Source organism: Euleptes europaea, chromosome 1, assembly GCF_029931775.1.
Source record: "Euleptes europaea isolate rEulEur1 chromosome 1, rEulEur1.hap1, whole genome shotgun sequence".
NCBI lineage: Eukaryota > Metazoa > Chordata > Lepidosauria > Squamata > Sphaerodactylidae > Euleptes > Euleptes europaea.
Genome location: NC_079312.1, coordinates 158,771,986 through 158,843,900, shown reverse-complemented (window position 1 = coordinate 158,843,900; position 71,915 = coordinate 158,771,986). Strand labels below are relative to the sequence as shown.

At 44.8% G+C, this 71,915-nt stretch overlaps 2 protein-coding genes across 2 annotated transcripts; one reads left to right on the top strand and one right to left on the bottom strand.

The window, feature by feature from the left end:
- The first annotated feature begins 18,861 nt into the window (after positions 1-18,861).
- Positions 18,862-45,906, top strand: MMP19 (matrix metallopeptidase 19). The gene is made up of 9 exons (XM_056863597.1): positions 18,862-19,006; positions 24,955-25,043; positions 28,476-28,606; positions 29,884-30,099; positions 34,157-34,402; positions 42,504-42,629; positions 43,682-43,846; positions 44,163-44,290; positions 45,672-45,906. Exons 1-9 carry the CDS (start codon positions 18,908-18,910, stop codon positions 45,900-45,902), a joined length of 1,431 nt encoding a protein of 476 aa, XP_056719575.1. The 5' UTR covers positions 18,862-18,907; the 3' UTR covers positions 45,903-45,906.
- Positions 45,907-51,759: 5,853 nt separating this feature from the next.
- Positions 51,760-61,278, bottom strand: LOC130488661 (transmembrane protein 198-like). The gene is made up of 4 exons (XM_056862304.1): positions 61,092-61,278; positions 56,405-56,980; positions 53,229-53,377; positions 51,760-51,967 (listed from the first exon to the last, which is right to left on the bottom strand). The coding sequence occupies exons 1-4, from the start codon at positions 61,276-61,278 to the stop codon at positions 51,821-51,823; spliced, it is 1,059 nt and encodes a 352-aa protein (XP_056718282.1). The 3' UTR covers positions 51,760-51,820.
- Positions 61,279-71,915: the final 10,637 nt, after the last annotated feature.

Genomic DNA, 71,915 nt, shown 5'->3' with positions numbered 1-71,915 from the left:
GTTTTGCTAGTGAAAATGCCTGTTCTTGATATATATCGAGACAGGTTTGGGGGCTCTACAACCATTTGCTGAAGCAAATAAAAATGTTTAGTTGTTCATATTGTTGTGATTGAGTAATCACATTCAGACATTCACGCAAGCTACACGTAGAAACGGCTTACAAACAGAACTCACAGAGGCCACTGCCCAGTGGCTCCTCCGACTTAGTACCAAGCAGGCACACATGCATTCCATTGTGTGATAAGTGACCGCTCCAACAGTCTCCCTCCCACCTATTCCCCCCTTTCTGATACTTTCGCTTCAGCCTGCTAGGTAACAATAGGGTAACTTAATGTAAACAATGGATCTATGCTGTATTAACCACAGTTATACCAAAAAATCAGCACGAGGGCTGATTTTTTGGTATAACTGTAGGTAACAATAGGGGTCTATTGACTAGATGTAGCAATGGTCACACAGGCGGGGTAGAAACCATGACGTAGCAGTGACAAGCTATATCGGATGTTGATTGGAATGTGAAATGTCTATAAAACCTCTTGCATTGCCCCCCCTTGGGTGTGACCAGATAGCGGAGCTCATCAAGTCTGCGTCTGAGATCACCCGGTTCTGACTTCCTTGGCCAATCAAGAAAACCGTGAAGCTCAATCCAGCCTCCTGCCTCATTGATCCATTGGACTCTGTGTTAATGGGGGATCACGATCACATCAATATCAATCTGCCCGGAGTGGTAGGGAGGGATGAACAAGGAGAAATAAAACATTAGTTTGGTATTTCAACTGCTTACTGTGCTGCAGATTTCCTATTTGACCTCGGATGAGTCACTTACAGGATGTGTATCTGCTTCATGCTCTGTAACAACGAAGTTCTGATGAGTGGGCTGTATCTTTTAAAAAATGCATGTCTGTCCACTTTCACTCAGCAAGAGGCCTGCATGCATACTTCTCAGGCATATGCATGCAGTAGGCCATGAATATGCACGCAAAATAGGGTTGCCAGGTCCCTCTTGGCCACCAGCGGGAGATTTTTGGGGCGGAGCCTGAGGGTGGGGTTTGGGGAGGGGAGGGACTTCAATGCCATAGAGTCCAATTGCCAAAGCGGCCATTTGTCTCCTGTCCTGGTGATCTTATCTCTGTCGGCTGGAGATCAGTTGAATTACTACCAGGCAGTTGGCAACCATGAGCATTTCAGCTCCGTAGAAGCAAGTCGTGTGACACCGAGTGGTTTCTTAGTTGAAATGCTCATGAATTTTCTGCATGACTGTCTGACAGCAGCTCCTGTTTTGTGGGCAAGCTGATGAAGGTCACGGACCGAAACGCGCATACTTGCCATTGATTGCTGCTTGAAGAATTTTGCTTATTTCTTGGTGCTTAATGTGACTGCACAGTCTGTGCTGTTATTTTTATGAGTGCTGTAACTCATGGTATGAATCTAGCCCTGTGAGGCTATTACCAGCGAAACTACATATTGAGGAGGCTTTTTAGCCTACTGGAAGCCCTGTGTGGCTTAAGCCCTGTGTGGCAGATTTTCTTTTGCACATATTTGTTTCCCTGCGGGGTTGCCCTTTTTGGAAACGCTTTAGTTCAAGTACTAATTGTCAGCCGGTGAGGCTTTTTAAATTATTTTTTAGTTAACTGTCACAAGTTATATAATTTATTGCTTTAAGCCCTGCGCGGCAGTTCATAAATTATAAACCCGGTGAGGCTGTTATCAGTTAACTGTTATAAGTTATACTTTATTGCCTTAAACCCTGCGTGGCAGCCTTGTTCTCTGGCGGGTGTGTCCAGCAACATGCCAATATATATTTTTGTTTCCCTATGGAGTTGTGTTTGCAAATTGCTTGAAAAAATAGAATCATTACTCCAATAGTTAGTCTTGTTTTTTCATTTGTATATATGAGCCTCGTGCTGCTTTTTTCATTAGTGTATACTATTTCAGCATAGGTTTCTTGTTTCCTTAATTCACCCTCCAGGTGGTGGCTGGAGATCTCCTGCTATTACAATGGATCTCCAGGCAATAGAGATCTCCAGGCAATAGAGATCGACTCACCTGGAGAAATGATTAGGGGACTAGAGCAACTGTCCTATGGGGAGCGGTTATGACGTTTAGGGCTATTTAGCTTGGAAAGAAGGCGGCTAAGGGGTGATATGATAGAGGTCTATAAAATTATGCATGGTTTGGAGAGAGTGGACAGGGAAACGTTTTTCTCCCTCTCCGATAATACTAGAACGCGAGGTCATCTGTTGAAGCTGGAGGGTGAGAGATTCAAAACAGATAAAAGGAAGTATTTTTTCACACAACGCATAGTTAAATTGTGGAACTCCCTGCCCCAGGATGTGGTGATGGCTGCCAACTTGGAAGGCTTTAAGAGGGGAGTAGTCATATTCATGGAGGAAAGGGGTATTCATGGCTATTAGTTAAAATGGATACTAGTTATGCTGCATACCTATTCTCTCTAGTATCAGAGGAGCATGCCTATTATATTGGGTGCTGTGGAACACAGGCAGGATAATGCTGCTGCAGTCGTCTTGTTTGTGGGCTTCCTAGAGGCACCTAGTTGGCCACTGTGTGAACAGACTGCTGGACTTGATGGGCCTTGGTCTGATCCAGTAGGGCCTTTCTTATGTGAAAATGGCTGCTTTGAAAGATGGACTCTGAGGCATTATACACTACTGCAGTCTCTCCCCATCCTAAACCCCACCCCCTCAGGCTCCACCCCAAAAATCTCCAGATATTTCCCACCCAGAGTTGGCAACCCTATACCCTGCTGAGGCGCCTCCCCAAACCTTGCCTTCCCCAGGCTCCATCCCCAACATCTTCAGGAATTTTTCAACTCAGAGTTGGAAACCCTATTTTTATCAATCATGTAAAAACATACACATGGATTTTTAATCTAGTCCAGACATAATAAAGCAGAGAAGATTCTGTTAATCTCTCATACGCAAGTGCATTGTTCATCCTAAAAGCAAACACCTTTGAGGCAGGTCTTGTTTACAGTCTTGACAGACGTCTCCAGCCTGTCAAGATCATCCTGTACCCTGGCTCTGTCTTCTACTGTATTTGCTACCCCTCCCAATTTAGTATCATCTGCAAATTTAATAAGCACCCCCTCCATTCCTTCATCCAAATCATTTATAAAGATGTTGAACAACACAGGGCCCAGGACAGATCCCTGGGGAACTCCACTACTCACTTCTCTCCAAGTGGATGAGATGCTTTTAACACACATTTTTTGGGTGCGATCTGTCAACCAGTTACAGATCCACCCCACCGTAATAGGATCTAAACCACATTTTCCCAATTTGTCAACAAGAATACTATGTAGAACCTTATCAAAAGCCTTACTGAAATCACAATAACTATGTCTACAGCATTCCCGTGATCCAGCAAGGTTGTAACTTTCTAAAAAAAGGAGATAAGATTAGTCTATCATGACTTGTTCTTGAGAAACCTGTGCTGGCTCTTAGTTATCAGATCCATCCTTTCTAAACGCTCAAGTGCTGACTGTTTGATGATTTGTCCAAAAACTTTTCCTGGTATAGAAGTCAAGCTGATGGGTCAGTAGTTACCTAGATCCTCCTTTTTCCCCTTCTTGAAGATGGGGACAACATTTGCCCGCCTCCAATCTTCTGGCACCTCACCTGTTCTCCAAGACTTCTCAAAAATAATGGACGGGCTCAGAAATTACATGATAATAGAAAAAGAAAGAATGCAGACTCTATTAAGAGAGGATCCTCCTTTTATAGGGAAAAGGTTTAGACTAAATAAATATTTAGCATCCATGACAGCCAGATTGGCATTTTCTGGAATATTGCCAATTTATCATGTAAAGCAACATTTAAAATGTTTTAAATAAATAAAACTAGTTTCCTCGGGATATTAGTGTTCTGCAAATAACAGGTACTTATGGCATTAGTTCTGGAGGCAGAGTTCATATAGCCAGATATCTGTGCTATGACTTGAAGGGTTCCAGGTTTACCTCGTTTGTGAATTAGGAGATAGAAAGTTTCCTGTAGGGATTCAGTATTCATGTGGATTTGTTCCTGTATGTATGTGGGAAATTCCTTCATTAGTTTAACTCCTTCTGGTATTCCTCAGTGGAGTCTGAAAATAACAGCACATTACAAAACTTATGTTAGAGCACTTTCTCTTGTCCTCCTGTTATGTAGTCCAACTTATTCATAGACAACATTGTTTGTCATCCTCTTTTAATTTTTTTAAGTTGTTTATTGTATTGCAGCAGCCCAAAAGCCCAGACCAGCCTGATCTTATAAAAGCTTGGAAGTTAAGCAGGGTTGGCCATGGTTGGTACTTTAAGGGGAGATCACCAAACAAGACAGGTTGCTATGCACAAGATGGCAATGGCAAACCACATCTGCTCATCTCTTGCCCCCCACAAACCCCATGATCCTGGTGTTGCCATGAGTTGGTTGGGACTTGACAGCAAACATTTTTGACAGCATTGCACATTATGTTGTGATACGATGTTTGTTAATTACCTCAGATTGGGCACTGGTAATTAAGGCATTCTATGTAAAAAAACAAAATCTGCCCTGGATAGCCCAGGCTAGCCTGACCTTGTCAGATCTTGGAAGCTAAGCAGGGTTGGCCCTGGTCAATATTTGGATAGGAGACCACCAAGGAATACCAGGGTCAGTACACAGAGGCAGGCAATGGCAAAACTCCTCTGAACATCTCTTGCCTTGAAAACCCCATAAGGCCGGGGGGGCGGGGAGAAGGTCAAAATCTGGCATGGCATTGGGATCCTCAGAAGGGATCCGTGAGGAGTTCTTCTTTACATAGAACTGAGGGGAAGGGAGCTGTTTGTCAATGGCCTGTTCACTGGAACACTGAGTGGATAGTGGTCTTCAATCAGTTATATATTACTGTACACTGGTGTGAAGGAAGTCTTCCTTGAGCTTCCTCGTTACCATATCATTCATATGGCTCTAAGTGAAGTAAAAGAACAGTCCCCATGTTGTTATAGTTAGGTGTTTTTTTTAAAGTCCGTGTAGTTCTAGTGAAGGAAGAGGCACTAGAGATCATATTGCAAATATACGCTGGTTACTAGAGCATACCAGAGAATTTCAGAAGAAAATCAGCTTGTGTTTCATAGATTACAGCAAAGCTTTTGACTGTGTGGATCACGAAAAGCTATGGCTGGTTTTAAAGGAAATGGGTGTGCCTCTACATCTGATTGTTTTGATGCACAACCTTGTACTCTGAACAAGAGGCCACAGTTAGAACAGAATATGGAAAAACGGAATGGTTTCCAATTGGCAAAGGTGTCAGACAAGGATGTATTTTATCTCCCTATCTCTTCAATCTATATGCAGAACATATAATTAGGAAAGCTGGATTAGATTTAGATGAAGGTGGAGTGAAAATTGGAGGGAGGAACATTAATAATTTGAGATATGACGATGACACTACATTATTGGCAGAAAATAGTGAAGATTTGAAATGACTACTGCTGAAAGTTAAAAGAGAAAGTGCCAAAGCAGGACTACAGCTGAACATCAAGAAAACAAAAGTTATGACTACAGGAGAATTATACAACTTTAAGGTTGACAATGAGGAAATTGAAATTGTTCAAGACTTTTAATCCTTGGCTCCACCATCAACCAAAAGGAAGACTGCAGCCAAGAAATCAGAAGGAGATTGAGACTGGGAAGGGCAGCCATGAAGGAGCTAGAAAAGATTTTGAAGTGTAAGGATGTGTCACTGTCCACCAAGACTAGATTAATTCATGCCATTGTATTTCCTATTACTATGTATGGGTGTGAAAGCTGGACAATGAAGAAAGCTGATAGGAAGAAAATAGATTCCTTTGAAATGTGGTGTTGGAGGAGAGTGTTACGGATTCCGTGGACTGCCAAAAAAACAAATCAGTGGGTTATAGATACAATCAAGCCTGAACTGACCCTAGAAGCTAAAATGACTAAACTGAAACTATCGTATTTTGGTCACATCATGAGACGACAAGAGTCACTGGAAAAGACAGTCATGCTAGGAAAAGTTGAGGGCAGCAGGAAAAGAGGAAGACCCAACAAGAGATGGATTGACTCAATAAAGCAGGGATGGGGAACCTCCGGCCCGTGGGCCACATCTGGCCCGCAAGACCATTTTGTCCGGCCCCCGGCCTGCCTGCCAAGGCCTGGAGCTCCATGGCCCACCTGCCGAGACTGGGAGCTAGCTATTGCTAGCCAGGCCCTTCTCCCGGCGCTTTGGGCTTTGCAGGGAGGCAGGAGAGCATGCTAACAAAACTAAAAGCTGATTGGGTGACTGTGGGGGCATTTCCCCCAAGTCTCCCTTCTTCCTGTTCCTGTAGAGAAAGTTGTTGGGGCACCCGAATCTCCTGCCGCTCTCCCTGGCCTGCACCCTGGCGGCAGCGGCGCTTTTTAAAGTTGTTGGGGCACCCAAATCTCATGCCACTCTCCCCACTCTCATTGCCCTGCCGATGGCCGCGCTGCACCCTCCGCTGGCTCGGTGGGCTCCTATGCAGCCTTCCCCTCACTCTCCCCCGAGGCCAACAGGTAAAGTGTGTGTGTGTGTGTGTGCGCGCGCGCAAGGCAGGGGAAGCCGCGGAGGTTTCCCCCCATCGCTCCCGACCACCCATGCAGCTGGGGGCTGGCTGGCTTGCTTGTGTGTGTGTGCGCGCACGAAGCAGGGGGAAGCCACGGAGGCTTCTCTCTGATCGCTCCCGGCTGCTCACGCGGCTGGGGGCTGGCTTGCTTGCTTGTGTGTGTGTGTGTGTGTGCACGCGCAGAAAGGTGGGGGAAGCCGCGGAGGTTTCTCCCCCATCGCTCCCGGCCACTCATGCGGCTGGGGGCTAGCTTACTGGCTGGCGTGTGTGTGTGTGTCTTTGTGTGTGCACGGGTGACAAAGCAGGAGGAAGCCGCGGAGGCTTCTCTCTGATCGCTCCCGGACGCTCATGCGGTTGGGGGCTGGCTGGCTTGCATGTGTGTGTGTGTGCGCGCACACAAAGGCGGGAGAAGCCGCAGAGGCATCTCCCTGATGGCTTCCGGCCGCTTGCGCAGCCGGGGGTGTGCCTGTGTGTGTTTGAGGGGGGGAAGCTGGGAACCCCTCTCTTTCTCTCTCTCTTTCTTTCTCTCCCTCTCTTTTCTTCCTTCCTTTCCTTCCTTCTTTCCCTCCTTCCCCTTCCTTCTCTGCATAGTTTCTCCAGATGGTGGCTGGAGACCTGGCAACCCTAGCCTTCCCCCCCCGGATACCTACGACTGGTATGGCCCTCGAATGATGTTATAAATATGGAAATGGCCCTTGGCATGAAAAAGGTTCCCCACCCCTGCAATAAAGGAAGCCACAGCCCTCAGTTTGCAAGATCTGAGCAAGGCTGTCAAAGAGAGGACATTTTGGAGGACTTTCATTCATAGGGTCGCCATGAGTCAGAAGCGACTTGACGGCACTTAACACACACACACACAGTTCTAATGAGGTGAAAAGATAAAGCAAAACAAAGTTCCTTCTACTTGGCTCAGTTCATGGTTGGAAAATATTATCAGTGATGCTCAGTTCTTTAAGGATCTTCAATGGACACATTTGCCTTCAACTAATGTGCCCCATGGACGGAAGGTGACATGGTATAGCCCAATCTCATCAGATCTTGGAAGTTAAGCAGAGTCAGTATTTGGGAAAGGAGATCACCGAGGAAGGCTCTGCACAGGAAGGCAGTGGCAAACCACCTCTGCTTCTCACTAGCCTTGAAAGCCCCTTGCTGCGGTTGCCATAAGTCTGCTGCAGATTGGTGGCACTTTACACATACAATATGCTCCCCAAAAGATTGTGAGTTTTCCCAGTTGATTCCCATGTATGGGAAGGCACTGAAGTTGCCAACTCTACAGCTGGACCTTATAGTAGCAGTTTTTATCTGCAGCAATCAATCAGCTGATAAAATGTCTCTCCAAGCTGTGAAAAGCTTCACTAGCTAACTTGCATTGTAATGCTGAGGTTGGAGGTGTTTGAAAAGTTAGCAGTCCTAAAAAGCTCAAATGATTGGTTTCTCAGTTTGGCTTTGGGGCACATTCATCATGACTTTGTTTGGCGACATCAAGGGGAAGATCACTTCTTGAGATCCCTTCCAATCCCTCAATTCTATAATTAGAAGTTAGGAATGATGGTTGCCAGTTTCCGTGCTGGAACTATTGGACGTCATCGCTTTTCCAGTACAAGAACAATACAAGAAAGGCTGCCTTTTGGCAGAAATAGATCTCTGTTGGGAGCCTAAGAGACTTTCAACTGAAAGTGGCATTGTGGTGGGTGATTTGCCCAAATGACAAATCCAGCTGTTTCTTGGCTATAAATAGGATGGCCTTACTTTTCCCTTTTGACGAAGTTTGCACTGACATTGTACTTTTGTTGCAATGTCAGAGCTGTGATTCAGGTTTTTTTTTGCCAGCCGTCATGTTGGTTAGCATTTCTGGACTGTTGTGCCACGCAGGTTTCCTGGCAACATCAATTCATTTCCATGCCACCTGCCCCAGTTTCACCCTGCAAGATGCATGTGGGAGTCTTGCCACTATCTGCTGAATCATTCTGGAAAGCAGCTGAAAGCCACAAAGGAAGCAGCTCCGAGTCAGTGGACTGTCATTTGTGTGAGAAGATTAAGCTGCCCCGCAGTGGTAAAATCAGAGTCCTCTTCCCTCTCCAAGCAAAGTCAGCCATTGGCATGCCATTCTCTCTTCTTGCTGCAGAAGGGGACAATAATTCTGGCCTATATTATTTATAATCATTATTTGTAAGCTTTATTATATGTTAAATGCTCTGAACCCCTAAAAGTGTTAATATAAATGCTAAATATTAATCTCATGATGGAAAGTAAGGTACTGAGTAGGGCCCTGGCTTGTGATCCTTTGGTATCCCAAATCCCAATAAGCTCCTCTGTTCCCCATACAGGAATGAACAGGCTTCCTAGTGCAATCAGCTGGGCATCAGACTTCTGATGGGGGGAGAGGCCGTGCCTCAGTGGTAGAGCATCTGCTTGGCATACAGAAGGTCCCAGGTTCAATCCCTGGCATCTCCAGTTAAAGGGACTAGGCGAGTAGGTGATGTAAAAGACCTCTGCCTGAGACCCTGGAGAGCCGCTGCTGGTCTGCTAGACAATACTGTCTTTGATGGACCAAGGGTCTGATTCAGTAGAAGGCAGCTTCATCTGTTCTTTGACAGCAAGTGTTGTTAGGGTTGCCATCCTCCAGGTGGTGCCTGGAGATCTCCTGGAATTACAACTGATCTCCAGACAACAGAGATCATGTCCCCTGGAGAAAATGGCTGCTTTAGAGGGTGAATTCTATGGCATTATCCCCCCCCCCGAAGTCCCTTCCTTTCCCACACCCTGCCCTCTCCAGGCTCCAACTCTAAATCTCCAGGAATTTCCGAATTCAGAGTTGGCAACCCTTGCTCTGATGTACAAGCTAGTTTGCTGAGATCATTATCAGCCTGTGAAATAAGAGCCGTATCCAAACCTGGGACACTTCAGGGTTCATGAGAAAAGTTAGAAGAGGAAGCACACTGCTGTAGACTTATCTATCTATTTACTTCATTTATACCTTATTTTTTCCCCTATGGCAACCCAAGGTAGCTTGGGAACCAATTGTGAACCTATAAGATATTAAGATGTGAAATATATTAAAGAAAGAAATCACATCTAGACTACAGACAAAGGCCTTCTATGCAGGGGCATTTCCCCGCGGTCACCCCCGGCAACTACATTGGGGCTTCCTTTTGATTATGTATGCCTTTCCGCCCGTCAGAAGTCTACTTGATCTCCCCACACGTTTTACCTGTGTTTTACAGATGCTGTTTTAACCAGAATCTGGAAAATGCAGGCAAAATGCGTGGGAAGAGTGAGGCGACCGCTAACCATCAGGAAAGGCATGCATAAACAAAAGGAAGCCCTGAAGCAGTCGGCGGGGGTGACTGTGGGGAAACATCCCTGCATAAAAGGCCAAAGAGGCTAGGCATTTTCCTGGCACAGATAATGTTTTTGTGTTAGTTCACAGGGCCTTGCCTGTCTGGACCAAAGACATCTGCTTCCTCCTCTGTTTAATTCTACATCTCCTCAAATCTTGTGATTTCCATTCCCTCTTGCCCCATATACTATTCCATGGGGAATGCATGCGCCCCTCCCCCTGCTTCCAACTCACGGCAAGTGCAGTTGCATCCTTCCTTTGACCATGTCCAAATGGCAAATGTTCTTAGGCATAATTGAAAAGAATAAGTGAGCAACCCTCAGCAGGTCTACTGAGAAATAAGTCCCATTCTATTAATTGGTACTTACTGTCAGGAAAGTACTCTTAGGATTGCAGCCTGAATGTTGTAGAAGATAGGACTGGGTGGGCAAGAGAAAGTAAGTGAGATTTCAGCTACACCTTACAGATGTCTTCTGTGTGTTCATTTTAAACTTTTCTTTTGAAAGTTTAGTGGGAGGGGAGACAGGAATGAAGGAAACCTTCTTTAACTCCCAGTAGGAAAAAATACAAGCAGAACACTGGTACATTTCCTGCTATTAATGCTTAAAGCAGTCAGGGGAGAGGGAATTTTCTATATCTGCGCTATTTTCCCAATTTAAATGCACAAACACACACATGCACAATTGATATTTGACATTTGGAAAATCATACGGGAACATACATATGGGTGTCATCAGCCTGGATTCCAGTGCTGTGTTTTGCCAACGCGGATCTTAAGAATGAATAAAAGTCAACATGTGTATTAAAAAAACATTGGCCTGCTTTGGTTAAATTTGAGTGTTTTGACACTGAAGTAGATACATATCTAATTGTTCACAAGGGACATGTAGTGGTGTCTACAAGTTACTAAAAGGAATGTGCAGAACGGCCACTCTCCCTACAGCTACTTTACCTCTCCCACAGTGGCCCAGTTTCTGCATGGCAGAAAAATGTAACATACAAGTTGTCCTTTTCTGCCCCTGCTCTGAGAGCAATTTTATCAGAATCTGTTCCTATGGCAACTTTAGTGGTAATTACTATACTTCTTTTTTTTTTCTTAATGTGCTGAAGTTAGGCCTCCTGATGTAATTTTAATCACTTTTAAAACATCAGTTTACTCTTTCTTCTTCACAGAATGGCAGTGCCACTTTTCCTGAAGTAAAGTAAGCAAGCCTGAGACTCGTTGAAACAAATGTAGCACACCAGACATGATCTTAATAAATCTGTTTTTCTCACCCATCTACAGTTGCAGAAACAAAGGGAGAGTCAAGCAGTTGGCATGGTATAATATGTGGCTGGCCCATTGTATTTGGACTGATGAATGACAAATGGACTAAGGGAGTGTGAGGTGGTTATTAGGGCTGTGTATGTATTTATTCAATTTCTATCCTCCTGTTACTCCAAGGAGCTCAGGGCAGTATACATTATATTCCCCTTCTTCCATTTTATACTCATAGATCTTGTGAGGAAGGTTAGGCGGAGAGAGAGTGACATGCCCAAAATCACCCAACAAGCTTCATGGCAGAGCGCTGATTGGTCTCCCTTCCACGTTTATGAAAGTCTGTAATCTGGTGTGCATGAGGAGAGATCTGTGGGGAATGGATGGTTCTGCATTAGACTTGAGGTTATATTGATGGCATTTTGGTCTTTCACCTCTGTGGTTAAGAGGCCATTATTACTCAGTAGTATGGCAAATGCACTCTGCACATCCCTACCATTACACCATGCTGGCTGTTCAACCACCTTCTGCGAGGACAGTTGTAGTACTGACTTCATCAGAAAGAGGAAAGACATATCCCAGAATGCCTTGTACATGCCTGGCAAGTGAATTGAGGATTGCAGGAAAGCAACCATGAGCTGAAGCTAATGCCGAGCTAAAATGGATATAAGTTTGTGTCTTTCGTGAACTCTTTTATGCCTTGCAAAATGAAGGCATTGTTTGGCTGTTTTTTATGCCTCTTGGCCAAAGTGTGCAAAATGATTTCCAACCAGGTGACAAGTGTGGGCTTGCCGCTTGTTCCTTATGTTAGGGAATGGTTCCTTATTCAGTATGAAAATGTAGTGATCCCATTCAAATTTACTACATCATTTAATACATTACACGGACAGCAGGTTTTAATAAATATAGCAACCTGTTTAGCACAGACTAGTCCAAACTCATCGGAGCTCAGAAGCTAAGCCAGGTTGCCAATGGTTAGTACTTGGTGGGAGACCACCAAGGAAGGCTTTGCAGAGGAAAGAAATGGCAGAGGAAAGGAAACCCCTTCAGGGGTTGCCATAAGTTAGTTGCAACTTGACACCACTTAATTATTACTATTACTAAGGTGTACTGACACATGACGTTATGATATCTCAATGTGTTCCATATTGGAGCTCATCAGGCCACATCCCTAGGAAACAGGGAACTCATCGCTCCTGTTGAAGGAAGCCATTGGACAATCCTTTGCCTGGAGATATATATCCCAACCCTTGTCTCATTAAAGCAACGCTGTGCGGTGGAATGGCTTCTGCATTCAGATGTACATTCAGATATGTTTACCCTTAACCACTGAAGGCAGCTCCTCAGCATTGCATTACTTTAATGGGGCATACATCCAAATGCAAGAGACCATCAGCCTGGTTGCCTTGGCAACAGGGATGTCCTTTACCCTCTCCCAAGCAGCAGCAGGTCACATGGCTGTGGCTGAAAAGAATCCATAAAAGAGTGAAAGGTGGCAACGGTTTCTGCAGAAATAATTGGGGGGGGAGGCAAGGCAAGTTCTAGTGATGCCAGCCTCCAGGTGGGACCTGGAGAATCTCTGGAATTACAGCTCATCTCCAGACTACAGAGATCAGTTCCTCTGGAGCACTGGTTCCCAAACAGGGGTCCACAGACCCCCAGGGATCCGCGAGAACTAAATTAAGGTCCGCGAAACGAAGTTATAAACCCATAATAAATTCATATTTTCAATTAAAAGTTCTCTATTATAAAAATATATATTCAAATATTATTCTAAGTTTAATGTTTAACTAACAGTTATGATTAAAGTTTATTTTCAAATTCTCGGAATTTTTATTTTGAATCTTGGGGTTCCTGCACCGAACAAAAAAGTCCTAGTGGTCCCTGGTCAAAAAAAAAGGTTGGGAACCGGCGACTTCCGGTGGTGCTGCTGGGGAGAGCACTCCATTTCCCCAGGCTGTCCTGGGAGAAATCCAAGTTTGCGTTATTTCTGGGGTACATAGATACCCCAATCCGACCCTTGCAAGTGGGTTGGAAAGCAGGAACTCCCTGCAGCCCGCAAACGCGGTTTGACCTCCTAGGTACTCTGAGGGGGCTTTTTAAGCTCCTCGGAGTCCTGGACGCCGGTCCTGCGAGGGCACTAGGGAAGGACATCGCCAAAACGCAACTTAGGCATCAAGCTCCACCCTCCACCACCTTAATACCAACATAAGGACTACATAAAGAAAAGAACCTCACCTCTTGACACCCAAGTGAGTACAAAAGAACTCTTCGTCTACTTACTGGAAACTTGAACAGACGGGGGGCTGATAAGAATATTTCTGGGACCCCCATTCCTCCTTAATCCGAACTGAAAAAGTTTGATCTGAGTTAGCCATCGGGATTAGCGACAGGAGCCTTATCAATCCGATCAGCCTAAACCATAATAAAGAGTCGGAAGGATACCTTTTGATTGACAAGAACTATCACCAATGGGTCCAAGGGAAGGGGAGGGTGATTTTTCTTCCTGATTTTCCGGCGAAGAATATCCTGCCACGTTTGCAGTAAGGGAGCGCCTGGAACGGAAGACCCTCTATAACAACCTATCTATCATCGGAACTAAAATAACAGGAAGTAGTCGTAGGACCGATTACGCGTCGCACTCGAGTTACTTGGAAATCATTCCTGAAGGAACAACCATCGAGAAGAGGCGGTAGAAGGTCCACGGCACTAGCAATTTCCTGTATACTTCCTGATCAGCCCGACCTAGAGTGACCGAAAAAAACTCACTGGTATTTCAAAATTTTAAAACGCAATTCTAGAGCCAATTTCGACTCTTTTCAACCCGAAAAAATTATAAGGCTGATGTTTGAATTATTATCTTTTAATTAGAACTTTAAAGGCCCTGTCTGTGGACATGTATTTTACCAGCTTCTTTTGGCTTAATACATAGCCCTGCTCCTATGAAATCAAAGGGAATTTTACAGAATTCAAACATGGAAAAAAAAATACAGGACATGCTTGCTAAACATTCTGAGGCGACAATTAAACAATTAAAACAGATTTCAACACAGATGGCTCAACTGATTTCAATGATGACGACTCTTGACCAATCATCACAGGTAGGCAATCAGAAGTTGGATCTGGTTATAGAAGACATAAAAGTCTTGAAAATTCAAACGATGACCACAAATACAGACATACAAGCAATGGACTCTTCTGCCCAAAAAGTCATGGAAGAATACAAGGATACAAAGAAGAAGACAGAAGTTCAAGAAAGCAACCAGCCGGCGATAAAGAGATCAGACATACAAGAAATAGACTTTTCATTTAAAAAAGTCATGGAACGACGTGTGGATATAAGGAAGAAGAGAGCAGGTCAAGGAATACAGATTGAAGCCACGATGGAGATGAAGCCCAGAAAGAGTTATTTTTGGATACGTATTCTGTCTGAGGAAATGAGAGAGAACAAAGAAATCCTGTTCCCTTACCTGACTGGCCTATTTCAGTTACAGAAGGAACTATTAGACCATGGTTAAAGGATTGATTTAAATATGATTGCTGGATCCAAAGGCTTTGATAGTGTGGACGGGTGGCATGGCTATTAATGATGTAGTGGAATTAAGATTAAGACATCATTTTGGGAATAAAGGGCTAGAAATTCTTGAGAAAAAAGACTGGATTGTTAAAATGTTTGAAGTGGCAGAAATGGCAAAACTCACAGCTATTCTAAATGAAGAAAATGACGTTCGGTTTCTGGGGGAATGGGGGGCGTGGATGCATTATTGTGAATATGAGTTAAAATTGGGAAGAATGGAAGAATATTTTCTAATCTGATCCAGAGGATTATTTTTGGTTTTTTTTTATAATGAATAAGCATAATTATATTTACTAACAGATTATGGTTTTTTTTATACAGGATATTGATAGTTTATTAAGATTAGATTAACTACGACGAGATGAACTTTTTATTAAGAGGAAGATAGAGGTGAAGGGGAAGTCAAAATTTTCCATTTCTTTTTTTTTCTTTTTTTTCTTTATTATATGTTATGGAACTGTAACAACTTTAGGTTAGAAATGAAATTTTATATTGTCATAGATGTTGTTTAATGCAATGGAAAATTTTTAGTATAAAATCCAATAAAATCTATATATATATAAAAAAAAAAGTTGGGAACCACTGCTCTGGAGAAACTGGCTGCTTTGGAGGGTGGACTCTATGGCATTGTACTCCACTGAAGTGCCTGTCCTCCCCAGGTCCCCCCTCAAATTTCCAGGTGTTTCCCAACCTGGACCTGGCAACCTTACCCCGCTACATCCTGCCAGTGATCAGGGAGGACCTGGCAACCCTAGCAAAGTCTATTAATTGTAACTACAGATTACCTGATTCACATCAGTAAATTTTACAGTTGGGGGCACTTGCCCTCCCCCCAGAACCAATGAAAAATAGGGTGTTTCCTGTTTATTAGCATATTAATGCACAACCCTTCTTCCCGCTGGCAACTTTCCCAGCAAAATCAAGCCTCACGAACATATGACACAATCCCCGTTTAGCTTGTACAAAAGGGATATCCTTGTGAGTCATCGTGAGTCATACCAGTGTTATGACTAGTCGTGTCTGACTAGGCAATGAATGGTATCTGAAGAAGTGAGCTGTGGCTCACGAAAGCTCATACCCTGCCAGAAAATATTTTTGTTAGTCTTTAAGGTGCTACTGGACTCTTGCTCTTTTCTACTAGGCAATGAATTGTGTGTACTCTGGTCTCTGGCTTGTGTCAGTCGCTGCCTGAGTGGTTGATTCATAAGCCTGAAACCTGTACCAAGACAGATAAGTAAATGACGCTAAGAAAAAGCTAAAAAGCTACAGGCAGATACTTGGCATGAAGGATGGGAGGCCCCTACAGTTGCTCTTTCCTGACCTGTGCCTCTTTGTTGTTGCTGTTGCAAGGGAACCGTTGTGGAAAAAGGGATGGAGACTGGCAGAATGGCCTGCTTTTTAACTCTTGTGAGATTAAAGCTCAAACATGGCCCCGGGACGCAGGAGGAGCACGCTGTTTGGAAACGGGGCACTATGTTACATAGAAACGCTCACCAGTGAAACTGTTCACTGCTAGATAAAACAAATTCTATTTCCTGGGCCAGATCTTCACATTAGCTGCTTTGACACACTTGGGGAGCAATGCACTAATACACTGATATTTAATCAAAATTTCATCAGTTTCCAAAAATATTTTTTTTATTTTAATAAATTACATCAATGTAATGATGAACTATTGGTCCGCTTATTTGTGGGGGGTTGGTTGTATTGCTTTATGATGTCTCCATAACCAGTTCACACTAACAACACCCCCCCACACACACACAATGCTATGAGCCATCTTACAGAAGAAATTTGTGTTCTGAGCTCCTTCTGCTTGGGTAGACTATTAAACCTGACTTGGGAAGCGTCTATCCCTAGAAACCTGTGTTTCTTTTGTTCTCTCAAGCAGAGGTTAATTAAAAAACAAACTTCAGGGGCTTGGCCAGGGTTTCTTCCCTGTGACTTTTGACCTGGAATGCCTTTTCTCCCAATCCAGATTGCTCAACAATATTGTGGTCTTCACTGCCACCGGTGGTTTGGCTCCTCTGTGTGAGTCACCTTAAACTATTTGCCCAATAAGCATCTTTGTGCATTACTCCAGACCAACGGTTCCCAAACTTTCTGAGTCATGGAGCACTTTTTAGGAGAGAAACTCATAACAGAGCACTAATTTTCACCTAGCACCTATATACTAAACCGAATGACAGTAGTATTTTTCTTTCCAATCTCTTCACGGAGCACTAGGAGATGTTTCACGGAGCACCAAGTGCTCCGTGGAGCACAGTTTGGGAACCGCTGGCCTAGACCTTCCAGGTTTATGAAAGTCTGTAATCTGGTGTGCATGAGGAGAGATCTGTGGGGAATGGATGGTTCTGCATTAGACTTGAGGTTATATTGATGGCATTTTGGTCTTTCACCTGTATGGTTAAGAGGCCATTATTACTCAGTCGTATGGCAAATGCACTCTGCACATGCTCTGTGGTTCACCCGTTTCGATCATTACATTGCCTCTTCCAAAAAGAAATGTAATATTCAGAGCAGGCCTGACTTGTAGGATTGCCAACATCTGGGTGGGGTCTGGAGATCTCTCGGAATTACAACTGATCTATACACTACAGAGATCACTTCCCCTGAAGAAAATGGCTGCTCTGGAGGATGATCTCTATGGCATTATATTCCACTGAGATCCCTCACCTCCCCAAACCCTGACCCCAGGAGCCATCCCCAAATCTCCACCAACTTCCCAGTCTGGAGTTGGGAACCTGAGGCCTTGTCTGAAAGTACTGTCCAAACTGCCTACTGAGGAGGGGCGGGGAGTGGCAAACAAGAATCAGAGTACCTTAACTGCTTGACAATGGCTAGGCCGGGGCATAGGGTTTTGAGGTCCCTCCTTGCCACCGGCGTAGGGTTGCCAGGTCTCTCTTCTCCACCAGCAGGAGGTTTTTGGGGCGGAGGGGAGGGACTTCAATGCCATAGAGTCCAATGGCCAAAGCGGCCATTTTTCTCCAGGTGATCTGATCTCTATCGGCTGGAGATCATTTATAATAGCAGGATATTTCCAGCTACTCCCTGGAGGTTGGCAACCTTACACCGGTGGGAGGTTTTGGGGGAGAAGCCTGAGGAGGGCGGGGTTTGGGGTCGGAAGGGACTTAAATGCCATAGAGTCCAGTTGCCAAAGCAGACATTTTTTCCAGGGGAACTGATCTCTACTGAACTGGAGTAGGGTTGCCAGGTCCCTCTTTGCAACCGGCAGGAGGTTTTGGGGGTGGAGCCTGAGGAAGGCAGGATTTGGGGAGGGATTTCAATGCCATAGAGTCCAATTGGCAAAGCGGCCATTTTCTCCAGGGGAACTGATCTCTATCGGCTGGAGATCAGTTGTAAGAGCAGGAGATCTCCAGCTAGTACCTGGGGGTTGGCAACCCTAGGCTAGAGATCAGTTGTAAGAGCAGGAGATCTCCTGCTAGTACCTGGGGGTTGGCAACCCAGGAGATCTCCAGCTAGTACCTGGGGATTGGCAACCCTAGGCTAGAGATCAGTTGTAAGAGCAGGAGATCTCCAGCTAGTACCTGGAGGTTGGCAACCCTACTGAGGCAGGATTTGACTACAGATTTTGTTCATACAAACTGGAGCTCAGAGCACTGAAAGGAAAGCCTTGAAAGAAATTGAGCTGCTATGGGAGAAGAACCTTGCAGCTGCAGAGGCTTCCTTTCTGTGCCTAATACAATTAGAGTTGCCAATTTTTATACTTTTTTGCCTGGCCCGGCTCCAGTACCACAGCAGCCTTTCTCTTAACAAGGGGCCCACATAAAGGCCTGTGCGACGAAGCTCTTGCGGCTGGCCTGTCCCTTGAGAGAATCTGTGCTCTGCAAAGGGTTAACTCTCCCGGGGGGCTCCGGGGTTAGGGTTGCAACATGTTTGGGTTGGAAATGACTCACTTCTGCTGTTGGGAGATTTATAAACTTGGGAAACGGGGAGGGAAGGCCTGGATGGATTGAGGGAACAGAGAGGGCAGGGCAAAGCCTGAGCCAGAGAAAGAAGAGAAACAGATCCGCAACTGCTTGGTCAACTTGCAACGAAAGAGGGGAGGAAAAGGTTTCTGAAGAGATCAGTAGAGATCCAGGGTTTCCTAAGAAACTGTTGCTGTCGAAGACTGCAGAGAAATTAGGCATGAAAACGCCATGGCCAAAGCTGCTCTTTTTAGTCTACGCTTCTTTCCTGTCTGCCAAAGGTGCTGCTGTCAATCGGGTGGAGGAGAAAGAAGCCCTGGTATGTAGACCTCTGACGACCTCCTTTCCTTGCAGGATCCAGGCTGCGGTGGGGTTGATTTGTGTGCAGTGATGGGGCCAAACGAAAGACTGTGGGCAAGCCTGGTCGGATTTTCTGGCTTGCAACCCTAACCCCAAACTTTCCTGACCTTTTCTCCCAGGCTTCAGTTCTGACGCTTTCCTCAAGTTTTCTCCAAGCTATCTCCTCTAACCTGGAACTTTCCTTTTCCTACTTGTCAATCGCTCTCCGTTTGAAGGGAGGTGTTCCTTGGTCCCTAATGGGGGCAGGAAGCCCCGGGCAAATATCCTTGGCCAAGGGAAACCCTGGTTGTCCGGGCCTTTCCGTAACCTCAGGAAGCAAGCTGATCATTCATTGTGCATGAGCAGTAATCAAATAGTGCTGAAAAACAGGGACCCTGGCCGGGAAGAGCTTACCACAAAATGTAGAAGTGGGTTTCCATCCTTTGGGTAATTTTGTGGTCTGGGTGGGAACAGAAGCGTGGTGGAAGTGCTGAAACACCAATTTGTAAACTAGATTAACGAGCCAATTTGGACTCCTTTGAGGTCTTCTGCAACCAAGGTAATGCGAAGGAGTTGGAGATATGCAGGAAAAACTAACAGTGTGGACACAGACACTATTTTATTTCTCTGGCAACATGTACCACTGCCCTGCTTGTAGAGACCTCTTTTTTCCTTCCGCCCTTGGTGACCCCCTTGCTTGTGGCAACTTGATCATCCAGATGATCCATAATGATAGTACTTGACATTTTCCATGTACTGAGGAGGTCATAGTGAATAAGTTAAGAGATTCAGGCTGGGCATGAGCAAGGAGAGAAAGGGGAGGGGGGAAGCAGCAGCGTACAGATACGCTTGCCAGCCCTGATTGCTAAAAAAATGGGATGCTGAATCCCTACAAAAGAACAGGACAAATTGGAATGCAGGATCCCAATTCCAAACAGCAGACTTTCTAAAAAGACAATGACTTGGAGGTGGGTGATGGATCTTTGTGTGTGATGGAGGTTGACTTTTGAAGAACTTTTCAAAAATAGCCTATTTTGAATGGCTTTATAGATTTTAGATGGAAGGTTCTGATAGTGAATTTCCCAACAATTATTCAGTCCGGGATGGTCTCGGGCACATGAAAAGATGTGGGGCTTGATGAAAGAATAAGGCATCCTTTTGAGGAATTAGAGTCCCATTGGATCTTCATTGAGTTGGATCCAGTGACCTGTGGACACAAGGACTGTGGGCCTCACTCCTTTCAGACCCTGGGAAATATTATTTTGCATGGACTAATAGCCATGTGGGTTGGAAGGCTGCACTGGGTAGGAGAAAGGAGGCAAAATTGCCCTCCAGAAGAGGCAGAAAGGGTTATTTTGCCCCCAGCGTGGAATACTGGTGAAGAGCGGTGGTTTGGAGCGGTGGACTCTGATCTGGAGAACTGGGTTTGATTCCCCACTCTTCCACATGAGGGGCGGATGCTAATCTGGTGAACTGAGTTTGTTTCACCACTCAACACATGAAGCCAGTTGGGTGACCTTGGGCTAGTCACACTCTCTCAGCCTCACCTACCTCACAGGGGAGGAGAAGGGAAGGTTATTTTAAGCTGGTTTGATTCTTCCTTAAATAGTAGAGAAAGTCGGCATATAAAACCAACTCTTTTTCTTCTTCTTCCCTCCCAACCCACACGGTTATTTGTCCACACTAGGGTTGCCAGGTCCCTCTTTGCACCGGCAGCAGGTTTTGGGGCGGAGCCTGAAGAGGGCGGGATTTAGGGAGGGGAGGCACTTCAATGCCATACAGTCCAATTGCCAAAGCGGCCATTTTCTCCAGGTGAACATCTCTATCAGCTGGAGAACATTTGTAACAGCAGGAGATCAGCTAGTACCTGGAGGTTGGCATCCCTAGTCTACACAGATCCTACAACTCCAGGAATAAACCTTCCCAGAGTCTGAAAGGAGTGCTGGAGCACAGGAATGCAGGAAAGATCTGTGTCTGTTGCCACCTTTTGCTGACAGATCGCTAGATCCAACCCATTATTAGGAAGGAAATGGCCTGTGCTAATTTACCTTCTAAGGGATGTCTGTAATGCAGCCATAGTTTATGACAGCTTCCACTTATCATTACAGGTTCGTCCTGTTGGATCTGGTGGGGAAATTGATGGGCAACACCACAGACAATAGAATGAATTACGGACTTATAAAACTGACTTCTGAACATGGGCACCTCAGTGAAAAGTGATTTGTTTATACCCAGCAAATAGACTCTAAAGGGGGATTGAGGGATCCCAAATTTATAAGGAGTAATCAAACTCTAGTTCATCACTGTGCCTGCATTTGGACATCACAGCAGTTAAGAGCTTGATCAAATTAAGGAGTTTTGAATGGAGCCTCTACCCAAGGAGGGAGGGGAGAAAGCAAACATGGCAACGGGCTGTGTTCATGCCTGATCTCAGTTTAACTGCAGTTTAAAATGAAATCATTATCTATTTTAAAAAATCACATATGGGAAAAATTTGCAGATTTTTTTTGCTGACTAAGATAGATGATATTGGGAATATTCCAACTCTATGGCTAGAGATGAAGGGCCCTCTGGGAGTGAAGAACTGTGGCTTTTATTTTAAAAGTAGGGGACTGCAAGGACTTTGGGGGGTGTATCTCCTTTCCCTTAACCTAATATTTCTTCTTTCCTTTTCCTGAAAGCCCCCATAGCCTCTTCCCTTTTCCTGCTTCCTCTCCGCCCACAAGCCAACCTACCTTTATCTGCCTCCCTGCCTTCAGCTTTCTCTCATTCAGTCTTCCCAGCAGCCTCTGAGAGAATTATGGCCGAGTTGTGTCCTTTATTATTATTATTATTATTATTGTAATTTTAATTTTCAAATCAATAAAAATACAAACAGAATATAAAATACATAACACCAAAAAAAAACACACAACATATCTAACATTAAAACTGTGAATTACCAAAACAAACATTAGATGGGGGAACATACAACATTTGATTTCATCATATATTCTATCTTGTAATATAAGACTCTAATGCAATGTTATTACGAACTGCCCTTATGCTGACATTCAACTCATAATATATATACTTTACTTTTGTTTTATTAAGCCTGCCTATAAATCCATTTGTGATTACTATCAACTTACATATATTCAGAGAAGATCATAAAAAGTTTTTCCAGTACAATTTTATATTTAAGCATTTTCATGTCTGTTTATACAGTATACTTGCATAATAATTCTAAGAGCCAGCATGGTGTAGTGGTTAAGAGCAGTGGTTTGGAGCAGTGGACTCTAATCTCTAATTATTTTCTCCAGGGCAACTGTCACGTCGAGAACAATTATAATTCTGGATGATCTCCAGCCCCCACCAGGAGGCTGGCAACTCTAGTTCCCCTGGAGGGAATGGTTGCTTTAGAGGGTAGAGTCTATGGCATTATACCCTTCCGAGGTTCCTTCCCTCCTCAAACCCAACTCTCCCCAGGATCCACCCCCAAATCTCTAGAAATTTCCTAACCAGGAGTTGGCGACCCTATCTTCTTCCCACCAAACAGCCAACCTACCTTTATATGCCCTTCTGTCTTAAGATTTATCTCTCCCCTTCCAAGGCATCCACTGCCTAGGAAAACTGTTGTCCAGTTGTGTGGTGCCAGCTACTGGGCCAGGCCCAAATGCATGGTAGGGAACTCCCAAGGATTTGTGGGGTGGCACCTCACTTCCCCTGTATCCCCCTCCCCACACTATTTCCTCTTTCTGCTCTCCTGGCAACCCCCATACTCACTTCCCTTTCCCTGGCTCATTCTCTCCTTGTCTGCCATTCACCAACCTACCTTTTGTCTGCCTTCCATCTTCAGCTATATTTATTATTTATCTACTTCATTTATACCCCATCTTTCTCCACAGTGCGGACCAAAGCAGCTTACATTATTCTCCTCTCCTCTTTTTTATCCGCACAACCACCCTGTGAGGTAGGTTAGGCTGAAAGCATGTGACTGGTCCATAGTCACCCAGTGAGCTTCCGCAGCAAGATGGGGATTTGAACCTGGGTCTCCCTAACTGCTATACCACATTGGCTTACATTGGGAGGCTCCTGTTGAACAGTAGCAAACAGCCATGCCTAGTTGATTCAAGCAAGTTGGGTGGTATCAAGTCACCCAGAGGTTGCTTCCAGGCCTAGAGTTGTCACACTCTGGGTGGGACTTGGAGATCTCCAACCAACATAGATCTGCCCCTCTGGAGAAAATACTGCAATGTAGAAAAGAAAAGGGAAAATACCCCAAATATTGAAATTATCAAATATTATTACACAATGCTTACAAATTAACAAATGACTGATTTGGAGGGTGGACTCTATGGCATTATATTTGGCTAAGGCTTCTCCCCTCCCCAAACCCTGCCCTCTTCAGACTCCACCACAAATCTCCAGGAAATTCCCAACCTAGACCTGGGCAACCTATCCCAGGCCTGACCCAAAGAGTCCTACCTCAGAAGCTAAAATAGGCCTGGAAAGGGCCCTGGCCCCTACCCCTGCCTTTAACTGACAGAACCGAGCCTGGAATCTGTGGTTGCCTAGCAAAGGCCACTGAGGGAATCCATTTCTTAAAGCTACAGGCTCTCTGTTTATCATTTTGTGGTTTTTTAACCCGATAGGTAGGTAGGTAGGTAGGTAGGTAGGTAGGTAGGTAGATAGATAGATAGATAGATAGATTTCACATTTTTCTGCAAACCTAGGGCATAAGACAGGGGTGGGGAACCTTTTTCCTGCCAAGGGCCATTTGCACATTTATAACATCATTCAGGGGCCATACCAGGTGTAGATTTCCTGGTGGGGGGAGAGGCTTGGGTTGCCAGGTCTCCAGCCACCACCTGGAGGTTGGCAACCCCAGGGGAGGCCACACAGAGAAGGCCTACAGGGCGCCCCCACTCCCAGGCGGGAGGGCAGCCAGCGGTGGGCCCCAGCAAACGAGGCGCCAGGGGGGCGCAGCCCGCAGTCAATCGGCAAGGGAGGAAGGAAAACAGAGAAAGAGGAAGAGGGGGGGAGGGAGGGAGAAAAAGAGAGAAAGGGAGAAAGAAATGGAGAGAGGGGGAGAAAGAAAGAAAGAAAAGGACGGAGGGAGACAAAGAAAGACAGAAAAAGAGGGAGAGAAAGGAGAAAAGAATGACAGAAAAAGAAGAAAAGAGAGAAAAGCCTCCCCCCTCCACACACACACACCCGCGCACGCCAGCCTGCGCAACCGGGCCCCAGCCTCCCCCCCTCCACCACCCACACGCACACACACACACACACTGTGGCGCACGGAGCCCCGAGCGATTAGGCCTCAGTCTCCGTGCCCTCACCCCCCCAGAGTCCATAAAAGGCCCCCTTGAAGCCTGATAGGCTCCCACATGCATGCTCTGCCGCCGGGGGCCGCCGGCCTCTTTCCCCCCCCCCCCGCTACTCAACAGCCGACAGGCAGATAGAGGGGCTTACAATGTGCCACGGCGTTCCTGCACGCCGCAGCTGTAGGGGGCAGCCTTAGGGGAAGCATCCCTCCCCCTCCCCTCTCGCCAACCAACAGCCGACAGTCGGCGAGAGGAGGTCTAAAGGGCACTGCAGCGCGACTGTAAGCCGCGGCCCCAGGAACACCCTCGTGGAGGACCGCCCTGCTCCCCGCCTCCGTGGCAGGGCCCCGGAGCTCCCGAGGGCCACAAAAAATGTCCTCGGGGGCCGCATACGGCCCCCGGGCCTGAGGTTCCCCATCCCTGGCATAAGAGATAACAAACATTGTGGGCAAAGTCAAGTCTGACTTTGGTCTGCCCACCAAACTCTCATTATTACAGAGACAGATCTCTCCACAAGGAGGTCCAGAACACCCATGTCTGCCTCTTGGTCAAGTTCTTTTGGACTATGCTGATGAATTGTATCATTGTGGGCGGCTTAATGGAGTATTTTTCACTGTTCCAGGAGTACCTGATGAAGTTTGGATACTTTCAGAAGCCCCTGGAAAGGGTCACAGGTTATTTCACCAAAGAGGAGATTGCAGATGCTGTGAGGTAAGTTAAAGTCAAGGTCCTAAATGCAGCTTGGCCTGTCCATGTAGGTGGCACAATCCCATCATATATCTCCTGTGGAAGTCATGCTCAAAGCAACAAGAGATTCTGGTTCCTGATACCCTTTCTGTAATATTTTGACCTCACCATCGACTAGAAGCTAGGAAACAGAATTCCCAGATCCTTCTTCCGCTGTTACCAATGGACACGAGGAGAACAGGACTGGCCTATGACTGCAATACTGGATCAGTTCAGTGATCAAAATCAAAGATATACTTGAAAGAAATCCAGATTGTCTGTCAACCTTCATTGCAGGTAAATTGGGGAAGTGAACCCAGTTTATAGTAGTTTCAGGTAGGTAGCCATGTTGGTCCACAGTAGAAGAGCAATATTTTTGTCTAGACCAGCAAAATTTAGAGACCAGCAAAATTCCCAAAGTATAAGCTTGCCAGAGTCAAAGTTCCTTTTGGTCAGATTCCTACTTCATCAGTTCCTAATTGCATCTGACAAAGGGAGCTTGGACTCTAAGAAGCTTATACCCTGGAAATATTGTTTGTCTTTAAGGTGCTACTGGACTTGAATTGAGCAGTTGATATGCGTTTGCTTTTCGTTATACTATATCCTGTGTCTAGGGAAGGCCAAGGAAAACTGACTATTGTAAGGTCAATCAGGCACTTCTAAGACTTCCAGGTTTTGCAAAGTATCATTGTATTCTTAAGACCTTGTTTTAAAAAGAAGGCTGAGATTCTCCATTGCATATTGTTCCAAATGCTACTTGCGCATAGTGTGACTGCAAAATGATAGAACATGAACATCCTTGACAGGGAGTGTATGCCCATTTGAGTGTTAAAAGGGTGAAGGCCTTTTCCATCATGGCCCTGACTTGAAGAAGAAGAGTTGGTTTTCATATGCTGATTTTCTCTACCTTTTAAGGAGAATCAAACCGGCTTACAATCTCTTTCCCTTCCTCTCCCCACAACAGACACCTTGTGAGGTTGGTGAGGTTAGTCACAGAGAGAACTGTGACTAGCCCAAGGTTACCCAGCTGGCTTCATGTATAGGAGCGGGGAAACCAACCCAGTTCTTCAGATTAGAGTCCACCGCTCTTAACCACCACACTACACTAGCTCTCCAGGTGGAATGCTTTGTCTGAGGAGACTCATGCCCTGTGGGACTTGGCTGCATTCTGCATGGCATGTAAGACAGAGTTATTCCACCAGGCATTTTAGTGGACTCTACCGTCAATGCTTTGGATTTTTTATGCCAAAAGTTGTGAGCTGAGTTTTAATTGGGTTTTATTAACATTATAGTTTTATTATTGTTATTGTTGTGTTATGTTGTTAGCTGCCCTGAGCACCATCCTGGGGGAGCAGCGGGTTAAAAATTTAATAAAATAAATACATAGATAGATAAAGACATGCCATCTTGGAATCTGGGCTCAAGCACAGTCCCAGGGACACTCTGGTATGCCTTTCAACTCCTGTGCTGGCACACCAAAGGGCTCAGGGTTCAGAAACAGATGCTTGGGTAGAGTTCTCCCCTTTATGCATCTCTACCTCCTGACACCTCTTTATCTATGGCTTGGCTTGGGCACAGACATAAACAGGTAAGGAGCCCAGAGAGGACACATTTCTAAAGTAAAGAGCCCTGTGTTTATGGGCTTAACTAAACATTGCGCACCTATAACAAACTCCAGATGGCCATTGTTTCTTATTCATTTTACAAAATTTACACCATGCCTTTCTGCATTTGTAAGGGCCACCAAGTAGGGTTGCCAACCTCCAGGTACTAGCTGGAGATCTCCTGCTAATTCAATTGATCTCCAGCCGATAGAGATCAGTTCACCGGGAGAAAATAGCCGCTTTGGCAATTGGACTCTATGGCATTGAAGTCCCTCCCCAAACCCCACCCTCCTCAGGCTGCACCCCAAAAACCTCCCGCCAGTGGGGAAGAGGGACCTAGCAACCCTACCACCAAGGCAGCTAACAAATTTAAGCATACATAATAAAACCATGACTTAAAAGCCATTAAAACCAAGCAAAATCACATCATCAAAACAATTAAAACCAGAGCTAAAATGCATACAAAACATAAGTCAACAATTAAAACACTGGGCAGGGAGGAAGGGGTGAAGTAGAGAAAAGCTACTTCAGGAAGGGGGTAATTTGGATGAAAAAGAGGTGGGAAACGGGAGGCCCTTACCCTTTCCTGCCTTCCACTTCACTCCAAACATCTCTATCCAAGCCAGTGGCTTCAGAGGGCAATTTGATGGGAAGAGCCAATGGATGGGGTCAAATACTCCCCACGCCACCCCTGCCACAGTGACAGCCTCCCAAAACAAAACTGTGTCTCTGTGTTCCATCTTGTGGGCAAAACCAAGTGTTTGCCGATCCATCACCCTTTGCACAATTGAAAATAGGGTTCCTAGTAAAAATTAGATCACCCTGTGGTGAAATTTAGATTTTTTCTATTAGATCAGGATTTTCTTCCCAGTTTATTAAAATAGACTGAGCTTGATGCTTTTGTGTCTTCTTGAACAAAGACAGTAGACAAAAGACTTTCAAGTTTACAGATGTCCTATCCAAGTTTTCCCTCAGACCTCCCTTTAATAATGAATAAGATACCCACAGATTTCGAACAAAGGGACCATCTTGAACTATGTAGTGATGCCAAAAGGAAATGTGCACCCTCCTTCTGGGGACAGAGCACCCCATCTTCTCCAGTGCTCCCAGATTATCTTGAATGTTTAACCATTCCAACCTTTCGAAGAGTTTTCTTCTTGGCCAGACAAAATGCCTAACCCCTCAATGAATTATTTGACAGATGCTTAAATACCCCAATCGAACAGAGGGTCTGCCCATGTCGAAAGGCAAAGACAGAAACACTTAACCATTTTTATTCAGTTGTTATTTATATTCTATAAGATCTTCTTTTATTGCTCCATTGATTTCACACTTTCCTGTATGTTCTCACAACTACCACTTGATCTATTTGCTGTCTGGTTAAGATAAGGCTGCTACTCTAGCCGGAGGTAATTATTTAACGGCCGTTTTGAAGATACACCAAAAGTTATAATCAAATTACGCCTAAATGCTCATTTGCATACAGGTGCTCTTTTTGCACTGGAACTGGTAAAAATTAGTTGCTCATCAAGGACATACCCTTTCCAAGCAAAGATGATGTGCTTCCGACTGTCATGGCATGTAACTGGTGACTCATTTGTACTTCTAATCCTTTAAAAACTGACCATTATGACTTTCTGTGGCACTGACTTGTGAAGGTTCATTATGTATTGTGTGAAGGTTTGGGTGGTCCTCCTCCATCCCTGAAAACTGCAAACCCCTTCTGGCTCCCCCAGGATCTTGTCTCGTGTGGAAGTGAGGAACCTAGCACCAGGATTAGGACTCACTCCCCTCCCTGCTTCTCCTCTCTTAGGTCCTTCCAGATGGCCTCAGGGCTGCCTGCCACTGGTCAAGTGGATGCAGCAACCCTCACCCAGATGCGGCAGCCCCGCTGTGGTGTCGAGGACCCCTTCAATGAGAGAACCTTCAAATATCAACTCCTCGGTAAGCAGTCCTTAATCCACTGCACTGAAGTAAAACAGGGAGTCTGACCAATAATCTCTTGGTATTGGAAGCACTGCGTGAGTCTGGGAGGATATGCTGTAAGGGGCTAAAGAAAAGGGAACTGAGATGCAAATCGTAGTTTGAAACCCTGAAGTATAAAGTATTACAGGAGGCAGGTCCACAATGTTTAGGTCAAAGGTCATAATCGTGCTGAGATTGGTTACTGTTATCATTATTTATTGGTTACTGTTATCATTGACAAGTCCCCCATCTCCTCCGGCGGGAGGTTTTTGGGGCAGTGCTGGGGGGGAGATTGCGCAAGCACGGCTGTACCAATGCAAATACATCATTTCCAATTTACACCCAGAAGTGCCACATCACAACTGACTGCTTTACCACTCAAACCTGCGGGTTTGAGTAATAAAGCAGGCCATTGTGCTGTGGGGCTTCCAGGTGTAAACCGGAAGTGATGTAATCACTTTGGTATGGCCACACGAACGCACTCCCCACTCCTGAGCCAGCCGATGGATTGGCGAGCACTTGCCTGCCAATCCAAGCGACCTGCCAACCCTAATTATTTACTATATCTGATACAGATACAGATCAAATAAAGCCTGGACTCTCCCTAGAAGCAAAAATGACTAAACTGAGGCTAGAACACTGAACACACACACTTGGGTTCATCACAAAAGCACTGTTGAGTGTTTACAAAGACAAGGCAGAGACTGACTTGGCTGGGGTGGGTTGTCAGTTCTGGGCTGAGAAATTCCTGGAGATTTTATGGTGGAACTTGGAGATGGGAGGAAGCTCAGCATGGATTTGATGCTATTGAATCTGCCCTCCAAAGCTGCCGTTTTCTCTGGGGAAACTGATCCCTGTGGTCTGGACATCAATTGTAATTCTTGGAGAACTCCAGTCCCCAATGGGAGGTCGCAACCCTAGGCCATGGTAGCTTCCCACCCTCATCTGCTAAATATAGTGAGGACTAGAGATAGGCACTAGGGGGCTAGGAGGAAAGCCTGAGTTGGTGGGGCACTGACCCATTTCCCCTAATGGACCATCATCCTCTGTCCTACAAGTCAACTGCATTATGAACCCTCCCTGAGTCATGAATTGGGGTGAGGAGTCAGTGACTACAGTTGTGATAGCTTGGGCTGATCACAGAATAGGCTAGTACTCATCTTCTCCAAGGAGGACCTCTTGGATCCTGCAGAGCTTCTGTCCAGAACAAGCGGATCAGCTTCTGTCACCTCTTGGCTTGGTGTCTTTCCCTGCAGGTCGCTGGCGCAAGAAGCGTCTAACGTACCGGATCTACAGCCACAGTGAGGGCTTGGGGGCTGCAGCCACACGCACAGCCATCCAGACAGCTTTCAAGTACTGGAGTGATGTGGCACAGCTCACCTTCCAGGAGGTGCGGACCGGCCGTGCTGACATCCGCCTCTCCTTCCATGGTTCATCTCCTTGGGGGTGCTCACGGCCCTTCGATGGGAGTGGTATGTACACCAAGCATGCTGGGGGAGGGAGTTACTTGGGGTTTGGGAGAGAGTGGGTGGGGAAACCAAAGAATAGAGAGTTTGGGCAGTACATTGCAGGAACTGCAGAGGCTAATGCTCTGTATGGCTTGGATGCAGTGGCTGTCAAGATGTAGAGAGAGAACCTGGGGGAAGTATGTGTTTGAGGTGCATAAGACGTGGGATGGGAACTTCCTAGCAGGCCTTGTGCCAGGATGGATTGGCTTTGAATCAAGATGTTTTCAGTCAGGACTTTAAATCACCATCCAGAAAGACCTGACCTAAATAATTGACTCTAACCTGTTCATCATTTGCAATGGATTTCCCTTGCTGTGTCTCATTTAATGTCATCATTCACATATGCCAAGTCACAGCTTATATGGAGCCCTCTGCATAGGTGCAACATTCCAGCTCTCATAAAAACTAATATTTAGTATGTAAATATCAACGTGGTCTCAAACCACCTTTCAAGTGACTGGACAAATTGCTGATTGGCTGTGAACTTAAAAGCAAATTTTCTTTGTGGGACCTAAATATTTCAAGTGGAACCAGTTAAGCCAACAGTTAAGGACTTTGGGTGCTGACGCTGGGCTGATTGCCACGTCCTCCCAGGGGCTCCTGGGGAGAATCCAAGTTTGAGTGTAATTTGGGGTGTTTTACCGCACCCCAATCCAGCCCTTGCAAGTGGGCTGAGAAGCAGGAATTCCCTGCAGCCATATATGCGGTTTGATCTCCTGAATACTCCGAGGAAGCTTTATTAAGTCCCCCGGAGTTTCAGACGTTTGATCCCGTGGGCACGAAGGGATTGAAATCGCCAGCGCGCAACTTCGGCTTTAGAATCTACCCTCCAGCACCTTATAAACATCATAAGGACTACATCAAGATTAAAACCTCACCTCCAGACGCCCAAGTGAGTAGATAAGAATCCTTCGCTTTTCACTGGCGTTATCGAATAACAGGGGGTTGAAGAAAACATTCCTGGTAACCGTTTCCCTCCCTTAATTGAACTGGATGATTTTGCTGCATGAGATCCATCAGACAAAGCAGCAGGAGCCTTATCAAACTGATCAACTTAAACTAAAACAACGAGCTTGAATGATTGACGTAAGATCTGCCAATCCGACGCGTTTTTAAAGGAAGGGGAGGGAGAAACCTTTGAGAATTTGCTTGGGGTAAAAAAGGTCCTCCAGCCACGTTTTACAACAAAGAGGATTTCTTGACCGGAAGACTCTGTGCTTCATTCAATATCCCTCTCTATTGTTCTACAAGCAAATCAACAGGAAGAAGGTCGTAGGACCGGAAATTCGTCTTACTCGTGTTACACCAAAACCATTCCTGAAGGTAACAACCATAGAGAAGAGACGATAGAAGGTCCGCGATGAGGCAACTCCTGGAATACTTCCTGGTTCTGCTGATCTAGAGCGTCTGGTAAAACTCGTTGGTATTTTCAACTTTAAAAAGTTATTTTAAGCTTAAATACTCACTTCTTCAACCCGAAAAAGATATTAAGCTGGTCAATGAAATATTCTCTATCAACTACATGTAATGGACTCCTGCTAGATGACCATCAATTTTTTAACTAAGTTACATATGTAAATGTCTGGAACTTCTCCCTGATCTGGCTAAATTCATAGCCCTGCCCTTATGAAATTAAAGGAAACTTTACAGAATTTAACCATGGAAAAAAAAGTACAGGACATGCTTGCTAAACATTCTGAGGCGACAATTAAACAAGTAAAACAGATATCAACACAGATGGCTCAACTGATTTAAATGATGATGACTCTTGACCAATCATCACAGGTATGTAATCAGAAGTTGGATCTGGTTACAGAAGACATAAAAGTCATGAAAATTCAAATGATGGCCACAAATACAGACATACAAGTAATGGATTCTTCTGTCCAAAAAGTCATGGAAGAATACAAGGATACAAAGAAGAAGACAGAAGTCCAAGAAGGTAACCAGCTGGTGACAAAGAGATCAGACATACAAGAAATGGACTTTTCATCTAAAAAAGCCATGGAAGGACGTGTGGATATAAGGAAGAAGAGAGCAGGTCAAGGAACACAGATTGAAGCCATGATGGAAATGAAGCCCAGAAAGAATTATTTTTGGATACGCACCCTGTCTGAGGAAATGAGAGAGGATAAAGAAATCCTGTTCCCATACCTGACTGACTTATTTCAGTTGCAGAAGGAAGTATTAGACCATGGTTAAAGGACTGATTTAAATATGATTGCTGGATTGGAAGGCTTTGACAGTGTGGATGGGTGGCATGGCTATTAACGATGTAGTGGAATTAAGATTTAGACATCATTTTGGGATTATGTAAACAAGTCCTCCTTATATAGACTATCAATTGATATAAAAGTATACTGGAATATGTGATTATTACTTTAAGGAAAATGTTGGAATGTACTAAGGATGTTGGTTTTTTCTCCTTTTTTTATAAGGGGTGGACTTGTGATATGGATTTGGGATATGATTTACACTGAAATAAGATCGATTAAACAGGAAATATCCCTAAAATATTGGAGAGGATGTTGTTTAGTATGATTAAATTTATGTTATACTGGCTGCAATCTTATGCAGCCAAATGGAAAGGGACAAAGGTTTCAGAATAAAGGGATTAAATCATTTAAATGTTAGAACTGGTGGAGAAACTAGGGAAAAGGGGAGAATTGAAGGAATCATTGTGATAATGTATAAGATCTGGGAAAAATGGAAGGTTACTTTTTACTCTGATCCAGAATGTAAAATTTTATATAACATGAAACTTTAGAATGAGATTAATACTAGGATCAGAATATGTTAACGAAGGATAATAACACTTCATTAAGAGGTAGATAGAGGTGATGGGGAAGTCAATTTATTTTTTATGTTTAATGGTAATCAAGACAACAATTAATGTAATTGTGATTGTGATATTATTTTTACATTGTTGTTAAAATTATAAAGAATTTATAGTTTTAAAAAACCAATAAAAATTTATTTTAAAAAAAAGCCAACAATTAAGGAAGAAGCGAGAATTCAAGATGCTCTGCATGGAGCATGCCTGAAATAGTTTTGCTCAGCTCTCCTTTGTGGCTAGCAGGATTAAGTCTACTAATATGAGAGACAGTTGAAATGGAGTCCTGTTTACATGCCAGTGGTTAGGTGTGTGTTCCTCTGTTGTTGTTGTTGTTTTTAGTACATTCACACCCTTTCAAATGCACTGTGTGGCAGAAGTGCACAGCTTTAATGTGTATGAAGAAAATACACACTTAGAATTGGTTGTGTTAAATTTGAATTGTATGGATGCAGTTATTTGCTTTAAATCAAGCAAATTTAATTGATAGATAGACATTCAGCCTAACTATTAAATCACAGTAACATTGTGCCATGTTGCATGAGATAGAGGGCTGTACGCTTTGGAGGAGTTTGGTAGAATCAGGCTGGCTCATTGCCTGGTAGCTGTTATACACTAGGGAAAGCGGCGTGTAAAAGGCCTCCATTCTGACATGACAAGCTGGACATTGAAGAAAGCTGATAGGAAGAAAGTAGATTCCTTTTAAATGTGGTGTTGGAGGAGAGTGTTACGGATACCGTGGACTTCCAAAAAAACAAATCAGTGGGTTATAGATCAAATCAAGAACTGTCCCTAGAAGCTAAAATGACTAAACTGAATCTATCATATTTTGGTCACATTGTGAGAAGACAAGAGACACTGGAAAAGACAGTCATGCTAGGAAAAGTTGAGGGCAGCAGGAAAAGAGGAAGCTCAACAAGAGATGGATTGATTCAATAAAGGAAGCCACGGCCCTCAGTTTGCAAGATCTGAGCAAGGCTGTTAAGGATAGGACATTTTGGAGGACTTTTATTCATAGGGTCGCCATGAGTCGGAAGTGACTTGATGGCTCTTAACACACACACACACACACACACAACCCTCTTATTGACAGGGCACTGTACTGCAGCCAAGTTGTTATTTAGAAGAGGGTTCCAACATAGCAAGGTTTCCACTCATGCATCTAACTCATCCCTTCCTCTTCCTCAGGATATGTGCTGGCCCATGCTGATATCCCCGAATTAGGCACAGTTCACTTTGATTCCGATGAGGACTGGACAGAGGGGACGCCACGCGGGGTCAACCTGCGCATCATTGCTACCCATGAGATTGGCCACGCGCTGGGACTAGGTCATTCTCGGCATCCAGCTGCGCTGATGGCACCCACCTACAGTGGATATCAGGCACGCTTCCGCCTGCACCCTGACGACATCAAAGGCATCCAGGCCCTCTATGGTATGGACTGAAAGGGATGGAGGAAGAAGTAAACAGGAAGCGCGCTGCATTTTACTGGGGTCGGGGCTAGTGAGCTTCTGCACACCACTTGTCTCAGTAGTAAAGAAGCCTCAAACTAAGCCCTGCCCTCATATGAGCTGAGATGACAAGCAGCAAGGGATGACTTATTAGACGTCAGGGAGAAGAATTCTTGACTGTCCTTCTCTATGAACTTGCTATTCTCATGTCAATTTTTTTCATGAGGGAATGATCAAGCATATGACACCACCGCCCAGTTGCGCTGTTTGAAGGGGTATAACCCAGGAATGGTTTCATCCACCCATCTGCTGTTTGTGTAAACCAGGCCTCAGATACAGATAAAAAGCTCTTTCCCAAACAGCAATAGAGACTCTTTGAGGGAGCCACATTAGATGAGACAACACCAGAAATTCGGTGTAAACCTAATCGTATATAGTGCAGGAAATCTGTAATTTTTAGATTCAAAGGAGTGTGCAGGTGAAGGAAGCTGAACTCTCCCTAGATCTCCTTTCTCTCACTTCCACATAGCTTTATGTATTATTTTTTTAGCCTGCCCTTTCTCCAAGGAGGGCAGTTCTACCACCCCACCATTTTATCAACAATCCTGTGAGACTGGCCCAAGGTGACCCAGTGTGCATCACTGCAGAGTATGGAGGGGAATTCACATTGCCCCAATCCTGATCAGTGGTCTGCCCATCATGCCACCATGGTTCTCTAAGCCAGGGGTCCCTAACCTTGTTGAGCCTGTTGGCGCTTTTGGAATTTTGAGAACATGTAGTGGGTGTCAGAACAAAATGGCTGCCACAGAGGCTGGGTCTAATCACAAAATGTTGGGAGGAACAAAGGTGTTGAGCATTAGGTAGCGAGCTTTGTTTCATTTCAGACAGGCAAGGGTTAATATTGAGGTTAACCAGTTCAAAGGTATGATGTAACCTGTAATATGTTAATCTAGCATTTGGTCAGTGAAGAGCATCCATTGGAGACATGCCACTTGTCACGTACACAAGTGAATCTGCATTTTACTGTGCTTTCCTTATATCCTTTGTTTAGTAGAGAAAGCACAGTCCTGGTTAACTTTTGACCATCAACCTGGAAGGATGGAGGGGCGATTCTTATATCCAGAAGTGCCTCATGTTTAAGCTTAGTGCCTGCCAGAAGCATCTGGCAGTATAGCTAACTGTAGAGATGTAGAAAGAATTTGTTTTACCTCCCGTGAACCCTATCCCTGATTTAGTGAGTAAAGGTTGTTTGACTAAGACAAAAGGACTTTGTCTATTTTTGTGCGTGTGTGTGACTTACTCTATTTTCATTAGGCCATAACCAAACGATCCAATCCCTCTGAATCGGCAGCAGATACTAAGAAGTAAGGTTCAATTCTAACAAATTGGTAGCTCGGGTGGTTCTTGGTTATTGGCTAATGAGGTGAAGTCTAAACGCACAATTTTTTGAATTGGGATTTTTCACTGGAGACGAAGAAACATTACAAACGCCTAGAGGGAATTTTCCTGTACTTGAGCCGCCAGCCCTGTCTGCGACGGATGACAGAGAACTCAACACACACACCCCGCGCTTGTAACCGAGGAGAGGAGGAGTGAGCTGCAGGAATGGCGAACGACGGAGAGCCTTCAGGATCCAGCAATGCCGCATAGAGCACCTCAACTTCCCTAGACCAGGGAACCGTGAGTTCAAACGTTAAGGGGAGCCAATCCGTAGCAGTACCACACATCAGCCAAACTTCTTTTCCCGTATGGAAAAGGACTGTTGAATTTGCTTTAACTGCTATTGGGGTCAGCCACGTTCTGGAACAGGACCCACCAGCCAATACTGATAGTGTGGAATATAAAAACTTTAAGAAATCAGATGTGCAAGCAATTTGCCTGCTAATTAATGCGATCACCCCAACAGAATCCAGCATCATATTGAGTAGTAATACAACCAAAGAAATGATGGCTGCGCTTAATGAAAAGTATGGAACTTTGTCAGATAATCAGCTAATGGCCCTCAAGGCAACCCTATTTTCAAATAGAATGCCTGGAAATATTACTCTCCTGCAACACCTTAAAAACATGCAGGATTTGGCATCAGAGGTGAGATTTTCTGGGGGAGAAATCTCGGACAAAGACTTTCTTACAATCTTCATTGGTAGTTTGCATCCAAAGTTTAATGCAGAGAAGCGAAATCTCCTAGGCAGAGAGAACTTAACCCTTACTCAGCTGATTACTGAACTTAAGCAATTTGAAACAGACCAGAATCGGCAAGATGAACTGTCTCACGGAATGTCTGTATTCCGTGTAAATGAGAAAAGAGGATTTAAATGTTTTAACTGCGGCAAACCTGGCCATAAGTCTTTTGAATGCAGACAAAGGGATTCAAAAGGGGGAACTCCCTCTCTGTCAAACCATGCGGAAAGACCCGGGAATCCTAAACAAAGGCAGGATAGGCAACAGCGCCAGCCAGCCATAAGAGGGAGCCATTGCAAAACTAAAAGACCGCATGAGCTTGCAGCTCTCATGGTGAAAAGTGAATGCAAAGATGTTTTGTCAGTTAAGAATGATTCAAAGCATGTGCAAAGATTATTGCTTGACACAGGGGCAGAATGTAACACATGTGGCATTAAGGAAGCATATGATTACATGGAGCCTTGCAATGAAATGCTCATTATGGCAAATGGTGAAAGATATTTATGCACTCAAAAAGGAGAAATTTCATTTTGTATCCAAAGCCTTTGTGGAACTGTTATGGATCTTAAGCTGCAAGATGTGTATTATTTGCCAAACTCCAAAGTATGCTTGTTATCTGTCAAAAAGCTAGCGAAAGCTGATTTCCATGTGACAAAAGGCAAAGAGGGATGTCGTTTGTTTGATCCAAAAGGGAGATAATATAAAGTTATAACAGACGGTTCTCATTATTGCTTGGAAAATGTTGCAGATCAGATAATGGACTTTGATAGTGATTCTGAGGATGAGGATGATGATGAAAATGATTTTTGTGAGAATGAAGATGATGATGTTGTTGATGAGCAAACAGGATACTTAGCTGCTTTTAATGAAGGATTGACAGAGCAGAAAGCTACAGATTGTGCCCATAGAGAATGCATGTTTTCTTGGCATGTGAAACTTGGCCACAGAAACTTTAAGTCTGCGAAGCAATTGCTGATTGATTGTGATGTGCCAGTAAAAGAATGCTCTAAGAACAAAGAACATTGTGAAATTTGTCTCAGGGCAAAAGGGACTACTCCAAGGCATGTGCAGAAACCCAGAAATGTTAAGGCAGAAATTTTAGAAGAAATACATTCTGACTTGATTGGCCCACTCAACCCAACAGCAGGAGGGGCAAAATATATTTTGCATTTTATAGACAGTGCCAGTCGATATGCCCATGTCTACTTGTTGAAATCAAAGACTGAAGTAGCTGAAAGATTTAAAGCTTATGTCGCTCTGATGAGGAATAAGCACAATAAAGGAATACAATTGCTGTACACTGATAATGGGACTGAGTACCTTAATAGTGAAATGAAAGAGATTCTTGAATCTGAGGGAATAGAACATGCTACATCAGTTTCATACACCCCCAAGCACAATGGGTTATCAGAGAGATTCAACAGAACTCTGATGCAGAGTGCAAGATGCTTTTTGCCACAGGCAGGATTACCTTACCCCTGCTGTGGAGAATGTGTAAATACAGCAGCCTACCTTTACAACAGGACAATTTCAAGTGCTATTAACATGACTCCATATGAGAAATGGAATGGCAGAAAGCCTAGTCTGAAACATTTGAAAGCCTTCGGATCTCGTGTATTTGCATACATCCCAAGGGAGAAAAGGGGAAAAATGGATCCTACTACAGAACTTGGAATCTTAGTTGGGTACCATCCCCACTCAAAAGGGTACAGAGTTATAAACCCAAAGACCTTTAAAGTACAAGCTTTGAATGCAGTGTACATAGATGAGAGAGATGTTATTAATAACAAGCAAATTTGATGATCCAGAGGTTTGTGAAGAGGAAACCAGGGAGATTTCATTTACAGCATGAGAATTCACTCCACCTGCTCCTGCGGAATGTCAAGAGACTGCAGAGACAAAAGGGGATGATCCCGGTGCTAATGGAACAGTGCAACCCTCCTAAACCTTAAGGAGATCTGCAAGGACTACAAAAGGAATACCAGCAGAAAAACTGAATATCTTCACTGGAATGGAAAGCCACGTGTTGGGACGAACTGCAAAAGCCCAATGGGGAGCGGTCAAGATGGCTGAACGCAATCCAAGAAGAACTAGAGTCACTGCAGAAAAATAATACTTGGAAACTAACAAAACTCCCACCTGGGAAAAGGGCAGTGGGATGTAGATTGGTTTTCAAGATAAAGAGACACACTGATGGAACTGTTGACAAATACAAAGCAAGACTAGTTGCAAAAGGATTTACCCAGAAGTTTGGAACCGACTACACAGAAACTTATGCACCTGTAATTGGACACACGGCTATAAGGACTTTGCTGAGTATAGCCGCCTCTAGGAATAAAGTGGTACTTCAACTGGATATCAAAACAGCTTTCCTAAATGGAGATTTATCAGAGGAAATATATATGGAACTTCCACCAGGATTAAAGGACTGTGATACTAAGAATCAAGTTTGTAAACTTGAAAAGACTTTGTATGCAAGAGCATGGAACCACAAACTTACCTCATTATTGGAAGCTCAAGGCTTCAAACAAGGAAACGTAGAAAAATGTTTATTCAGAAGGAAAGTGGATAATCGATGGGAATATATATTGACCTTTGTGGAGGATATTCTTATCTGTTGTGACACTGAAACAGCTGCAAAGCAAATTGCAGACAAACTGAATGAATCAGTGGAAGTGAAACTACTTGGACAAGTAAACAATTACCTTGGAATGGAAATTAAAAGAAACCAAGACAACGGATTCTCAATCAGTCAAAGGAACAAAATACTGGAATTTCTACAATTCATGAACATGAAGGAGTGCAAAACTAAAAATACTCCACTTGACCCATCATATATGAATCTAGAAGGTGAACTATTGAGTAACAATCACAAGTACCGAGAAGCAATTGGAAAACTTCTATACTTGGGCAATGTTAGTAGACCAGACATAAATGCAGCCGTTGGAATCCTAAGTAGAAAGACCAGCGCACCTACAGAATATGATTGGAACGCAATAAAGCACCTCACACAATACTTGAAGAAAACTATCGATTTGAAGTTGAAGATAGCTCCAAATGCTGAGCCAAGACTGGCAGGATACATGAATGCTGATCTAGGTGGTGACAAAACAGACAGCAAATCTACAAGCGGATATTTGTTCTACTTTAGAGAAAACCTGATCGCCTGGACCAGCCAGAAACAGCAAACTGTTGCAACATCTTCAACGGAAGCTGAATGTATAGCAGCCAAGAGCACATGTGTGGAACTAGAAGAAATAATTGAACTTCTACGCGACTTTGGAATAGATGGACTGACACCCGCTACAATGTTTGAGGACAATCAAGCATGCATAGCTCTACTGAAAGGCGAGAACTCTAAGGGAAGAAAACTTCTTCGACTTCAGATTGACTCAGTGAAGGACAGACAAGAAAGAGGACTTGTAAAAGTGAAGTACTGTGAAAGTAAAAAGATGGTGGCTGACATTCTGACGAAGCCATTGCATAAGCAACAGTTTGAGTATTTACGTGATGCATTTACGTGTTTGCATGTCTGAATACAACGAAAGCTTGAAAAGGGGTTTGTTGAGTATTAGGTAGCGAGCTTTGTTTCATTTCAGACAGGCAAGGGTTAATATTGAGGTTAACCAGTTCAAAGGTATGATGTAACCTGTAATATGTTAATCTAGCATTTGGTCAGTGAAGAGCATCCGTTGGAGACATGCCACTTGTCACGTACACAAGTGAATCTGCATTTTACTGTGCTTTCCTTATATCCTTTGTTTAGTAGAGAAAGCACAGTCCTGGTTAACTTTTGACCATCAACCTGGAAGGATGGAGGGGCGATTCTTATATCTAGAAATGCCTCATGTTTAAGCTTAGTGCCTGTAACTGTAGAGATGTAGAAAGAATTTATTTGTTTTACCTCCCGTGAACCCTATCCCTGATTTAGTGAGTAAAGGTTGTTTGACTAAGACAAAAGGACTTTGTCTATTTTTGTGCGTGTGTGTGACTTACTCTATTTTCATTAGGCCATAACCAAACGATCCAATCCCTCTGAATCGGTAGCAGATACTAAGAAGTAAGGTTCAATTCTAACAAAAGGCATAACATCCAAAGCACAAGATGTCATAGTCCCGCTGTACAGGTCAGGCCGCACCTGGAGCACTGTATGCAGTTCTGGAGGCCTCACTTCAAAAAGGAAGTGGACAGAATAGAGTGGGTGCAGAGGAGAGAGACAAGAATGATCCAGGACCTAGAGACCAACCCCTACCAGGAAAAGCTGAGGGACTTGGGAATGTTCAGTCTGGAGAAGAAGAGGTTGATGGAGGGACTTGATTGCTCTCTTTAAGTATTTGAAGGGATGTCACTTAGAAAAGGGCAGGGAACTGTTCCTGTTGGCAGCAGAGGATAGGACTTGCAATAATGGGTTATGGGCAGAAAGGTACCATCTGGATATTAGGGGGGGATTCACAGTGAGAGTAGTTCAGCAGTGGAATGGGCTGCCTGGGGAGGTGGTGAGCTCCCCTTCACTGGCAGTCTTCAAGCAGTGGCTGGATGAACACTTGTCAGGGATGATTTAGGCTGATCCTGCATTGAGCAGGGAGTTGGACTAGATGACCTGTATGGCCCTTTCAACCCTACGATTCTACAAGGTTCAACAAATGTAGGACATTACAAGCCAAGCATCCACCTGTGATGGAGGCAGCTGTTTCCAAAGGGTGCTTCCTACAGACACAAACATGTGTCTCTTCTGAAGCATTTCCTTATCCTGCAAAAATGGAGGAAAGGCAGGACTGGCTGCCTGCTATGGGGAAGAGACAAATGGGCACCCGAAAACAAATAGGCATAGTTGTGCCCTTGGACTCCATGTTCGGGATCACTGCTGTTAAGAAGTGTTCTTCTCCAAGCTCAGCTCACTTTCCCCTCCAACCACGTTCCTTTTACTCTAAACACTGAAACCTGTCTCTTGTTTTTTGTATTTTATGAGGGGCCTACACCAATTATTGTAGGCCCATTAAATAAAAGGTTCTGCTCCCCCCATGACTAGTTTGGCTCCCTGCTTATTCACCTCAGCTGCTCAGATTTGTTTGCCTGTGCCTAGACTCCAGCGGGCAGAGTGTCTGAGGGGCACAGAAGAGTAGGGGACCTTGAAATCTAGGATTCTGCTAGGGACAGAGGGGCAATTCCTAGGGGCCAGACTGCACGCTTAGGCTGCCAGTTGCTTATTCCTAGCACAACTCACACATTACAAAGAGTGTCCCAGAGTTGAGATAAAAACAGTTTCTGTCTTCCCCAAACGTAATTTAAGAGAAAGGCAGGAAAATAATGCTTTTTTACAATTTATCACATTTGAGATCATTTTAAATTGGTATGTTGGAGAACATGAGCTGGAGACTCGTTACTGTCTTCTCTAGTGCACAATGAACGCAAGTTAGCCTTTCATGTAGGTCTTTACAGAAGGGTGGAAGGCTCTGTAGGAAAGCTGTAGAGTACTCATGACAAACTACAAGTGATAATCCTAAACCTTAAAAAGAGTTCTTGTTTTTCTTCCGGACTTATTCCTTTTTCCAGGACTTATTTCTTTTTTCCCCTTGTGTGCCTTCATGCTCTGCCTTGGCTTGTGAATCCCCTAGCAACAGGAAGGCCTGTTTCTCATTATGAGGCGCATAGGCCTGGGCCGGTGGTTTTCAAGTCACGAGGTAGGCCACTGCTTCCTCGGATCAGTTACTAGGCAAGGTCTGAGCTGCTTCCTGATGCCTCCCAATGGTTGGGCAACAAGGCAGAATGCCAACATATCAATGCCATGTTGGTTGTTGGCCAAATATTTTTTCCGCTTCCCTCATCTCATTTATTTTTTCTCTGCCCCTTCCCTTTCCCTACCGGCTTGACCCGTAACTATAGTCTCTGTTCTTCTATTGCAGGCAAAAGAACTATGCCAACAACAGCAACGGTGACCTCCCCCGCTCTCACCACTCTCTCCGCCACCTCCTTGCGGCCCAGTAAAGTCCCTGACCCATGTAAAGATGGATTAGACGCCATCATGCTGGGTAAGTCTTCCCTGTTCCAACCTCTAAATCAGGGGTGTCAAACTCAATTGTTACGAGGGCCGGATATGACATAAATGTCTCTTGGTAGGGCTGGGCCATGCCTCGCCAGCCCAGATCGGGACTGGGGAAGATGGCTGGCTCGGCTGCCTCGTGGGCTGGATAAGAGCTCTCAAGGGGCCATATCGGCCCATGGGCCATATGTTTAACACCCCTGCTCTAATTCCAAACATAACCTGAGGAGATGACCACAGGCATGACTGGACAGAGGATTTGGATGGACAAGTGTCCTTTCTGCATCTCACTTTAGCCTCTGTCATTTTCTAATGTGAAATATTTGATTAGCCTGAAGGATTTGTGAGAGAGCAAAATATAGGGAAGGGGAGCAAGCTGAAACTTTGGGCTGCATGAGGGATCCCTCACCCTTTCAGCCTGTAGAAAAGCTTGCCAAACGTGGCTGCTGTGGAGGGCGTTCTGGAGATGGAGTTGAGAATACTTATGGTTGAGTGGAAGTTGGCAGAGATATTTGTTTTGGATGTTTTAATGAAGTGATTATGGGATACGTTTCTGTAGTGTGTTCCCCTCACCTTCATAATTCTTTGGAGTATATTGTTTCTCTTAGCTTTTTTGTAAGCTGCCCTGAGCTTGTTGGATGGATGGGATGTAAATATTTTAGGTACATTTAAATACATAGCTGAGTTGGGAAGGGAACAAAAAGTTCTGAAAATAATTTGATAACGGGGGGCTGGAGAGAGGAGAGTGGTACAATGCAGATTGTGGCCATATGTATTGACAGAAGAATGTATGCTAAGAGATCTATTATGGTATGTCTCCCAAGAATCTTGGGACTTTCCAATTAATGAACTTGACACCCGAGAACTGCTAACTTGTCTCATGCAGTTTAGTGTACTCATGGGACTGAACTATTGAAATCAGGTCTTCTTAGTGTTATATCAGTAGTTGGATGTGGAACAAAGTGCCACGCCTCCTTTTTAGAACTGAGGGAATCATCAGTATGTTACGTTTCCACCATTTGACTTCTAACCCTCTTCTAGGACCGTATGAGAAGACCTATGCCTTCCGTGGGGATTATGTGTGGACAGTGACGGACTTTGGTGCCAACCCACCTTTGAAGATCCAAGCTCTATGGAAGGGGCTGCCCGGATGGCTGGACGCCGCTGTGCATTCGCCACGTACTGGGCGCACCTATTTCTTCAAAGGTACGTAAATTCAAGAATGGAGCTGAGGAATAAGCTTTCCCCAGACTGTCTATTTCGTCTTAGGGGACAAGTAAATACACTCAAAATGAACATTATACCTCGGATTAAATATGTTTTACATACAATTCCTTTTCATATAACTTTCATATAACTTCCTTGGGGAGGATGTAATTACTCAAAACAGTTTTGTATTACAATATTCATTTAAGCTGATCACTAGAGTTGAATATAAAGTGCATTTGTGTTATCTAGATCTAGAGCCTTACTTTGCTTTACTTCCTCTTTAATTCGTATTTTGTTCATTCTGGCTACTAAGGTAATAAACTGTGGCGTTACCAGGGTTTCAAGCTGGATCCTGGCTATCCAAAACCCCTCACCCGTATCCCACCCAAGATAGATGCTGCCCTCTACTGGCCAGGAAACAAGAAGCTCTTCTTCTTTAAGGTACACTCAATTACATATCCTCATGCATAATTATATACATACATTAATATATACATTAATATATATATATGTGTGTGTGTGTGTGTGTGTGTGTGTGTATATATATATATATATATATATATATATAAAATAATAGACTAGATTATGCCACATGACCAACAGTTATTGGATATCACTGAATAAGAATATAGAATCAAAAATGATTTGAAAAGAAGATTATGAACAGTTTGGACAATTAGGGTGGACCAGGTCATACCTCTGCTGCCTCAGTGGTTCTTGCGTTGTGTTTTTAAACTTTTCTTGGGGCTAATCCAGGAAGCTTCTGTGTCTTGATTTGTTGCTATTTGGTGGGGGGAAAGCCAGAATTCTGGCGCATTCTGGGAGCTTTTTAATAGGCACAACAGATGTTTTCTAAATACTTGACAAGATGGGAGGATGAGAGAGAGGCAAAGAACATGCAATTGGATTAAACAACAAAATAAGTATGGGGAGAAAGCACCATCTGAAAGGTGGGGGTTAGAACATAAGAACATAAGAAAGGCCATGCTGGATCAGACCAAGGCCCATCAAGTCCAGCAGTCTGTTCACACAGTGGCCAACCAGGTGCCTCTAGGAAGCCCCCAAACAAGACTGCAGCAGCATCCTGCCTGTGTTCCATAGCACCTAATATAACAGGCATGCTCCTCTGATACTAGAGAGAGTAGGTATGCATCATGACTAGTATCATTTTGACTAGTAGCCATGGATAGCCCTCTCCTCCATGAACATGTCCACTCTCCTCTTAAAGCCTTAAAGTTGGCAGCCATCACCACATCCTGGGGCAGGGAGTTCCACAATTTAACTAGGCATTGTGTGAAGAAATACTTCCTATTCATTGTGTGAACGGGTGAACTGAGTGATGGAATTTCATGGTGTCAGCTTGTGACAGGCAGGATGATCCTGCCATTTTACAACCTTCAAGGTGAGAGCAAATTTACAGTTGTCATTATCTAGGTTTAAACTGACCAGTTATAAAAAAAAATCCTTAAAAAACGAAGCTCGGGCAGCTTTAAATGTGCTTAAAGAGAGCATTTCGTTCTTTATCTGTCTGGGAAAGTGGCTAGTCCTCAAACTGAGAGCACCAGGTGCAGGGAATCCCACAACAGTCCTTATTGTCACTTCCAGGGTTCTGTGGAACTGGTCGCCAGTGCAAGGATGTAGGCCTTTCACCATAAAGAGTCTAGTCTTGATAATCACAGCCAACTGTGGCTTTTCATTTAATTCCAGAAGTTCAAGCCCTACATTTTTTTTCTTTTTGGCTCTATAGAGATAACACCAAAGGAACTAAACTAGAGCACTGACTAGAAGTGCATTTATTCTTCCTCTGTCTCTCTTCTATTAGGGTAGTGCATACTGGCAATGGGATGAACTGGGCTTGAGCGCTTTCACTACCCATCCGAGGAAGATTTCCAGACTTTTCACAGGGGCCCCGACTCACCTGGATGCTGCGTTCACCTGGGAAAACGGCAAGATGTACCTTTTCAGGAGGGAGAAATACTGGCGGCTCAATGACCAGCTGCGAGTGGAGAGAGGCTACCCACTGAGCACAGCGGAGCGCTGGATGAACTGCTAACACTGCCCACAGGTGCCCAAGCAGGCTCACTGGGACTTAGAACAAGCACCAACTACGCATAGACAAAGCAATGAGGATTTCTCAAAAACAGACCCAACAGCAACCCCTACAGGTGGCTTAAACAAACAGCAGCTCCTCTGGAAAGGACCGAGTGGGAGAGGTGGAGAGACAAAAAAAATTGACACTTTTTTACTCCTTCTCTTCTAGTTCCTGATGGACTTTGCACTGGCATAATCAACATACATAACTTTCTTTTAATGCCAGGGTCTTTAAGCATTCCCATTTCCTTTGGCATCAGCATGAATGGCAGCAGGGGCTAGCCTGGTTTCAGAATGGAACAGGGGTGTGTGATGAAGGCACCAGAAGCCCAAGAAGGGAAAATCGTTCCAGGGTTAGTCGTTCTTCAGAGCAGCGAAGGTGTTGCAATAGAAGCACCATAACCTATGATGTGTGCGCTCATCTCTTATCAGACAACTGTGCAGGTTTTTGGAGCGACACATTGACAGTTCTTTCCCCCTCCACCCCGCCCCTTTATACACAGTTAAAGGGCTAGGCATTTTTACAGCATAAAGGCTCCGGCAAAACACACAGTCACCCTTCCTGCCCATGTTTGTGATTACTAGTACAGAATCAGAGGGGTATTACAGATTTAGTAGCACGGAACACCATCATAGGATCTTATGGATCTGGCCATATGTGAAGGTGCCAGTGCACAAGATTTGAGCATATGTATCTGAGTGGTGGCATCATGCCACATGTATTCGGAATAAAAAGTTGTGATCTTGTAAATGTGTTTTTTTAAAGGGGGCAGAATTCAGCATCCTGATTCTTGTCTACCTTTCTTTCCATTCTGCCTTTTTTATGCAAGCTTCTAGTGTTTTCAGGCTTCAAGGACAGGCCAAAAAAATATTTGAACAATACCCAGTAAGATGGGGTTGGGAGCGAATGATGAATAGGTCTTGCCATTGCTCTGATTATTTTGCTGTGACTTTGCTTGCCAGAAGGAAGACAAATATATGAATATTTGTCCAGTTAATACAAGGCGCCAAGTGTTCTTGGCACAGTTTTTCTTTATCTGCTGCTGAAATTAGAGATGTTTTAAAATGCAATGTACATCTAGATCTGATCAAGCCTCTTGGTCACTGGGAATTATCTTCTTCTAGCCTTCCTTAGTTGCTATTAAGAGAAACAAGAGGTGCTTCCTGTAAGGAGGGGGTTTATTTCCATTGTGTGAATGTGGTTTCCTCTACTCCCTCCCCACCTGTGTCACCTGGGAACTGCTATTGAAGTTCATATTATAACTTGGGTGGAGTTCCACAGCACTGCTAAAACTCACAGCTTTGGTTGCAGAAAAGTAATTTCCTCATTGAAGAGGAAATTATTGCTTTCACAGGGGTAGTTTCCTTTGTATAGAGAGGGTGTAGTGGTTAAGAGCGGCGGACTACATGAAGTCTGCTGGGTGACCTGGGGCCAGTTCTCTCAGAACTCTCTCAACCCATGCAGAGGCAGGCAGAGGCAAACCACCTCTGAATGGCTCTTGCCTTGAAAACCCTCCAGGGTCGCCTGAGTCAGCTGTGACTTGATGGCACATACACACATTTTCCAGGTATATTTTTGACTCTCGTGTATCCGAATGCACACCCCTAAATCATGACTCTATGAATTAATGGCCTCCAAAATATGCTATCGTTAACAGCCTTGCTCAAGTCTTGCAAACTGAGGGCCATGGCCTTCTTGGATGCACAACGTAACATGGTGAGGGGCTGTGTGTCAGCAAAGCAGAAAGAAATATCTTAAGGACTTTAGACTCTGTCAAGAGACTAATCTCCTAGCAGAGTCACTCAAGGCAGAATGGTCACAGCTGAGACACCAGACTAAGATGCATCCATCCCCTTCAGGGATCACAGCAACATCAGCAGTAGAGAACGGACAGTTCCAATGGTGATGGGGGTAGAGGAATCTTGAAAAGTTAGCAACTGGGCAGCAGCAGTAGTGGAAGGTGACATTGGCAGGGGATCTTTTGTAGACAACTGCAGTGACATTTCAGCTAACCCTAGTTAGTACTGCACAGAAAAAGGCAAATGGTAAACCACTGATCATCTCATACCTTGAAAACCCTATGAGGAGACTCCACTGGGGCTAGGAAATTCTGCCACCCCTCTGCACCTGGATCCTTCGATCACTATCCCCTGCAAACAGCCAACTGAATTGCATACTTTCAGTGGTAATTATTTTAATACTAATTAAAATTGGTGGAACCCTTTCCTCTTGTCTAATGGCCCTTTAGCTATCTGAGTTCTGAGAAAGCTGGAGCTATGGATATGTCCGAGAGCCTGGATTTTGTGCTTGTATGGCCTCAAGAGGGATGAGGGCACCCACACAGAACATGCTTAAAACTATATATCGTAACAAGCACAAAAGATCAAGAGTGTGATGATGACAAAAATACAAAGTGCCATTGCAGCACATACTGTGATAAGACTGAACAAATTCATACGTGTATGATTACATCAACAACGACAAAAAGCTTTATAAAAGCATAAGTTGGTCAACAGAGTATTAACAAAGATGAGGAACATACATAGCATGTATAATTATTACAAGAATCTGGTATCCATCCTGTTTTGAAATAGTTTTCCTCTTCAGATAACATTTATAGATGAAGAATAAATCTGAACTTTACCTGAAGAAGAAATCTACTTCAAAACAGGATGGATGCATGCTATATGGATTCCTTGCATGTTAATACTATGTTGATGAACTATGTTTACAAGGGTATTGTGACACTGTTGGTGTGTCATAATAAAAAGGTAAAGGTCCCCTGTGCAAGCGCCGGGTCATTCCTGATCTATGGGGTGACGTCACATCCCGGCGTTTACTAGGTATCAAGTACACTTTTTTCACAAGAGGAAATAGCTAGCTGTTGACCAGATCCTGTAGCATTAGATTAGAAAACACAGCAAACAGGAGTCAGTCTGGAGAGGGGACCAAGGTCCTAACCAAACCAAGGGACTAGGCTGGTTGCTTGTCTGATTTTTGCAAACCAGACACCAGAACCTCTGCTGTTTTATTTCCACTGCCACTTCAGACAGAAAATTCCTGGCTCTCACCCACAGGCAAGATTTGTTACACACATTTCTTTGCTAGCAGCTGTGCCTGGGCAAAAAGACCACCAAGATGAAGGGGGTGGTAAGATTAGGAATGAGCCATGGTTACATGCACACACAAAAAAGCATGATTCCAGTTCTGATAAAGATTTTTTTTTTAAAGTCACACTATCTAAGTATGGGCTTCTCTTCAAAATATGGAAACTCTGAGAATGGGTCAAAGGTTTCTAATATGCATAGATGTCCTCTAACTTCCACATCCTCCCCCCCCACCACCACCACAAGCAGGTCAATAATTTAGTCTTGTCTTCACAGGGACGTTTTAAGATAGTCTTTCTCCTTGTCCAGTTCAATTTTTTGGGGCTGAAAAATATCTCACACTGGATACTCATCAGGGTAAAGGAGATGAAATTGTGTTTGCAGCTTCCCTAGCAGATATGGAGAAACAGGATGAACTGCTGTGGAACAAGGCTTGCAAGTTAAGGGACATTGTAAAATGATTAATCTTATGGAGGTATAAAATTATGGTAAGAAACAGACGTTCTGTTTAATTGGAGGTGAACTACAAGGTGACGAAAGCCGTTCTCCACAAGGCCCCAAGAGGTGGAGTTGTTGCCATTTAAGGGGTAACGAACTGAGATAGGTTGGTCAACTACTGGGATGTCCCACTCTCAATGCATGTGGCCCATCTTTTCCAGTTCTTCTCATGCACATGAAGGACTCCAGGTTTGATTCATCTTTCCTAGGGTTGCCAGCTCAGGGTGGGAAATACCTGGAGTTTTTAGGGGTGGAGCCTAAGGAGGGCTGGGTTTGGGGAGGGGACTTCAGTGCCATAGAGTCCAATTGCCAAAGTGGCCATTATCTCCAGGTGAACTGATCTTTATCAGCTGGAGATCAGTTGTAATAGCGGGATATCTCCAGCTACTACCTAGAGGTTGGCAACCCTAATCTCTCCTGAAGCCTGAGGAGAACTTGCTTGTGCATCAGAACAGCTTCAGACGCTGAAGGGTCAGTGACGTTATGCTGCAAAACATCTCTATTGTATCACTTTCAACTCTGTGGAAAAATCAAGAGCACCACCAACATTTGGTGCTCCAGGATACACCAAAACAACCCAAATTTCCTGCTCTGCTAGAATAGCGCTGCCCAAAACAGGAGCTAAAGCTCAGTGATAGAACACAGGCGTGTATGCTGCACCAGTAGTTTCATTTAAAATGGAGGTCACATAACAGGAAGGTTCTTCACTTCAGACCTGGAAAACTACTGATATTCAGATAGGCCAGTGATCCCTAATGAGGTGTACAACAATGGGTTTCCTAGCATCCATTTTTAACAATTCCTCTCTTCCCCAAAGCAAAAAGCCACCTCTGGCTTTTCTCCACCTCAGCAGACAACAGGCATCATCATGTTTGTGTTTGCAGGAAACACCCAATCAGAAACAGCTGCCTCCATTGTAGGATGCTTGGTTTGTAACCTCCCAACATTGTGATTGGTCCCAGCAACGCATGGCAGCCATTTTGTGGTGGCACCCACTTTCCCACCTCAAACTTCTAAAAGTGCTCAACAACACTGAGGATCCATGGCATAGACAAACCTGGGCTAACTGGATTGATAAGACTCGGTGTTTGCAGGATGATTACCATATGGAAAACCGAGGGCTGGTGGTTTTTACACAAAGCAAAGTCACCCTTAGAAAAACTCTGGAGTGTTATCAGTTCAATTATGTATATAAGACTACAGGGCCCACACACATCTGTTGTCAGTTTTATAAACAAGAATTATAAACAGTGGTAACAAAAAATTGTCCACAGGAAACAACCAGGTATAATAGAGGTCTCTTGAACAAGATTCAAATACAGATCACGCTCACCAAATTTAGATTAATAGTCCAGGATTTTGGATAGTTAGCTTACAGTTAAAAAAATGTAAGTAAAAACAAAAAAGGATTTGTTTAAATCCGTGTTTAAATTTAAATAAAGCACCCAATGTCAAGTTAAACCAAAACCCATTTCAGGTAAGGCTGTGTTTAGACTGAAAAAGGCACTGTGCGGAATTCAATCTGGAGTAAGGAAAAAAAGAAGCATTCCTTCCATTAATAGGCAAACCAAATTGCCCTGTGAGAGGGATAATCATGAATATTCTCACAGGATTCTTCTATCTCCCAAAAAAGCAAAGTATTGTAAAAGCACCACAGATCAGACCAATTTTCCCCATCCATTTGCAGTGCAAAGAACAATTCCAAGTTATCACCTAGCTGCCGCACCCCTGAGATAAAGGTTCTACAAGGGCAGTTTAAAAAAAAGAAACTAGGTCAAAAGATAAGACCACGTTCTAGATCTGCTGCAGACTAGGGCAAATAACCCCTTCACTCAAAAGAAGGGGATGGATGTCTATGGCTTACTTCAACCAAGGTAACAGCTGACACTACACCAGCTTCAAAGTTCAGGACAGCCACCAAAGAAAAGACCCTTTTTGTGGAAGCACTGTTTGGAAGGCAGCTGTGAATGTCCTGCAGAAGAAGGTTGGCTTTCTCCCTTCACTTGCCTTAACTAGCAGTAAATTAATGTGCTTTAAAAAAAAGAAAGAATCCCTTCTCTCCTACTGTTTTGATCCAGTCAGGTGTGGGACCTTGAGTGAATCTACTCAATTTGAACATCTGAAAACATTAAAAAAACACGAGAGGGGGGATGCGCGCAGGCTAGCCAAGTGTGGTCCATGTGCTGGGGTCTAAAAGGGACAAAAATGTTCACAGCCCAGGGACGAATTGCGCATTCCTGGTTAAGGCACAAGCGGAAGTAGAAATCATCCCTTTCAGAGGCAGCCCCGGGGAGTGGTGAGGGGCACAGTAGAGCCACAGTCATAATCCAGATCCACAGCGGTGTGCGCATTGGTGCTCAGGCTACTCAGTGATGTACCAGTTCCCAGCTGCTGGCGGTCACGCAGGCTCTGGATATAACTCTTCAGCATGGGGAATGGAGGAAGAGAAGAGCATCAGTTTATACAGTGGGGATGAGAGGACTGTGTTTCCTTGAAATGAACCGCTATGTGCAGTTTCTCTCACATTATACACGGTTTGGCTCGTAACACATCATTTTTCGCCACCTATGTGTAATGTGTATCTCCAAACCCACAATGGACATGTGCTAGGAGATGCACCTGTGAGCTACAGTTGGCTCCATGTCCAGCATATGTCCCTGCGTGTGTGGAGCTGCATGCATTTTCTCAAGACCTCACATACAGGTGCACTACTAGCAGCAGACGCAGATCAGATTCATGCCTTGTTAGATACTGCACTATAATAATCCTGCACCTCCTAGACTTTCCCAGACACACAGAAAAATTCAGGTGATGCATGACTACAACAGCACAATACCCAAGAACGTGTGGATCCTATCTCAGCTTTCAAATATATTGTCAATCAATCCACATCTGGAAGAATCTTTCCCTAGCTCAAACTGTCTTGTGACCTTCATGTTATTTTTGCCTTTCACTGAGGTTTGACTTTAAGCTCTGGAACTTAATTTGTGGCATGGCTCAGCCCAAATTTCTAAGTTTTCAATGGAAGCACTTAACCCTGGAACATAAGAACAAAGCATACATGAAGGTACCTTTGAGTTAGGTACAGGGTACATTGGCAGGGCAATCCTAAATAGAGTCTCACTCATTGGAGTCAATGGGCTTAAAAGAGTATAACTCTGTTGAGGATTGTTCTGTATCTTCACTACTGTATCTTCAGTATAAGGGTGAACAGATCAGTGGGCATTAATTTAAAGTCTTTTCTTAGCAGCTACTCCATAAAAAAATATGCCTGAAGCAGTTTATGAAAAGCAAAACAACAAACCACATTGTAAAAACAAAAATAATTAAAACGATTGACACAACTGAAAAATAGCAGCAAAACAGGCTCATTAACATAGCTTCAACAAATGGTTAAATTAAAACAGCAGCATAAAAAAGCATATCAAAACAACTGGCTGCATAAAAATCACAATACCATAACTTTAACATGCAGTTAAAAAGGCATAGTAGATGTATGTCAGCAAAAGCGGTCCCAAACCTTATGATATTAAGCTGATGACAAGAAGATGTTCAATTGGGCTAGAGAAGATATTGTGAAAATTTTCCCTTAAAAAGGGCACTAGCATGTGGAACATAAGAGGCATGCAGATTACAATCGAGAATATTGACAACAGAAACAGCAAACATCTCAGCCACTCACTGGTGCAAGGACATCTCCCGCACAGCGCTTGACAGCATTGGGTTTATGTCGGTATGAGCCCTCTTGTGGAGTTTGGCTTTGCCTCTTCTTGGCTTCGCGCTGCCGAATCCGCAACAGCTGTAATTGCTTCTGTCGCCGACTAAGGACCACTGGGTGAGAGAACAGAGGTGTCAGAACAGAGGATGCTAACCTTATTAACGCCACTCAAGGAAGCAGCACAGGGCAATTCTAGGGGTGGGGGATTCTAACCCTAACCCCAGTGAAGTCCTTCAGCTGTGGAGGTTTCAGTGGGGAGATATTTTTATACTACAGACTGTGATATGGGAAAAGGGAACATAACTAAGCCCAATCTCTTGGCTTTCTTCCTTTCCAGCCCTTTCTTGATTCCCAACAGAGTTCTGCATAGCTGCTATACCATGGATTTATTCCATCATTCAGAAACCTGCAAAAATCTCAGTTTTTTCTTTTTATAAATCAAGGTCTCTAGAAACTTTTTATAAAAGGAGAAAGTAATATGAAAAAGAAAATGATCTGCGAGATTAGATATAATCTGCATAAGGAATAATTTGTATAATCTTAATCTGCAAGATTAAGGGCATAAACATAATTTCTGCAATCACATTGTGCAAGGAGGAAAAAGAGTACTGAATGACCTGCATACCACACTACAAGAGTTATGTACTGTGTCATTGCAGAATTATGATCATGAGCTCTGGGATCTTTCTAGTGCAGAATTCCAGCACCCCCAAACAAACTCACGGAGAACCAACAAATGGCTACTAGCCATGAGAGGCTGCTTCAGCCTCCATGTTCAGAAGCTGCATACTTCCATGTACCAGATGCTGCAGGCAAGCAGTGGGGAAGGTAATTATCTTTGTGCTCTGCTCATAAGAAGGGTGAATTAACAATTGACGAGTTACCGTACACTATTTTTAAAAATCAGTTTTGATTTTTTTTAAACTGCAATGATAATAAATTGTTCTAAAAAATCTGGCATAAAATGAGATGCGAGCTTAATGTCAACCTCTCTCCTACAACTGAATTCACAACCCTCTTATGAAGAATTACTTTTATTTGCAAGGTAAGAAATGTTATGAAAACATCTTCACACAGCAGTTCGTGTGTTTATATTATTGGTTTGATGCGTGGGACTGGCAAATTTGCTGCAGTTTGTCACCTACTTCTGGGACTTTCTGCTCCCAGTTTTATGCTTAGCCATCACCTGACCTCTGCAATATGCTCAGTGTTGTATTTGAACATATCAAAGAACAAGGACGTTTACCTTCCATCTACCCAGTACCTACTAACAGCCCTTGCTTGTGACCTTTTGGGGCAGACTCAGACCTGATTTGCAAAGGCAGGAAAAGGAAACAAAACAGGTAGCCAGGACTGTACGGCTTCGAATGGCAAGCGGTGGATGCTAGCTTCACTTAGTGCAGATGAAACAACCGGCAAGGAAAGCGGTTCTACCCATCCTGATTGCTGACAGTTTTCTATTCTGAAGGTATTTCAGCATGGGGAAGTGTTCCAAAACAAGCTCCTCCATCTGCAGTCTGAAGAGCATTCTAAGATCTCGTTCTCCTACAAGGGTGAACAAGACCTAGAACAGAAGAATACTGGAGCATCTTCTAGTGTTGACGCAAACCAACACTTGTCTTAAATCACCTAAATATAAGCCATGTGTTGCATATCATTTTCTAAAATAGCAAAAACAAATATGTAACACTTGTAATGTACCTTCGGAAGTTGTTTAAAGGTTTTATTCTGTTCTATAACCAATAGTACACATTACTATTGTTATTTCTTAAGTAGTAAACATTACCATTTAAGAAATATCTAAATAACTAACAGTGCAATTCTAAGGGGGTGGCTGAATGTGCTCAGGGAGTCCACGGACATTAATGCGGGCGCATTGCTGAGATACGTCAGCGTAAGGGCCAGTTATCCACTGGGCTAGGCCCCACCCCCCGGCCTGCCAGCCCAATTGGTTCTGCTGCCTTGTCTGTCATGACCCAGCTGTTGCAACACAACACCCGGATGGGATGCCACAGCACAGTTGCTGAGGACACTGATATGGTTGCAGCCTCAAAAACCCAGCTACGAATGCTTTCTCCTGCAAGAAGCTCACTAACCAAACCTTTAGGAAGTGGACTAGCAGCATCACAGTTACATCAGGGCCAACTGCCACAGCACAGGTGGCCCTTAGGATTGCACTGTATGTATACTGCTAATGCTATACTATACAACATTTATGCATTATAACTATAATGTTATACTAATACTACCTAGAAACTGATTTTTCAGAATTATGGTAGTTGGGTAAACAGCTTCAGTTAAGTTTAATATTGTCTTAGCTTTCTCTCATATTTCTTATTTTAGATGAGCGACTTTTCTTGTTGTAATAGGTTTTTTATAAGGATATACTTTGAATGTTGTTTTCGAAAGCATTTTGCAGAATAAAAAGTAGTATCTCAATAAGTCCTGAAAAAATGATTAAAATCAGTTATTTTAAATTAACCTTTTTTCTTGGTTATTTAAATCAATCCACCCTGCTTTTAAGCTCCCTAGAGGCATCTTGTTAGCCCAACAGTGCTGGATTAGCTAGATCTTTAATTTGATCCGGCATATCTCTTCTTATGGTCTCCTAGCAGCCTTTAGCCTTCATCCCTGAATGTGGAACCTACACCAATCCTTTATTGTTCACCCCCATGACTTTGTGACTTCACTTGACCCTCCAAGTAGGCTTGCCATTTGTCCTCCCACAGCAGGTGGACCCCCAACCTCGGCTTGAATGTCCCACCCTTTAGAAATTGAGAAGCAAGAGAAAAAATGGCTGGAAAACGGACTCCATAGCATTGGCTCTAGGAATTTCACTGTAACTCGATGATATACCATGGGGATCGGGGAAATTCCTACAGTGTCACCTTCTCCCCAAGCACCGCCCTCAAAAAGTCCCAGCATTTCACATAACACTGCTGTCAATAATGCCCCCCAGGTTCTTTCCTGCTCCCCTGTCTCTTCTCTCACCTGAGTTCCACCCCCAAATTCCTCTCATATGTGCAGTTTAGAAAGGGGGAGACAGGAACAAAGCTAGAGGACAGAACTGACAGACCAGTCTCCCCTTCCTGCTTTCCCCTCATTATGAGACAAGACCCCCCCCATAGGCCTCCACTCACCATCTGTGTGGGAGAAACCTTCTGCTGTCACTTTCCACTGCAGCAGCATTCCCATCGAAGCAAGGACAGGCCAGGTAGCCAGCACGGCCCAGCCGCACCAGCAGAGCGGAGAGGAAGGTGCCAGACGGAGGCGGTCATATACGTGGCGGCCCAAAGCCAGGTTCTCCACGGCATAGTCCAAGCAAAGAGTGAGCACGGCACCCCCAAACACTGCTGTGGAAAGCACTGTAAAGGCTTTCTGCCAGCGCAAGGCCAAAACAGCACCCAAGAGGGCAGAGCCCAGAAGAGATCCAGCAGGGACCCATGCGTTGGGCAGCTCATACAAAGGCTCTGTGGCCACCAGCCCAGCAGTGGCTAACAGCAGACCAAGGTTTAGCCCAGTCAGGAACAACCCAACCGAGTGCACCAACATGGTAACTAAGCCACACAGGACTCCAATGCCCAGGGCAATGCCCGCGCTGACCTCCAGGCTCAACTGTGTGTCCAAGATGCGCTCCTTGTAGCAAAGAAGGAAGATTACAGCTGAGCCGAAGAGCAGGCCTGAGAGAAACATGATGGCTTTGAAACAGCGGTAACCTAGAGACAGCAAAAGCAGCAAGATTAGCAGAAGGTATTTCATAGTGGACCTGTTTTTCCAGGGGAAGGTAAGTTAAGACAGTGGCTGCTGACAAATCATGGGTTATTCTCATTAATGGGTCAAGTTAACAGCTTCTATTAAACACAGAGAATGCAGCATGAGAAGATACCTTGTAGAAAATTTGTTCTCTCTGGGGAACTGAAGGCTTTGTGTAACTTATGATGCAGACTCATTATCATCATCACTACTGTGAAGCAACTTGTTTCTTGATTTTGTTAGTTGAAACAGACCACGCATGGACACCCTGTTCTTGTTATCATTACTGGAGCTCAGCTGTTTATTATGCCTTAAGTGTATGGTGAATGTTGGGGAGGAGGCAGAGTGTAACGTGCTTTTTTTGGCTTGGTTCTCAAGGCATCAAATGATGTTAGGGGTTCCAGGAGGATTTTTCAGGAAGATGTGACTTAGAATCTCTCTCTCTCTGTCTAAAAGCTGCATCATGTTCAGCAACAGATGTCAGAATGTTCTGCTTCCTTGATAGGAAACCGTACTCTTCCAGTGGCGGACACAAGACATGCTCAGAAGAGGGGCGGCTCAGAAATTCCACTCCATGCAACAGATACAGGAATCTTTCTTTCCCCACTTCTCTTCCTAGTCCCCTCTTCTTTGGTTCCTTTTTTAAAAAAAGATTATAGGCAGAGGTCCATTTCATGTTATTTCAGTATAGGCCATGGGCCCCAGGTACCCACTTCCTTCTTCACCAAAGCAAAGATCCTGGCATTCATCTCACCGAAGCATGAAGTGTTTATAGGGAGCACCCATTCAGAAGCAACTACCTTCATCATAAGACGATGCTTGGCTTTATATTTTTACTCTGTTTGGGGACCCAAAGTGGCTTACAATCCTGTTCTTTCCTCCTCCACGTTATCCTCAACAACTCTGTAAGGTAGATGCAGATGAGAGAGAGTGACTGGCCAAGTTCACCTAGGGAGCTTCCATAGCAAAGTGGGAATTTGAACCCAGGTTTTCCCAATCCTAGTCGAATACTCAGTTAGATCACACTGGTTCATAAGATTTTTTAAACAAACCAAATGTTGTATTTACTACCATTATTCCCCCTTCCTCAGGAAATTTCACACCTGATAGGGATAATAGCAGATGTAATTAATGCTAACACCTGTCTAAGTAGCCTTTTCTTCAATTTAAAGCGAATATATATATATGTGTGTGTGTGTGTGTGTGTGTGTGTGTGTGTGTATACACACACACACACATATATATAGCCAAAATTAAACTGTGATATGTAATTACTACTTCAAACCCTCAAACTGAACCACTTAAATAAGTACACTATCGAATAACTATCATCCCTATTGTCTGCACGTATTGTATCAATTGCTGAATTTCACCAAATCTCCCCACAATCACTACCAAATTACTGGAGCACATCCAAAAATGGCAGAACATATACAGACTTTCAGTACTTGAAATAAGAGTTCTTTATACAGAGAGCCAGTGTGGTGTAGTGGTTAAGAGCGGTGGCTTGGAATGGTGGAGTCTGATCTGGAGAACCGGGTTTGATTCCCCACTCCTCCACATGAGTGGCGGAGGCTAATCTGGTGAACTGGATTTGTTTCCCCACTCCTACACATGAAGCCAGCTGGGTGACCTTGGGCTAGTCACTCAGCCCCACCTACCTCACAGGGTATCTGTTGTGGGGAAGGGAAGGTGACTGTAAGCCAGTTTGATTCTTCCTTAAGTGGTAGAGAAAGTTGGCATATAAAAACCAACTGTTCTTCTACCAGTGGGGGAGGGAAGTGTGGCGTAGCCCAATCTTATCAGATCTCAGAAGTTAAGAAGGATCAGTACTTGGAAGGGAGACCACCATGGAAGGCTCTAGACAGGGAGGCAATAGCAACCCCCCTCTGCTTCTCACTTGCCTTGAAAGGCACTTGCTGGGGTCGCCGTAAATTGGCTGCGACTTGATGGCACTTTACACAGAGAAAGATTAGGGGATGTGTATTTTGAAGACAGGGTTTTGGGGCACGCCTGTCACCAGACCTCACACAGAAATTTGTGCAAACACTACTGAAACTCTGCCCATTTTTAAAAATCTTGCCTTTCCATTTACAGCTCAAGATGGCTTGCAGTTCATAACGATAGCAGCAGCATAACTCAGTTGTCATTCAAAACCCCAGAGAATGCCTGCAATTCAAATAATATTGAATATCTTTGCAACATTTTACTACTCTTCCTAAAAACCTCCAAGGGCAGCAGTTCTCCCCCATCACCTCTGCAAGGAGCCCATTCAATAAAGTGGGAGCTACAACTGAATGGGCTCTAGAAGGCACCAAGCAGCAACCTTAAGGGGAGGGCTAGTAAAAGCCTGGTGGCCGATAAGGACACACCAAGTTCATGTAGAGCAAGAACAAAAGGCTAGCCTGATCTTGTCAGATCTCAGAAGCTAAGCAGGGTCAGTCCTGGCTAGTACTTGGATGGGAGACCACCAAGAAATACCAGGATCGCTACACAGAGGCAGGCAAGGGCAAACCACCTCTTAGTCCCTTGCCTTGGAAACCCTACTGGGTTGCCATAAGTCGGCTGCAACTTGACAGCACTTTACACACACACAAAACAAAAGTTATCTTTCTGTTATATATCCACTTTGAATGAAATGTTTTCTTCACTTTTACAATGAATATGAGCCTACCAAAGGAAGAGTTAGAATAAGTAAGCACAGATGGTACATTGGATGTATGACTAGGTTATTACAAAACTTTTAAAAGGCATATAGTATGCATTCGCAGGGAAGCAGCAGTGTTGGGCTAGGATCTGGGAGACCCAGGTTTGAATCCCCACTTGACCATGGAAGCATGCCAGATGGTTTTGGGCCAGTCACCCCCTTTCAGCCTAACCTACCTCACAGGGTTGTGGTGAGAATAAAATGGAGGAGAGGAGAACCACGTAAGCCATTTTGGGTCCCCATTAGAGGGGGATAGGCAGGATACAAATGAAGAAAATAAATACATATCAGATCTCTATTTAGAAATAAGGCATACTGGCCAACTTTATATATGTGGTTGATAAAATGTCTTGGCTTGGATACCAAGCTAACCACACTGCTGATATAGGCTTTGCAAAGCGCCATCAGCCTATTCACCTGGGGCAAGCAAGATTCACCTCCAGGCAACTAGCCCTACCATTGGCTGTTCTAGAAGGTAAATATAAGAAGATCCCTAGATCAGAGAGGTTTTCTCCATGTGGGACAGGGGACATGAAGTTAGATCAAAGCTTATTTCCCCCCTGCTTGGTAAATTCCCTGAAGAGTCAGTTGAGCTTTTGGAAAAGAAGCTCCTACTAAGAGAAGATCCTCAGCTTATGCTCCAAACTGCCAAGTTCTGCGCTGTTGCTATTAAAATACACAAAACTTTAAAGAATGATCGTTAGAATATTTTACAATTTTAAGGTGATAATTTCAACCAAGGGTTGTTTTTATTGATCTTACACCTTTATTTGTACAGGCAGTCTGTGATTCTGCAGTGCAAAACTAGTCTGGAAATTTTGATGTGTTGGAATGTGATTGGTCAGTTGACCATATTAATAAATTTGATTTGATTTGTCCTCCAGGCAACTAGAAGGGAAACTTCTGTCAACTGGGAAAAGGTTTTTCCCCCTTCCCTTTCAGCCTGTCAGTGTGCAACAAAGCTGGGTGGCTAGCAAAAAATTCTGAGCTACCTTGCAAGGCTGTGCCGACAGATCCTAATGTTTTTAAATTCAGAAGACTATAGTATTTGGAAGCAACGTGTGCATGGTACACAGAACTATGTGCAGGGCTGCTTGCTATTAGAGGAGCTTGACTTGATGGGAAAATGTATGTGTAGGGTTCATATTTCAAAAGTACTTCATTGACTGCGCCAAGCGTTTTGATACTGGTGAAGGGGCAGATTTGCACCACAGGGAGTTACTTGCTCAAGTCTACCTATTACCGCCTCAAGAAAGAGGAGAACAATGAGGAACTGTGGGAATCCTGTTGAGAATTGGTGTGCAGTGGGGAGAGGTGAAGCTGAGGAGAGATCGCAGAGAGAAATTCCCCCCCTTTATTCTACTCACCAAAGCAGCAATAGACGACTCCAAAAACGCAGCAGAGGGTACAGATCACGCAGGGAACCACCTCGTAGTGCCTTTCAGACAGGAGGCTGCAGGGATCCGGGGCAGGTTCGCTGGGCTCTGCTGCCCCCTGGTTAAAACCTCGGGGGTCAGGAGTCAGGACTAGCGGAAGCAGCGAGGCAGGATCCATGGTCAGCAGCCAGGATGCTGCTCAGCTCTCAGGAGCCACCCAAGCAGGAGTGATCGCCTAGCAAAGAGTATTATTTGTGCATTAATAGGGAAGAAGAAGAAGAGTTGGTTTTTATATGCCGACTTTCTCTGCCACTTAAGGCAGAATCAAACTGGCTTACCTTCCCTCTCCCTCCCCACAACAGACACCCTGTGAGGTAGGTGGGGCTGAGAGAGTGTGACTCGCCCAAGGTCACCCAGCTGGCTTCGTGTGGAGGAGTGAGGAAACAAATCCAGTTCACCAGATTAGCCTCCGCCGCCCATGTGGAGGAGTGGGGAAACAAACCCAATTCTCCAGATCAGACTCCACCGCTCCAAACCACCGCTCTTAACCACTACACCACGCAAAAACAAATATCGATTGTTCCTCCCACTATTCTTCGGCTTCAGCCTAGTCTGACACTGAACTAGGAGTGGAAGTGGCAAGACTGTCTCGCCTCTGCCCCCCACACATGCACACTAGAGTCTCCTTGTGTCTCCCCCTACCCAGACTCCTAGCAGCTGAATTCCCATCCCACTCCCCAAGGGTTAAGCTCTTCGTATATCCTAAGTGGTGGAAAGCATGACTAATCTCACACACACACACCGACAAAACAGCTGGAATGGGCAATATTCATCATCTCCCCCCACCCCAAATCTGGCAGCCATCATACCAAACCGAAGCCAAGGTTTATGCATACAACTAATAATCCCTTCCTTTACGTTAGGGCAGGATGAAGCAGGAAGCTTCAGGAGGTAACAAGGGAAATGGGGAGGTGGAAGTCCGTAATTAAATCTGAATTCAACAACTGTTTAAGCTTGGTCCCCAGCCAGGACTCCTGGGTCCTATTCCCAGCTCTGGAGGGGAAGGGGAGGCCTAGTAAATTGGACCAGGAGGTATAACTAGGAGCCAGAACGTCTGGGCTGTCTTCCCAGCTTTTAGGGGGGAAGGTAGCCATCGTTTTCCATATGGGTCCTATTTCAAGTTGGGTGAGGGGCAAGGCAGTACAATCACCCCCTGACTTCCCTATTGTAAGGGTTGCTATGTCCCTTCTCTTAAAGGATTCCACCAGAAGCCCCTCATCTCTGCAGAGTGTTGCTTTTACTTTCAAAGTTTTGGTCTGTCAGTCTCACCTATAGAAGACTTCAATTCCTTTTCCAGTAGCTATCAATGGGGAGGGCTCTAAAATAACAAGCAGAGTTTGAAAAAAAGGTTGGTAGGAGTGCTGGGAACTTCAGACTGACTGTCGCATCAAGTCAATGCAGGGATATCCCTCTAGTACAAGGGTCCCCAACCTTGTTCAGCCTGCGGGCACATTTGGATTTCTGACACGGCACGGTGGGCGCAGCAACAAAAAGGCTGCCGCAGGAGGCAGAACCAGCTACAAAATAATTGCCACAACATAACTTCAGTAACACAGCGTAGATCCTTGTTCTCTGACGGCAGCTGCTGCCAAAGCAACATTTAAAAACAATCTGCACAGCCTAGTCGTTTAGAATCCTTGCTGTGAAAAAGCCTACCTGGCCCCGCCCACTTCCTAAAAAGCCTACCTGGCCCCGCCCACTTAGCAGGCACAAGAAAAGGTGCCAGTGGGTGCCATGGCACCCCCAGGCACCATGTTGAGGGCCCCTGCTTTAAAAGGCAAGTGTGGCATTTGTCCCTGGTATAAGCCCATGAAAGATACTGTTTGAACAGGCAGCCAATGAACAGCCCCTGTGAGATTCTGGCCCTTGTTCAGTTGCATTTACCCTGGAAATGGAAGAAAGGAACTCTTTACAAGAGGGCAGGGGAACATGGGGGCGGGGAGAGGAGGAGTGCCTGAACTATATAAACTGTTTATTTTTTTAAGCAGAAAGAAAGTATCAGCTGCACTGATCAGTAAGAAAAACCCAGAACATAATCCACAGAACAATCCAGAACATCATCCATAGGGGAGGGGCTGTGGCTCAGTGGTTGAGCATCTGCTTGGCAAGCGGAAGATCCTGGGTTCAATCCCCAGCATCTCCAATTAAAGGGACTAGGCAAGTAGGTGATGTGAAAGACCTCTGCCTGAGAGCCGCTGCCAGTCTTAGTAGACAATACTGATGGACCAAGGGTCGGATTCAGTAAAAGGCAGCTTCATGTGTTCAATACTTTTATGAGGTCTAACCATAATAAAAGGTGTTATTATGTGGATGGTGTCCTGGCTTTTTTGGATGCTTATTTTTTTTGCCTCTCTTGTGATCCTCAGCAATGCATTTTTAGAAAATCCTACTGATGATATTTTTCATGATATTTTTCCTCATTGTGGATTTCTGGTGTGGGGGGGTTTCTTTGCCTTTCTCATTGCTAAAATGTGGGCTTGAAATCTCTCAGCTAAATAAAATGGAAGCAAAGGTGGCAGACCAACGGGAGGAAGCCACACACCTGCACAAGGTAAGGAAACAGCCAAAGCCAGACCAGTGATTATTCCATACCACAATCACAAGATTGTTTTAAGAGGAGGGGGGAGAGGGAACCAGCATGGAAAATGTTAGTTACATGGTGCAAAGCCGCAGGTCCACAGAGCAAAGCTACGCATCCACTATATTAAGCTCAATTAAGTTCCAATTCAGTGCTCAATTTCCCACAGACGTGTCTGAGCTCAAGTTTGCAAGGAGTCATACCCATTTACTGTGGAAGCCCTATTCCTTGGTGTCTGTGGGAGGCATTCCGCACATGCCCAAGGGCACATTTCTTTGTCACCACTTGCACAGATACCTTGACCCAGCCCCAACTGCTAGCGATGAGGCTTGGCAAAAAATTAAGCCCCAGCACTTGTTATTTCTGCCTGCCCCTTCGCTTCTCCTTTCCTTGCTCCAAAGCATCTTCAGATGTAATACCCTGCGCCAGTGTATGCATATGGGCCACCTTTTAGTCTGCAGCCGAATCAACTCGCCACCAAGCTTCGGCTGTTCGTGTGTATTCACAATATTGGACACGGAGGCATTGCTAGCTCCTCTTTACACACACCCCTTCTCCTCCCCATGGCTTGCATCCCAGACCGGAAAATGGTGTTGAATTTAATGGAAATATTCCCTTTGAAACCAGAGAACTAGCATCAGTTTAGAATAGTTAACATGCTATTAGGGAAGGGGCGATGGGACACAGAGAATTGGGGTGGGTGGAAAGATTAGCAAACAATCCCTAAAGTTTGCAACAAAGTTTTGCAGATTTGTCTGAGACAATCCGAGAGAAAACCACTTTAAACAAAAAAGTTAACTTTGCTACAGACAGGCAGGTAGCGATGGAGGATGACTGAATTGCTCATTCCTAGTCCTCGGCCTCTTCTATATCTCTAGTTCAGAGAGACAGATGGTCTAGCAGAGACCCGGGCAAGATCAAAATCTCGCGGATCAGCCTTCAAACCTTCCTCTGCTGCCAGATTCCCCACAGATCACTCCCCCACAATCCAAACGTACTTCTCCAAGCTTTAGCGAAGTGTGACCTGATAGCCATCGACTGGATTATGCAAAAATATCACACAAATAATCCGAAGTTTCCTTGCAGCACATACACTCATAAAGGGGCCCAGGCTGCAAAACCCAGCAATAATGGCAATCGGAACCCCTAACCACAATGCCCGGAAGTCCAAAGGAAAAGAAATCAGCTTTGTGGAGTGACTTACCAGTTTGGGAAGGGGCTCCCACCAACACACATCCAAAGGGCCGATCTGCAAAAGCAACATCCCCGCCCGCCTTCAGAGAGCGCTAACGGAACCAGCATGCAAAAGAGCTGCCTAAATAAAAGCTCAAACCCCCACCCCCGTCCCTGCCAGAAGATTCCCACCCCCCACCGACCCCCTTTCCCCCGATTCAAAACTCTGCAAAATAATCTTTTCCTACAACAGCTGAAGAGTGACCTCATCAAGCAGTGGGAGGGGCCAGTTGAGGAGTCGGGCACCCAGACGAGGGGCGGGGGGGGGGGCGATCTTCTCTTTGTTCAAGCATCACCTTCAGATGGAGGGGGTGGGGAGCAGGGTCAGGCTACGGGGGAGGGGGCGAGGCTGCCGAATTCTGCTGTGCGCCTGTTTGCAAGGGGCTGAAAGACCACTTTCAGCCCCTTGCAAACAGGCGCACAGCAAAATCTCCTCCCCTCCCCGGGCAAAGGAGGTTGGTATCTTCCAGTTGCAGATAATTGTTTTATTGTCTTGCACTGAAAGAGGCAATTTAGGCTCTCAAGTCTGCCTACACTATGGAGTTACTGGGCAGCCTTATATGGAGGAAATATAGCTACCAAGTTCTCCTCTCCTTAGCTTTTTTTTTATTTTTTTGGAGGGCAGGGGGGAGGGGCTACAAATGTGGTGTAGTGGTTAAGAGCAGTGGTTTGGAGCGGTGGAGTCTGATCTGGAGAACCGGGTTTGATCCCCCTACATGAGTGGCGGAGAATAATGTGGTGAACTGGATTTGTTTTCCACTCCTGCACACAAAGCCAGCTGGGTGACCTTGGGCTAGTCACACTCTCTCAGCCCCACCTAACTCACAGGGTGTCCGTTGTGGGGAGGGGAAGGGAAGGTGATTGTAAGCCGGTTTGAGTCTCCCTTAAGTGGTAGAGAAAGTCGGCATATGAAAACCAACTCTACTTCTTCTTGAACCCCTGCCTCCCTGTCACTGCCTGCTGCCCAGAGGTGTGACAATTGGGAAGAGAACCCAGGAGTCCTGCCTAAGCTCTCACTGATTCATTTCTTTCAGACAAAGCTTGAGCCTGCAGCTCAAAGTATTCCTGGCTCCCCCCTGGCCCATTAGCCTCTGCCGTCCCATCGTTTCTGGAATGCCAGCCTCTTTCCTGAGCATCCCAAGCAGCTCCGGCTCTCTTTGCAGGCTTATTAGCTGGCCAGCTGTCTGAGCAGGTGCCAGAGGCTCAGCCAGCTTCCCAGCAACTGCCAAAGCACCAGCTGGGTGGAGGTGGGGCTTCATGGGAAAGCAGGGGGACCCAGGAACAGGCTGCTGTCTGGACCATGTGTTTGCCACGTACCTGCACTCCTCTGCTAGCTCCGGAGACCCCTGGTGGCCCTGCCAAAGCCAAATGTGTTGCCTCGGAAGGCCTCTTCACACAGGATGCGAAAGGCGCAACTCGCCACTGCCTGCATCTACAAATATAATAAAGCACATTGGCCAGAAGGAATGCTTGATTCTCTGATCTGGCATGAACATTTCACAGAGGTGTACTGGGAACTAACTTCAGCTTCCTCCCCCCCCCCCCCACAAAGTTCTTTAGGTCTGTCTGCTAGATCTAATTCACTGGATCTCTCTCTGAGCCAGAAACTAGGCAGGGGGAGGAGCTGGAGTGTAAGCCCTGGGTTCTATTCTCCGGCTCTGCCATTCTTCCCTCGTAAATTCTTGGAGGTGCTGTTCCTGCTTTATGCTCCAGTCATAAGCAATGCAGTGATATTAGCACACCCATAAGCAATGCAGTGATATTAGCACAGCCCCCTTCCCCCAGTGGTGAGGGAGAGCTACCGGACCAGATGGTTCACAGTCAAGTTCGCTTTGGTCTTAGCGTCACTGCCGGAGGACCCTCATGAGCAGCGATGGCCTGGACGCTTTCTATGCTGCCTGCCGGTGATTCGAGGGGTTTCCTGGGGACAGACCACTCAACTATCTGTCCATCTGTCTTTTATGTGCCTGGCTTCTTCCTCTTTCCTCCCAGTACAGGGACAGGTTGGTAACGTTGCTGCCGCCCATGGGACGCTGAGGCCTTGCCAATGGCCCACTGCCTGCTGCCAGCAAGATTTTCTCACCCTCCGCTGGGCCAGGCTCTTTGCCACCTTTTCGGCCGCTGAGTCTTGCCAAGACAAAGCCCTCCCTTCACTCTGGCACTGAATGCTGCTGTTATGAGTTTGGGAAGTCTTCAGTACAGTGTATGGGCAATTGATGAGTGGCCAGCGAAATTTAACAAAAGGCCAGTAACAAAAGGCCCTTGGTAGCTGAAGATCTCTCCTTGCTTGTGGAATGCAAGACCCATCCACTCCAGCTAATGGGAGAGGGCAAGGGAAGAGGCTGGAGCCAGTTTTGTAGTTTGAATCTTGAGAGGAAGAGGCAAGCAGAAAGTAAAAAAAACTTTAGCTGGTGTTAGCTAATACTGGGGGCAGACGCAGGGCTTAAACAAGGTACTCTCTGGCAATCTGATACAGGATCACTGGTTTTGTTCCTTGATTTAAAGAAACAATTGGCTTCCAATAGGTTCTGCTTGTATATTTATAGATAGAAGAAGAATTGGTTTTTATACCCCACTTTTCTCTACCTTTAAGGAGTCTCAAAGCGGCTGACAATCACCTTCCCTTCCCCTCCCCGCAACAAACACCTTATGAGGTAGGTGGGGCTGAGAGTGTTCGGAGGGAACTGTGACTAGCTCAAGGTCACCCAGCAGGCTTCATGTGTAGGAGTGAGGAAACAAACCTGATTCACCAGATTAGAGTCCGCCGCTCATGTGGAGGAGTGGGGAATCAAATCTCCAGTTTAGAGTCCACCGCTCTTAACCAGTACACCACACTGGCTGTCTCACAGGCATTACAAAGGGCGAAAGCGCACGGTCGCTTTAGCCTCCTTTATTCCCTGTTTCAGCCAGGATTCAGCCAGGATCGAACGCATGCATTTTCGCTGAACGTGCATTCGATCCTGGCTGAATCCTGGCTGAAACAGGGAATAAGGGAGGCATCTGAAGGAAAGCAAACATCGTAGCACTGCCCCTAGAACTTCTCATCACTTGTGGAAGAGGGAAGCACATTCCACTGGATTCCACTGGGAAAGTGGATGCACAGGATCTTGGTGGAAAAGCATACCAGTAGAAACTATACAATTGGAGCTTGCTGAGACAAGGTCTGGATCAGTGGTTCCCAAAGTGGGCAGAACCACCCCCTGGGGGGCAGTTTGATTATGTAGGGGGGCACTAAGAGGCAAGGGGGCAGCAGGGGGCCACTAGAGCTGGGCCCCTTCAACTGTGTTGTTCACTAATTTACAATAGATCAAGCTGTGGCACCATGCTGGCAAATTTGGTGGAAACTATCAGAATTTTTTTCCAGACTTTGAAGAGCTGGTACCACTGGATCAAGTTCATCAGTTTTGTTGAATAAATTTCAACTTAGACGTTTTAATTTGATTTTGAACAGATGTGCAATCAATTGTTACTGTTTTGAAATGTTACTGTTATTATCTTCTTTAGTGAGTCGTGCAAACCCCTATTTTGAATAATGCTTTTTATAGGAAAGGGGGCGCTGGGTTGAGTTTGTGGAACCAAGGGGGTGGTGGCCTGAAATGTTTGGGAACCACTGGTCTAGATAGCATTATGATAAATAAGTTCCTAAATTGAAACACTCAGGCCAGGCCTCAAAATAGTATTTTCTTTTGAGCTACAAACTCCCAAAATATAACCTATAATTGCATATTATAAAGTCCTTGTATCTCCCATGTGTTTGCTCTGATCCTGTTGATAGGCATGCTCTGGGAGTGCCATGCTCAGAACTTAATTCCCAGGTGCACATAGGGGAAAGGGGCGTATGCCCCCCTGGCCATTCCCCAAATCCAAAGAGGCCCTTCTATTTGCCCCACTGCAAAAATTTAGATGTAGCTCATTCTGTACATGTAAGTTTCCCAAAAGGGGCAAACAGCTGTTTCCTGGGGCTGTTTCAGGTCAGGAAAACAATGTGAGGGGGGACTTCAGCCCCTTCTCCACATGCACCAAGATCCTGATCCAAATTGGGACCCCCACGCACCTGTAGTATGCACCGGACTCACACAGCACAACTGTCAACCATGTGGGGGATGCAAAGACTTTATAACATGTGATTAGGTCCCTAGATGTGGATCAGAGCTGCTCATCTTTCAGCATGTACTCCCATGCCATTCCTAGAGATGGAGACGAGTGCAGTGCGATAGGACAGAAGAGGAGGCTTTGGAGCCAGGGATCAACAATGATTCAGATGATGCCTTTCGTTTATTCAACTGTGATGACCCCAACCATTATGGTCAGCTTCAGAAGGGCAGTTTCAGGTGCCCCCACCTTCTGAGATTTAGGCAGATGGCAACCCAGGAGAAGGGCCTTTTCAGTCGTGGCTCCAAAACTCTGTGGCGACTTTTTGTTTCATTTGGCATTCCCTTAGTGACCCCTCTTTCCTGACCAATGTTTTAATTGTGGTTTTTATCTTTGTAAGTATTTTAACTCTATTTTAAACTGTTTTAATGATGTGTGTGTTTTGTGTAGGAGGGTGGTTTTAAATGGTTTTATTATGTATGCTTTAATTTGTTAGTGGCCTCGGTGGCCCTGTGAGGGTAGAAAGGCAGAATATACATGTTGTAAACAAATAATGAATGTAGCAGGCTTCTAAGTTGCACATAATTCTTCTTTCTGCCAACTATTCTATGAAAGGTGTCCTCAGAGCAATTTTGTACTCAGAGTCCTGGTGCCCAGACACTCCCAGCATGGGGTAGTGGTTAAGAGCAGTGGTTAGGAGCAGTGGACTCTAATCTGGAGAACCAGGTTTGACTCCCCACTCCTCCACATAAGCAGCAGACTCTAGTCTGGTGAACTGGGTTGGTTTCCCCTACACATGAAGCCAGCTGGGTGACCTTGGGCTAGTCACAGTTCTCTTAGAGCTCTCTCAGTCCCACCTACCTCACAGGATGTCTGTTGTGGGGAAAGGAAGGGGATTGTAAACCGGTTTGATTCTTCCTTAAATGGTGGAGAAAGTTGGTATGTAAAAACCAACTCTACTTCTTAGTGAGCTTCCAACAATCCTATCCATCCACTAATCTCTAGATCCCTCTAAGAGCTGCAGGCTCGCAGCTCTCCCTGCCTCTGCGCCCTTGACCCTATTCCCTTACCAGGGAAAGAATCAGGAGCTCCTAATTCCCAACTTTCATTGTGCTCTACACACCATTAGCAGGGCATCCCCCTACCCCATAGCCTCCCTTGGGAAGACGGGTAATCACATCCAACTGTTGCAATCTCCTGCAATTCTCCAAACAATGTGCCCTCTGCCCCTGCCTTCCTCCGAGGCACACTGGATTCTCTCAAGCACAGGCTCTGGCAGACAGAAGGGGCTTTGTGTCAGAGGCAACTCTCAGCACCCAAGGCCTAGAGTCATAATACTAAGCACATGATCACTGGAGGAGGGGTGGGTCCCACAATGACTGGGTCACCCATGCCCAAATCCCTCTTGCCGTTCTATTCCCTGTTGGTGGGTTAGAGTAGATAGCAGGCATGGAGCCAGACCCCCCCCCCAGTTCTGTGAGGGGGGAGAAAGAGGGGCCTACAGAATCATCGCAATGAAAGGAGAAATGGGATACAGAATAAACTGTTTTTTTCATCCCAAGAGCTCAGGCAGGGGAAGGGAGTGGTTGTCGGTCAGCACAAAGGATTAAGTTTTTGAAGCAGGATTTCTGGATGCCCTCCTGTTCTGTCCCTGAAATTGCAAAAAAGAGTCTTATAGTTAAAGAGGGAAAATGCGCAACACCTCAGTTCAGAGAAATGGCCGCATTTGGGAAGATTCTACTGGTGCGACCCTGTGCCCACTTCCACACGTCTATAATACTGCTGTTATCAGGCAAAGGAGGCACATACAGGCAGATGCCTCGTGCATCACCCCCTCTGACATTTCACACATGAAAAAAGGGATCCACTTGTGACACTCCAGTTCTTACACCAAAGATCACTGCTTACACCTACCCCCTTCCCTCCACTGTACTATATGCTGTAGCCGTCCATAATAGGCTGCCCTGCACTGAGGGCAAGAAGATGTCTATTCTTCTGGGTAAAGGTATACTAGCTTCCACAATCGTCCTATTCTTCTGGGTAAAGGTATACTAGCTTCCACAATCGTCCTACAATGTTACCAGAAGTTCAAAATACATCTCAGCGATTGCATAATTGCATAAAATGGCAAGCGGCACACTGCTTGGAGCCTCAGTGTTCATGCTCTTTGGAAGGACTAGAAGAACAATGGCACGAGCCTCTTTGCTATCTAGCTTTTCCACTTGCCCAGCCCCACCCTTTAACTGCTGATGCTTTTAAAAGGACCTGCAAACTGAAGGTGCTGCCATTTGCCTGAGGAGACTTTGGTGGTGGTCAAGTCGCAGCCAACTTATGGCAACCCTCTAGGGCTTTCTAGGCAAGAGATGTTCATTCGGAAGTGGTTTGCCATTGCCTGCCTCCGCGTGGGCTGCAAGGGTTCTGAGAGAGCTGTGACTGGCCCAAGGTCAGCCAGCAGGCTTCATGTGGAGGAGTGGGGAAACCAACTCAGTTCACCAGATTAGAGCCCGCTGATCTTAAATACTACACCATGCTGGCTACTGTAAGGTAATAGTTAATTATTTGATGTGTTATAATAGGCTGTTTCATATTTGTTAGCGGCTGTGGGTGTTCTTTGGAACAAAAAGGCAGTTTATAAAATATATAAACAAAATAAACCAATTACCCACATTAATAACTTGGCACCAAGACATCTCCAAAGGAAAAACAATAAGCTGAAATGTTTCCTACGGAACAGAAAGTATAATTTTACAATTGTGTGCTTGTCATGCCTATTACAGCTTTTTTTTTTTTTTTTACTGTTCAACCCAGATCATTCCTTGGCCAGAAATTAAGTGATAGGTTTTTCTTTTCTG

Coding starts and splice junctions, on each gene's coding strand:
- MMP19 (XM_056863597.1), top strand. CDS start 18,908: ATGAAAACGCCATGGCCAAAGCTGCTCTTTTTAGTCTACGCTTCTTTC. Junction 28,607..29,883: donor CTTCAAATATCAACTCCTCG/GTAAGCAGTCCT, acceptor CTTTCCCTGCAG/GTCGCTGGCGCAAGAAGCGT. Junction 30,100..34,156: donor ACGGCCCTTCGATGGGAGTG/GTATGTACACCA, acceptor CCTCTTCCTCAG/GATATGTGCTGGCCCATGCT.
- LOC130488661 (XM_056862304.1), bottom strand. CDS start 61,278: ATGGATCCTGCCTCGCTGCTTCCGCTAGTCCTGACTCCTGACCCCCGA. Junction 56,981..61,091: donor AGTCGTCTATTGCTGCTTTG/GTGAGTAGAATA, acceptor TGCTGTCTCTAG/GTTACCGCTGTTTCAAAGCC. Junction 53,378..56,404: donor AGGTTTCTCCCACACAGATG/GTGAGTGGAGGC, acceptor TCTCTCACCCAG/TGGTCCTTAGTCGGCGACAG.